The 70325-nt window shown below is 39.8% G+C and overlaps 7 protein-coding genes across 10 annotated transcripts in view; 4 read left to right on the top strand and 3 right to left on the bottom strand.

Moving 5' to 3' along the window:
- Positions 1-25373: 25373 nt before the first annotated feature.
- wasf3a (WASP family member 3a) lies at positions 25374-29306 on the top strand. The gene is made up of 8 exons (XM_068601034.1): positions 25374-25506; positions 26414-26548; positions 26643-26796; positions 26878-26995; positions 27091-27275; positions 28493-28717; positions 28808-29061; positions 29149-29306. The coding sequence occupies exons 1-8, from the start codon at positions 25374-25376 to the stop codon at positions 29304-29306; spliced, it is 1362 nt and encodes a 453-aa protein (XP_068457135.1).
- Positions 29307-30962: 1656 nt separating this feature from the next.
- Positions 30963-36965, top strand: LOC137802915 (V-type proton ATPase catalytic subunit A-like). The gene is made up of 15 exons (XM_068601104.1): positions 30963-31081; positions 31620-31717; positions 32222-32350; positions 32551-32765; positions 32846-32983; positions 33070-33221; positions 33329-33491; positions 33679-33787; positions 34086-34208; positions 34289-34403; positions 34813-34876; positions 34999-35202; positions 35426-35520; positions 35913-36084; positions 36175-36965. The coding sequence occupies exons 2-15, from the start codon at positions 31636-31638 to the stop codon at positions 36265-36267; spliced, it is 1854 nt and encodes a 617-aa protein (XP_068457205.1). The 5' UTR covers positions 30963-31081; positions 31620-31635; the 3' UTR covers positions 36268-36965.
- Positions 36966-38974: 2009 nt separating this feature from the next.
- LOC137802758 (palmitoyltransferase ZDHHC23-A-like) lies at positions 38975-44198 on the top strand. 2 transcript variants are annotated; one of them, XM_068600858.1, is made up of 5 exons: positions 38975-39541; positions 40365-40518; positions 40901-41500; positions 41853-42020; positions 43163-44198. In XM_068600858.1, exons 2-5 carry the CDS (start codon positions 40400-40402, stop codon positions 43434-43436), a joined length of 1161 nt encoding a protein of 386 aa, XP_068456959.1. In that variant the 5' UTR covers positions 38975-39541; positions 40365-40399; the 3' UTR covers positions 43437-44198. The 2 variants fall into 2 exon arrangements, with proteins under 2 accessions (XP_068456959.1, XP_068456960.1); XM_068600859.1 differs by lacking the exon at positions 40365-40518.
- Positions 44199-48698: 4500 nt separating this feature from the next.
- Positions 48699-49847, top strand: zgc:153704 (Lipocalin-like). The gene is made up of 6 exons (XM_068600168.1): positions 48699-48791; positions 49014-49153; positions 49240-49313; positions 49408-49521; positions 49618-49719; positions 49828-49847. The coding sequence occupies exons 1-6, from the start codon at positions 48699-48701 to the stop codon at positions 49845-49847; spliced, it is 543 nt and encodes a 180-aa protein (XP_068456269.1).
- Positions 49848-50551: 704 nt separating this feature from the next.
- LOC137802610 (zinc finger X-chromosomal protein) lies at positions 50552-60276 on the bottom strand. Of its 3 annotated transcripts, XM_068600608.1 has the most exons (9): positions 59823-60276; positions 57613-57709; positions 57281-57374; positions 57063-57200; positions 55653-55802; positions 55414-55542; positions 55191-55325; positions 54904-55047; positions 50552-53340 (listed from the first exon to the last, which is right to left on the bottom strand). In XM_068600608.1, exons 3-9 carry the CDS (start codon positions 57372-57374, stop codon positions 52037-52039), a joined length of 2094 nt encoding a protein of 697 aa, XP_068456709.1. In that variant the 5' UTR covers positions 57613-57709; positions 59823-60276; the 3' UTR covers positions 50552-52036. The 3 variants fall into 3 exon arrangements, with proteins under 3 accessions (XP_068456709.1, XP_068456707.1, XP_068456708.1); XM_068600606.1 differs by having other exon boundaries at positions 57063-57374; XM_068600607.1 differs by lacking the exon at positions 55191-55325 and having other exon boundaries at positions 57063-57374; positions 59823-60274.
- Positions 60277-62497: 2221 nt separating this feature from the next.
- prdx4 (peroxiredoxin 4) lies at positions 62498-65397 on the bottom strand. Its single transcript, XM_068599932.1, has 7 exons — positions 65096-65397; positions 63957-64074; positions 63740-63856; positions 63412-63534; positions 63046-63176; positions 62891-62925; positions 62498-62580 (listed from the first exon to the last, which is right to left on the bottom strand). Exons 1-7 carry the CDS (start codon positions 65298-65300, stop codon positions 62530-62532), a joined length of 780 nt encoding a protein of 259 aa, XP_068456033.1. The 5' UTR covers positions 65301-65397; the 3' UTR covers positions 62498-62529.
- A 2096-nt stretch (positions 65398-67493) lies between these two features.
- pdha1a (pyruvate dehydrogenase E1 subunit alpha 1a) overlaps positions 67494-70325 on the bottom strand; it is a 5440-nt gene continuing 2608 nt past the window's right edge. The window contains exons 7-11 of the mRNA XM_068601006.1: positions 69848-70003; positions 69658-69729; positions 69503-69570; positions 68971-69079; positions 67494-68378 (exon numbers count right to left, since the gene is read on the bottom strand). Of these exons, the coding sequence (XP_068457107.1) occupies positions 68214-68378; positions 68971-69079; positions 69503-69570; positions 69658-69729; positions 69848-70003 (570 nt within the window). The 3' untranslated portion in view covers positions 67494-68213. The remainder of the gene's footprint in view (positions 68379-68970; positions 69080-69502; positions 69571-69657; positions 69730-69847; positions 70004-70325) is intronic.

Below are 70325 nucleotides of genomic sequence, written 5' to 3'. Positions count from 1 at the left end.
AAGCGGTTTAGGCTAATTCAATGTCTATATATGACCATATATGTGAGAGTCTGCGTTATGACGGGTCACTGCCCATATCACAGGGTCCCCTAGTTTTCTGCAGATGCGCTCTATTCAGGAGGCGACACGCGGCGGGACGCTGCTGGGAGGTAGTTACTATTTCTCCATTACCATAGAAACTAACACAGTAGCTTTCAGCTGGACTAGGCCAGGGGTCCACTGACACCAACTTTCACACTACTCTAAGTCCTGACAACACACCAAATAGATCTCAGTGCAGTGAATAATACCCATTTGTACCCAGTTCAATGACAGAATGAGCTGCCAGCAAAATACTCAATGCTATGACACCAAAAAATAAGAGGCCTCCTTTTTGCAGCACTTTTTGTAGTGAACACAATGGTGATGGGATGAACTCTTGGTCACTTATATGGATAGAATTTGTCAAATAAAAACTACATTTATATGGGAAATGCAAGCAACAGGTGCATCTAGATCCATGTTCAGCTGGTCTAATAGCAGTGTAGGGGGTTGTCAATATAAGCGGTTTCTTTCGCTGCGCAAAGTGTTTAAGCAATGCCTGAAAAATCACAATTTACAATTAAGTCCAAACTTAATAGAATAGTTTGATGTTTTGTTAAATATTCCTATTTGCCTTCTTGCCCAGGGTTAATGAGCAGAGTGATATTACTCTCACGTCTGCATGGTAAATATGCAGCTACGGTTATCATGAAGACTAAAAATAGGGGGGTGAACACGCTAATCTTCTTCGATCTGAAGATACTAAGAGCCACTTACCAGCACCTATCAAGGCTAAGGTTGTCTGTTTAATTAGTACATAAACTGAAATGTAAAAGTTACAAGTTGTAGTTTCATGGGGGTTATGCCAGACTTACTACTACTTAATTGGCAAAGTAACTGTCTCCCATCTTTCTGCTTTGATAAGATAACTGGCTGCAGGCCAGAGCTACTTACTTATCGTACAGACAATATCTTGATTAATAATGCTCCATAGGTCCTTGCTAGCTACAACTATGTGACTTTAAACAAGCAATATAATATACAACATCCAGTGTCTTAATATAGCAGCACATCCCTCAGGTAAGCATTGATCGCTCTGTCATCATTTTTGTTGTAGTTTGTACTGTTAGCTACGGTTGGTGGCGCAGACGTCGCCATGTTGAGAGCCGTTGAGAAGCAATCGAAATACTCCCAATCTCTTTAATGGCAAAAAATTATATTCTATTTTATCCTTAATGCATTTTGTATGTTGGTATGGGTACAGTGCAAGTCCACTGAAAAAACTAACACTTGGACACTGATAAGGAGGGAAGCAGCAAAGTAAAAACTACAGAAGTTTACATTTTATGATGACGAATATAGCAAAAGCAGGTTCAGAATATGTAAATCAGTGTTTTCTGTACAGTGTAGGTTGGAGTTAGTTTAATATCTTTCCTGTTTACATCTGAAAATAGCTTCTGCAGCTGCACAACTCCTTGGTTGTAATGTCAGAAATGTAATTTTCCTGTCCATCCTTAATGTATGATGTATATATTACATGGTAAGGGTAATAATTGGGCATTGTGGAAGGTACGAGGTCAGAGTTCACAATTGATCCTCTCACCCCTGGCAGGTGCAGCTCACAGGAGTGAGAGGAGGCGGCCCCTCGTCTCCCGCACCTCTTCACGCTGCTCAGCAAGAGAAAGGGAGGAGTGTAAATGAGTGCACTCCAGAAAGCCATCACCTGCTCCCTCCACCCTAAAATCCCCACTAACTCCGCCAGACAGAGATATCCAACAACTCTAGCTCCAATTTATCCAACTCCGGTTAATGAGAGAGACAGAGAGAGCGAGACTGACAGAGGGGGAGAGAAAGAGAGGGAGGAAAAAAAGGGGAATCAAGAATTTTAACTATTAGCATCCATGCAGTGATTTTGTTTTTCGCCTGTTTTGTTGTTTTGAGTATGAATGCATTCATCTGCAGCAAAATGTACATTTGTCATGCCTATAGAGGGAACTGAATTGGACTGGAAGGGGCATTGAGTTTGTGCGCACAGAGAGCCCACGGGTGAGGTTGTGTATTGATGGGTGCCCCTCCCAGCTTCTCCCAGATTCCCCCTCTATTGTGACTTTGAGTGAATGTATCCTCTTGCTAAGGGCACTGGAATGTGTCTTCTCAACTCGTGTGATGGATGGGGCCTTGTTTTCTACTCCTCCGCCCCTCCCTCTGAATCCCTCTTTCTCTCCCTCAGCCTTTGACTCTTTCATTACATCCTTTTATTCGGCACCAATAAAAGTCAGTGATTCTTCATCAGCCGTTGTGCAGATCTGAGGGCCGCTGTTATTTTTCATCAGGAGTGTGTCACACATCACCATTCAGCCCCTCCGTCACACAAATTCAGACACTGGCACAGAGGCTGAAGCAGGTGGAGATACACCATCAATGAATTATTCAAATGAGACACAGGGCATATCCTTTAAATTTAATTTAAATACTTGGTTAATGTTGTTTAGTGGGTCTCTAATGCCATTTACGCACAAGGCTGATATACTGTTTTAGCATATAGTAGCAGTAGTAGGAGTAATAAAAAAGATATACTTCTGCTATAAATAATTAGGATAATAAAATAATAATAAAGAAAATAAAATACAGTGAATACAGATAACAGAAAAGGCATTGGTCATACATGCTCTTTGTTGTCGATTTCATTTGAACTGAAATTGTAAAACTTTTCTAACCTTCAGCGTAATGAGAGAAGTAAAACATTAAACACTTACAATGACCGACACAAACAGTGTCGTGGAGTTTATAAAACAAGGCCTAAAGGGAAATGGCATTGTCAATATGTATATTTGGTGTGCAAATAAACAAACATAAACCAACATGAGCGACCAGCGCTTCGCGCTCAATTCAATCAATTCCATGAAGGGCTGACTGAAGAATTAGATTAATAAGGATATCACAAAGTGACAAATGTCTCCAGAATTACACATACAATAATCAAACGGTACAGGATTATATTTCACTGTTATATATTACAAGGCAACAAATTAAATACTGCAAGAAATACTAAAAAGTATGAAAGTAAAAGTTAGCCAAAATGTGCCCTTTCACAGTTATATTTTTGCAATATTATTACTGACTCTTTCACACGTAAGCAGCATATTAATGTTACAGCTGGTGGAGGTGGAGCACATTTAAACTACTTTATATGCTGTTGGATAGTTTAAGTACCTAAAATTGTACTTAAGTACAGTACTTGAGTAAACGTACTTCCTGCACCGGGTCATTTGAATGGATCACATCATCCCGACTACTGTGTAAGAAATTATATTACTATGTCTACCCGAAGACAATACCATCAAACAAAGTTACTTCAGTCAGTTTTGAAAGGATTTCTTTGAATATTCTGTTTTAAATTGCACATTCTAAAAAAAAAACACCTGACAGTATTAAAATAATCTCCATTTAGCTTTATGCATTACACCCAGCGCAGCACTTCCTGTTTTATCATGGCATAATTATTCCCTGTGACATTCACCATAAAAGTTGAAAGCACCAAATATTTGGCATACACTTACACTTAAGTATTTTGTACCCTTCACTCATTATTTTCCTATTTGTTTCCCTGGTTGCGTATCATCCCAAGATACCTCACACTCAGACGTGTTTCCCATTGGCAGCCTTGTGGAAAGCGAGTGTGTCTCTATTTAAAAAGTATTATTCAACCGAGTGTTACATAAGAAGCTCAAACAGGAGTCAGGCCTTGCAGATGAATCATCAGCTCAGTCATCATGTTAAACAACAATCCTCTGGTACTTATAGCACTTCATGACATTTTACACAATCTAAAAAGACTCATACACACCTAAATACAAGCAGAAGTATCACTTAGATAAATTATAACACATTTTACTGTCAGCTTTATGCGGGAACACGCTGAAATGTCAACACTGACAGCAGTAGACGTAAGCTAAGTAAAACAAAATGTATCAGGTTTTGATTCAATTATGTTAATCTGAGCACAAGTATTTTATACAATATTGTATAATAGATATTATGATAATGTTTTAATCACTTATAGCGTTAGTTGGCATTACGTATTGCCAATATGTATCATGTACATTAATTAAGTTTATACATTTCAGAAATGAAAACGCATGTGATTTCCTACATATATTGACATGTAATTTGAAAACTGATACTTATTTCGTTTCTCTCTTAGTGTTTAAGTGGTGAATGTAGACAGCTGATTGGCTATGAGAGGTATGACTCTCCATAAAATGCTGCCATCCACGTGCATGTGGTTTGTGAGACCGTGCAGCCAGCTCTGCTCCAGCAGATGCAACGAAAAATGTTTCTCCACTGTCTGACTTGTTAAGCCTGAATCACCGAATCTTTAGAGTCCTTATTGTAAGATGTTTCTAATGTATTGTTCACCATCATACATTATTTTGAGGGCACAGATTCAAACACAACTCATGAAGTTCAACACAATATAATGAAGGCATCACCGGAAGTCCAGCTGGCAAAAGACTTATTTATTTATTTAGTATTTATTTATTTATTTAGTATTGATTTATTTTATTTATGTATCAGGTACAGTGCACAATAATCAACATTTTAGTTTTCACCTCAATGTAAATGTGCCATAGTTAGCTCGAGAGCAAATTGTTGCCTGTAGTCCCTGAGCAGGTTTTCAGAATGTAATGGCCCGAAATTATCAGTACAATATAACAGAAAACAACACTGTACATAACGGCAGCAGCATGATGAGGTATGATTACTTGTGATTGCAGGTTTGCTTTGTTTAAAGTCTTTTCTTTAGTTGTAAGGTTAGGTAATTAGTGCTTTGTCTTAACTCAATATAAAGACTGTTCCAGTAATGAGGCTCTGGGAAGACTCTGGTCTTTGCCCTTCTTACCTTGCCACCACGAACTGAACCATTAACTGATTCAGTGTGGGAGGTTCAAAGAACCGCACAGACGAGGCCACGAACTGCTAAATGTTGAAAAATAACGAAATTAAATAGATTGTGCATTTCAACTGTTTAGCAATACTTATAGCGATTGACCTTTCGGTCAAGTGGTTTTTTTTTTGTATCTATTTGTGAAGCGACTCAATAGGTTTCAGAGTTGTCATGCCTGCTCGTGATAAGCTACACAATCATTTAAAAATGTGGGAAAAGAACACAACATGCGTAATAAATCAAGAGGTCGGCTGCTTCTGTTCTTATGAGTCTAACGTTAGCCAGGTTGAACTATACCAGCAACCTTTTTCGCATGCTTTTTAAATAACAGATTTGATTCCAATACATTTTACCACCTTGAGCTTTTCCCCTTTAACAGAAACATCAGGTTGTGAGTCTCTGTGTCTCCTTGTAAAATATCAATCTGCCATTTGAAATTAAAGTGAATGTGACTGAATGACTGGTGACATTGATTAGAGCAGAAAGTTAAATCTGTATTTAAAGGGACTTTAAATTTCTATTATTATTTTAAACAAGTGTTTATCTCATCAATTAAGTCTCTTCCTGCTTCTGTGACAAGTCTGGGAGGATATGTTAAGATAAAAGCCACACGCCCATGTGGGCTATTATTATTATTACAGCAATGTAGACATGCAACCTAAACACACACCAGTTGCAACTGAAGTTGTGGCAAAAAAAAAGTGAAAGAAGCAACTGCGAAGGAAAAACATACACACACCAAGCAAGAAAAACAAAATAAGACGTTTCCATTTGGTGTAAGGGATGACGAGGTCAACTGCATATTAATGTGTAAGCTGCACCGTTACATCAGGTGTAGAATTATTTATATAAATATTTAGACAAATTAATCTATTTGTAATTAATACACTTTAAAGTGATGTACTTTTTTTTTTGTTCATCAATTATAATTATTTTGCAGGCTGTGATTTTTAGAAAACGTCTTGTTTTTTTAGTTCCATGTACAAAGTATTTAATACTGATTCTATGGATCTTTAGTTGTCTGCTCTAAATGGAACCACAACAACAACAACAACAACAACAACAACAACAACAACAACAACAACATGGAAGAGACCTTCCAACCATGTGCAGAATTATATTAATTGTTAACCTTTAACCATCAAATTTTACAATCACATTTTTTTGTATGTTGTGTGTCAAATTCAAAACAAATTGATTCATTTTCCATTTTCTTGTATGAAAGCACAACATAGCCTACTTACTGTACACTGAGCACAAATATGTAACGTTCACTCGTATCTCATTGTATTTTTAGTAGCGCCCTCTGCAGGCCGGCCACGAACACCCACACTGAGCAATGTCGACTAAAAAGTGTCTCACTAATTTTGGGCCCTTTATTAAATATTTCCTGAAAATAAATATTTGTGATTCTGTCATAAACGCAAAAGCAAGATTCAAAAAGATAACGCCAATAACGATTATTTCAGTAATGTGTCACAATACAATCTAATTTAAATCCTCAGAATAAGACAATAAATATAGGGCAACATTATTTTTTAAAGAAACCCTGAAACCAATTTGTAATTCTCAGACACATTAAATGAATCCTCTAATTTAGACGTAGCCACAATCATCTTCTGTGCATTTTTTTAATTCCTAAAAAACTATTTCCTAGAATGAAGCTGCAACATGTTGCATTATGTCCTGGTGAGCTCAGTTACAGTTCAGCATGTTGTGTTGTAACTGCTTTGTTGAGTGCACGTCTTTTCTTTATTGGTGTTGAAAGCCCCCGGCAGCATTAAATCTGCACAATGGACTCATATTAGTTTTATTGTGCCGTCATCCTCCTCTTGCTCCCACTTCACATCATTTTGCTAACGGTTGGAAGAACGATGGAGGAAAGGGATGAGAGATCGCTCATCTCGCCTTCTCCGCTTCAGGCACAAAGGATGTTAACTGTGTGCACAAGTTCAGGATATTTGGTGTTTGGTCACTTGGAGGCAGGGAGCCATCAGCAGAGGCAGATTTAGTGTCGCCTCCCAGCAGCTGCCTCTGTTGCCTCCGGCTAGAACGGTGGCTCTCTCCTCCAAATGTAAAGGGTTGTCATTAGTTTATTTCAAAACTTGTAATGTCTAAAAACAGAAACTATCAGGATTTACCATGTTATTTCTAATTTTCTTTTGCTGTCTAATTTTAGGAGGTTAACAGGAAAACCCCATTTGACTTCCTCCACTTCAATTTAGATTTATTTCTTCCATCTTTTAAATTGTTCACCTGTTCCTGCATTTTGCATAATCTTAACTGGCATTGTTGCCAGATAGTTTTAAAATAATATATTTTATTGATTTATTATTCTGTTGTATACACATCTCACCTAAAACATATATTATGCTGTAGTAGTATTCCTAACTCTTGAACATAATTAAAGTAAACATCCATCACAATTTTAGATTTTCAGCAATGTGAACAATCAGAAACAAATTACATTATATATATATATATATATATATATATATATATATATATATATATATATATATATATATATATATATATATATATATATATCCAAAATGTAATTTTTAAGTAAATGTGCTCTTTTTATATTATCTTTCATTTGATGTTAGGGATGTGATTGTGAACATTTATATTTCAGGAGATGCTATTTGGAAAAAACATATAGTGTCATCGTTGGAAATGAAAACATTAACATAATAAAAAAATGCAATAAAGTATCTAAATATTATAAATACGAAATCATCATTTGTTATAGAGGAATATTGAAATTAAATGTTGTTCCTCACGTTTACACAGAAAGCACAAATGAGCACAAAATCAAATACATAAATTAAATAAAAGGAATCATTTTGGTGACAATCATAGTAAAAATTACCCGTGCTGATTTACAATTTTGTCATTAAAAGCTAATATTGTCAAAATGATTGTTTGAACATAATCTTTTTCTAACTGACTGAATTAATACTTTGGGTGTAACACTTCACTTCACACTTCAGTTCGGAGGATGACTGACGGCAGGCATATCTTACAGATGTTATAAATGACACAAAGTGTGTGTGTGTGTGTGTGTGTGTGTGTGTGTGTGTGTGTGTGTGTGTGTGTGTGTGTGTGTGTGTGTGTGTGTGTGTGTGTGTGTTTGTGTGTGTGTGTGTGTGAGGAAAAAAATCTTAATGTGCATGTTTTTAATCAGTCCTGCTATAACCTCTTGAAGCACGGAAAAATGGCAGAGGCATTAAAAACATAAAAGGGAAAAAGGGCAGTAATGAATTTAGAGGAAAATGGACATTAATGGTATTAGCATTACTCATGTTCCATATAACAAATTATTGGAAATTTGACAAGCACACCAAATTATCTCCTCATGCCTGACGGGAGTGTGGTGAAGTCCTCTCTACCTGCTGAGGAAAGACAATTTCTGCTCATTTTACTATTTTTAACAATAGAACCAACCCATTAAGACAAATTAATGTCATTATCAAGTCTCTATGAAAATGACAAATACCACCGTTTCGAGCAGCTTTAGAGGCTATTGACAATAATGAAATTCGCTGTACAGGTACTGAAAAGAAACACTCCAAGTAATTATTTTCTAGTAGCTTGTTTGTCTGCCATCCGTTCATTTGCTTTCAGCTCAATTATCTGACTCTGTGAGCATGTGGAGGCGCATAGTGCTCTGCGGCCCACAGAGCGAGGGCCCTAATTGGGCAATTACCGTTCTGTTTCGGGGCTTTTAGCTCCGGTGGAGAGTGGAGGGAGACCGCCGTGTGTAAAACCATGAGGACCTTACATGCACAAAATCACACATATACACTGTTTAAACAAAAACAAAACCCCACGTCCTCTATACACATAACACAGAGCTATACGGTGCAGCTTTAGCGCAGCTCATGCAACAAACACTAAAAACATAAAAGTGACACAAGCTTCATGCCAAAACACAGTGCTTTTAGTGATACATAACGCAGGTGCAACATGGAATTATGTGTAACTTTTCAAACACCTCATGTACATATATGCATTCTTTCAGGTTTCCCTCTAAACAACATCTCATCTGAGCAATCACCAGCTATAAATAGCTGAGAGTGCTTACTGTATAACCCTGCCGAGTATTTTTCGGGGGGAGGAGGGGTTCAACGGTGGGTACCACTTTAAAGTGTAGTGTATCATCAGCAAGCTAAGACTCATTTCAGAGCTTAATAATCAGGTTTCAGCAATGTTTTGGCTAATTTCAATATCTTCAAATGCGAGTAAAAAAGTCAAGAAACTTTGTGGTACGTTCCTCTTTTTGGGCACCACAGAAGGCCAGGGAGGAACACAATTAAAGGAAAGACTTGACTGAATGAGTGGAGAGACAAAACACGTGCACACAGTTCCACGGAGGATACGAGGGGTCAGGAATCAGACGCTGTTGCCTCCCAGCCTCCAGATCTCAACCCAACTGAACACCTGCATGTGTTAGCCCTCTCCCCGAAACACCAAATACATGAATATCTTTTGGAGGATGAGTGTTTATCTTCCCACAGACTTGAAGGATGTTCTTTGGTTGCCGAAAACTTTCAGCAGGCATTCCTTTAATCACCCATCAGCTCATGGATCCTTGGCCTTCTCATTCTGTGAGATATTTGCAGAAACATTCGCAGGTTTCTTTCAGTAATTTCACAAATGTTAGCTCGATTCCTCCATTTCAAAAGCAACCGAGCCAATCAAAGCAATGTAGGGTGGATTAAGAATTTGAGATTTGAAAATTGAGAATCTTCCCGAGTCAGAGTCAAAAGCAAAATTGCAACAAGGCACATGACAACAAACATCGATCAACAAAACCATACAAATATTTCTCTGAGTTACGTACAAAAAAGTAAAGGCAGCCTCTGAAACTGTGGGCATGTCAACTGGAAATTGAAGATTAATAGGGCTAACAGAAACATTACGTCTGATTTGAACAAAATGGTAATCCAGATTATTAGACCAGAGAGATTCTGCAGTTTTGTTCAGAATCTGCATTTCTCTCAAGTTCTAAAACAAACAGCTGGAAATGTCATCAGCCGCTGTTGTGGAACAGAATAAAAAAGATTTTGATCAAATCAAATATGGTATAGGTACTATCAATATGCAGTTTGATATTATCAAAATACATTTTGGGCGTAGCTGGCTTGTGTGCAACGCTCATCTGTAGCAATGTGCAAAAACAGGAGCAAATTCTCGACTTTAAACCTGTGAGATAAAAGTTGGCACCCTGACCCCCCTTCCCTCCCCATCTCACCCTCCTCCTCACTAATTTTCATATTATCCCTGTGCTGTGTGCTCTCCCCCTCACTTTAACATTCTGTCACGCGCTCCCTGGATCATGTAGCTTGTGTTAATTAAACCCTCTTTCAGATCATTTTCTTGCTCAAGTGGCCTCAGTGCAGCACCCATTAGGCAGAAAGCTCTGTTATCTGAATTTCCAAATGTAGCTCAACATTTATTAAAGTGAAATTCATCCAGTAATTGCCCGCCTCGGTATGCCCCATGTCTCCCTCTTACCTCCAGGGCCACCTGCTCAGAGACACCTCCAACTATTTACCAGCATGACGCAGGGTAATTAGACCTCTCTGACCCCGTCCACTAAGAGCCCGGTAATTGCGTTAATAAAAAAAATTAACAGCAACAGCATGAGGATCATTCGGTAAAAATACCCGGTAATGAAGCATTAGCCTTGATTTTATTTGGATTAAAAACAGCTATAGGCATTTAAAGGTTACAATGTCTACTAAAACAATATCAAAGGAGAAAGTTATTTTTTTGTCCATTAAATATCCGTGGCAGAGAAAATGAAATTTTAGCAGAAATATTTAGGATTTCCTCTGCAATGATTTGACTTGTTCATGTGAAAATGTTTTTCAGACGTATACATGTTATTTTGCTGTACCCTGCAAAGCTTCATGTTGCACAGCAGCAGCAAGTTAGGAGCAAACAACAACGACACAAAATGAATTGCGGTTGTGAGTTTAAACTTGCCATCCACACAGTTTAGTTATCAACAGCCTGTACTTTATTTTCATAAAATAATATGTCCGAATCACATTATCTAATGTTCAAAATACCTCATACACTCAGCCCACTTTCTAGAACTGACTATATAAAATCATTATTGTAATAGCATGTATACAGTAACATATTTATATGCACTCACATCAGTTCACTATTTACCACAAGGTTCTGTTTCATAAACTCAGAAATTTGTAGATTGTATGTGTTTCTTCTTGTTAAATCAACAAAGGGTCTTGGATGGTATAAAAAACATGTAATGTCTCTTTTACTGCAGTTAGATCGATGATGATCAGTTGTTTGCTAACAGGTTTGAGTAAAATAACACACTTGTGTCAAAAGTGCCACAAAGACAATATGGTGCTTATTGAAAGGTTATATGTTATTTTCATTATTTCCAATATTGATACTTAAAACCAGATTGTGTGATGAAGCATCGTAAATAAGTAAATGTAAATAAGTTAATCACAAGTTGTATAAGGCTAAAAAAGTATAATGACTGAATGAGAAACTACCAAGTTTGATCAGCATTAACTTGCCAGACTGTGTGCCAAGAGATGATTAAAGATAATCATCTATATAGTGACATCCGATGGACAAATAGTGCAACTGCAGATACTCTGTGACAAACCTGACTACCGACAGAACATGCCATCAGTCTGTGAATCTCTGAAGCTAAGAACTCCACACTGACACATGTGATACGTTGGCTGAGTGGCTTGTGACTGAACCTCCAGCTGTTTCTGTTATTACAAAGTTGGAGCGACACACAGTGAGGCAGGATTTTGTCAAACTGGTAGCATTTTAAAAAAAACTCTCTCAGGATCAGCTCTGGTTATTTACAAGTCTGGTGTCATTAACACATCGTGGTAGAAATCTCCTCCCTGAATGTGATCTCCTCCCCACGTTAAGCTCGGTCTTAAGACTAAGCTGCATGTCCTCCTGGTTGAATCCTGTTCTCTGCATGACCATCTAAGGTCTCTGAGAGTTCAGCTGGGACACGACTAACTTTAAATTATATTTGCGTTAAATACCTGCAAATGAAGCGTACCTGAAATTAAACAAACGACAGCAAGTTTTTAACCTCTGAACAAATCAAGACTGCTGCCTCATTAGCATATGAAGGTATGTGGACGTAATGATCCTCACACTTAACATCAGTCCTGCAGCTCTCGACAGGCTGCCTGTGGCTTCTCACATCGATCTGAATCCCCCAGTGCTCACTTATCAATGCTCCACACAGGGCTGTTTCTTTTCACCTAAACCCGGCAGTCATTCACTTTCCTCTGTCATATCCCAGGAATGTGTTACAGTTTCAAGAGACAGGAAAGGCAGAGGGAGAAAGAACTGGGGGATTAATACGAGACAAAAGGTCACCAGTCATGCACAGCTGACTTTTTCTTCAAGTACGCTGTTGTTGTGAAACAAGTAACAATCATGTTGTTGCACCCTTTTTTTGCTGTGAAATGTCTCTCATTCAGCCATCATGGTGGGGAGAACCATTTTAAAGTCAATGATTCCCCGTCTTCATTCAGTTTTCATATTAAATGTGTTGCATTAGTTCATGAAGCTTGATGGTCTTGCATCGGTCTAGTCCTCTGGCTTACGAGGTATGAACCAAGATGTATAGTTGTTTAGGTGTTCCTGAAAGGAGAGAGCAGACCAAAAGGTTTTAGATGAGCCAGGTTTTAGTTTCAATGCTCCAAATGCCCGAGGACCTGAGATTATCTGAAAGAGATATTTAATATGCCGCTATGGTGGCCGGAGGCAATCTGGGTTGTCTGTCTAGTGAACGTAATATCCCAGGAACACCTTGAAGGAATGTCCTATGTCTACCTGTCTACCTGGCACAAAGATGAACTGATTTGATTTTGGAGGTTAAAGGTCAGGTTCACTGTGACGTCACGAAACACATTTTTGACCATAGCTCAGAAATTTATCAACCAATTATGACATTTTCACAAAAATGTCCAATAGAATAAAATGATGAAGTGATGATATGTTGGATAGACATGGATGTAAAGTTAACTTGACTGGTTGGGGGAGACGTGCGACCACGGGGCGGCAATTACAGTTTCAGTATTTACTTTAATTGTAATCTTGTTTTTTTAATTTGATCTATCATTTCACTTTTGTCATTTTGTTTTTTTCTTGTGCATTGGTCTTAAAAATATTTACTGCTCACCATTGAAATGTCGAATTATCAGCTTGTCAATACCTACAAATTACTTTTAATGTCGCTAGCGTGTATAAAAGGTGCTAAACAAATGTCACTGGTCCATCTCCAGGACACAGTTGCTCTGACATTGCTTGTCTTTTGGTGCTGTTGGTGGCTCTGGATAATTTATCAGGTAACCAAACGCATTTGTAACATCTCTTTAAAGATGCGGTGATGACTAAACGTAAAATTAATTTCAACGTCAGACTTGTGCCAGCTGTGAACAATTCCCCTATTTATGTATTCTTTATCCTGAAAAGGTCTTCTGCTTGTCATGGTCTCTTATTCATGAACATCTTTTTAAAGTTACAGACAAGATTAATGCAAGATCACTGACAATTAGATTCTCATTTTGTCTGTGGGAAATGTATCTCTTTTAGTGTGCATCTTTGTGCAGGAACAGCATGTCCTCCGTTCAGTTTCTTTGGTTAAATGGTTGAATGGAGAGCCGGGCCGTGGCCTTACTCATTACCAACTGGCCCTGTTAGTATTTACAGCATCATGGCAGGTTGACCTCCCAGCATTCATAGCTTTACACCTCACACTCATTCACTGCTAGAAAACCAACACAGGCTGCATCGGCCCCCAATGAAGAATCGCTTGGTCTGAAAAGATACAGAAGGTTTTTTGTGGCTTGACTCAACTTTTTCTGTTGGTGTGTTGCAACAATGTGGGATGGAGCAGAATCCAAACGCTAATTGGGAAATGAGGAACATCGCCTTTCCCATCCTGAATGCTCTTTCGGGCATCTTTTTATTTCTGATCAGTCAACCATACACAATCATCCACCTGCTACTTCTAAATGATGGACTTTTTTCTCTCTTTTTTTTAAAGGTTCTTATTAAAAGAATTCAAATGACTTTTCAGAGGTGTGCACGTTGTGCTCCATAGCACAGAAAGCACTAGCAGGCCACTGGGGGGCTGGATTGTTGTGTTTGGCAGCCAATACAAACTGTAAAACATGCTTGTCAATTGCTTTGATAAGAAAAATATTAAGATTTAAATAAGTCTAGACAATTGAGAACTAATACAGAACATGGAACAAATGCAAAATGATGCTCCACGTCCAAGATTCAAACGTAATTCATGTGGACCTGTAATTAGTGTATCTTGTTTCTAAATAATCCCCAAAATGAAATTCAAGAAATTAAATACTAATCTGAATCTAAAAATAGTCATAATATAGCAAACTACAACTATTCATAATGATAATATGTCAGTTGATTTATGGCTGTGCTGAGAACAAGAAATAATCTGATGATCTCTGAGCCTCAAACCAAACTTCTCCACAAGCTTCAACCTTCATTTTATACAAACTATAAAGCACAATAGAGGAGAAAGTAAGTGACACCTGCTTGATGAGCAGGTGATGGCGCTTCATTTAAAACAGTTGTTAACGCACTTCACTCCACTGCTTGAAGCTGAGGTTAAAGCCAAAGAAGAAAGCAAAGATTAGACTACCTTTGTGTCACGCAGCATTAAACATATTTATCTTTTGCTGTTCATTTGACTGTGAAATCTTTGGAATCACTGTTTCTAAAGACCAATGAGTGAGGCTTATCATTCAGCCCGCCTCGTGGAAGGTTTATAGACACTTGGAGTTCCGAAAAAGGGGCACGATCGGAGCCCGGGGTTTTACAATCAACTGTAAATGGTAATATAATATAAAGTAATAAAATGTCTGTATTTGAAAACATCTAAGTTCAATTAACAACAACAGCCTCTTCGTTCAAGGCTCTAAAAGGGCTTTTCCTTTGAAGAACAGACTGAGAGAAACGATTCTGTCAGACCCCCAGCCACAGCAAAGGCCTACAAAGGCCCATTTCTGAAAGGACAAGGAGTTCTGAGAAATAATAGAAAAGCAAATGTTGAGAAATGAGAGCTTAGAAGAGTAGAAATTGTTATAGAATCTGTAGGGATAGTATTAAATGCAATTCCCAGGAGAGAACATGAAAACAAAAGGCCAGCGGAGAGGGCCATCGCCTGAGGTCAAATTGTGTCAACCTGAGTTACGTTCAGATGAGCGCACTGAAGTTGACCTGTGTACCAAGTGTAAGCCTGCGCTGGCCTGTTTAAAAAGCCCGCTTTCATTCCAGTCCCTTGATGTCATTATATCTCCAGTGGGCCATGTGCCTTTAGTTGACAGCCTCCTGGTTTGACGACATTATTTTTTTCAGAGCCACCCATCGGTGAAAGCGTCCCCAAATTGGCTGCATTTGTGAAATGGCACATTTGTGATCTGGCAACAAATTAGTCCATTCATAAATCTGGAACAATGACAAGAATTCCCGTGGTTGGACTCTAACTTTCAATGGCCTGTTTCAGTGAAAGGGCGCAGACATAGATGACTGTATGAAATAGTTTAGATTACTATTATAATGTGGATGTGAACCAAACACAAATCGTATGACATGTCTGCATTGCCAATGCAACAAGATTTTAGTATTAGAAGCATTCTGGTTTCCAAGTTGTATTGACCAACTGGAGCTTTGGTTGAATGCAGGTAAACAGTCCATGTGAAGAGCAAAAGAGGAAGAGGGCATTGGCTGAAATGTAATCTGGGAACCCACCAGCTATTGTCAGCTATTTATCTCCTCATTGGTTTGATATGTAAACTGAAACAATCCTGTCATACACACCGTCTGTCAACTCCAAATCTTGCATCTGAAGTTGCTCATTGGACTGTCAACAACAAGCAGCACACGGAATTGGTGCAATAACTGTGTGTCTGACTCCAGTCCATCAGATCAATCCTCCTCATTGACAACTGTTGCTCCTCGTCAAAACAATTTATTGTGAATGTATCGCTACCTCGGCCCAAATAAGAGAAGACAGATGCTTGCCTCGAAAATTTGGCATGAGACAAGGAGACAAGGAGGAATAACTTGCTGATGTTAGAAGACATTATGATGGCATGTGTGGGAGTGAAAAAAATCATCTCAAATTACAAATATACTGTATATTACTTCATACAGTCTGTACGTAGTTAAATGCATACAAATTTTATACTGCAGCTCTGGAAAAATTCAAAATTCTCCAATGTTTCACTTCACAGAGGGCTTTGCTTCGCTCATGTTGCTGGAAATACAACTATTATCATACACAATCACTTTAGCTATTGACCAGAGAACCGTATGCTGAACGTCTGTCACGAACGACATACAGTCACATTGTTTAATGTTTTAAAACATTACAGTATCATTTTATATCATGTCACATTCACACCACATACTCTGCCTTTGTTCTCCTGGCAAACAGGTTTTGCTACCAATGAAAGTCAGTCAGACATAAACCGTAAATGTCACAGCACAAAATGGAGACCATGTCTGTATCAGGAAAGGGCTGAGCTGCAGGCAATGTTCATATCTCTTCCATAAGATGTACTGATATGTTTGCCTCATCTCAAACTTTCACTAATAACCACTTTGTTGTTTAAAAGTGCAGGAGATATAATGTATTCTGGTTTACGTACTGACTGAGGACTCTTTGCCAAGTGTTTCATGACATAAACCATAGAACGACAGCAGTAGATTTATATTAAATACCAAAGAATTAAGAAAGAGCTTTGATTGCATAAAGATAAATACAGTATTCTACTCAAAATTCAGTGCGACTCTTAAATATGATACATTCTATAAGTCTACAGAATAAGTCTTCCTAAAATAGTTATAGTATAAGTACAAAGAAGAACTGTGTTGAGTCTTAATATTATTAGTATATTTTTCTGAATCAACAGCTATTACAAGAGGACAGGAAGTGATTGTATAATAAAGGAACATGTTCACCTGATAATAATTCCCAATTTACATAGTTAGATATCCATCTTGTGGTTAAAAAGTAGTACTGCACCATTCACTGATTCTTTTTTTAGGCTGCAGTATGGATATATGTTGCATAACTTTATCACTCCAACTGGGTTGTTGGTGAATAGTGCCGACAATATAATCAAAATAATAGTGGCTGCCATCTTGTATAAGTGAATGGATCTAAATACCCAATTCAACAAGGAAGATATACAATTATTACTGTATGAATGTTACTTTTGCCTTGAGGCAAAGCAGATCAGCAACACACCGGCAGTCAATTATTTTTGCAACACTGATCTATTCTGCTGGTGAGCAGGAAACTGGACTTCATCTCAAGTCTGTATGTCTCTCAAACTTATGAGACAACAGAAGGCATGATCAAATGCTAATGAAGTACATATATTAAGATGGTGGCTCCTCTTTTGTTTTGTACCACTTCTAAATTGGTTAATGAATGTTAAAATTTACACAATGAGCAGTGACACCTGCAGCACTCAAAGCAATCGTTGCCTTTTGAGGAGGAAAAACGCATTTAATGTGTTGGTCCTTAGAGACAGGATTAGGGCGAGATGTGAGCTCCAAGGCTCAGGAAACCCAGGATTTCACACTTTAGTCTGAAAATATGACGGCTGGTCCAGATTTCTTAAATGGACATTTTGAACAGGCGAAGTCTTGTTTGTTTTATGACTGTGAATACAAAAGTCACCTAAGTTTACCTGCCTTACACTAATCTAAATTGGGCATTAAATAAAGCCAGCTACTCATTCTCCCCTCTTTATATCTCTATTAGAATTGAAGCGCTTGCAACTCTCAGAGGCCTCGCGTGGCTGCACTTCATGGCCTCGTCTACTTTGCAGAGATACTGTCCTTTCTTCTTGCCACCCAACACACACGATGAGATTCCTCGGCGCACACAGTCACACAGGCTTTTAGACACTCATTAGCCCCTACTAATACAATAAGTGTCACCTTCTATTACATGGTGCGGGTTGGATATCAGGATTGGAAACCCACCAAATCTCCACACAAGGGGCGCTACCCCCTCATGCACGGTATTGTCTTTCAGCCACAATGTCGAATTGTTTTCTCCTCGGTCTTTTAAGTCCGATATAGAAATATGGAAACTGAATATAGAAATATGCACAAACTGAAAATGTGACAGACACGTAAACAATCTTCAGACTTATCCTTGAGGGTGAAAGTGGGCACATTCTTTTGTCGTGTGGATCTTCGTGTTAACTTTGGGTTTTGTTTCAGAGCGGGCAGCTGTTTAAGGATCCACCGCACCCCACCCTCTTCAAGCCCTTTGTCTCGCAAATGAACAGCACATGCAGAGTTGTAAAAAATCTTAATTAAGACTCCTAATTCTCTGTGCCGTCACCAGACCAAGGCTGTGTGCTCACGTGAAGCGCTGCTAAACACAGCATGACAGTCCATGTCGTTGGACAGGGACCGGCAGTTTTCTTGGCTTTTACAAAACATTATGTGCCCACAATCTTCAAATACAAAAAGTGTTTTAAAATCAGTTAAGTTGGTATTCTATTGGATGTAAAACCTGTTTAGCTTTCTGCAGTAATTGTGCTGCAAACATGATATGAAATTGGGTTGATTTCGGACAAATAGACATTTGAGTAAAGTTTTTAAAAAAAATTCTGAGAAAACATTTGAGTAACCATGATAATTGTAATGCAATAGTTCAAATGTTTCACTGGTGGCGTTGGATCGCCCTCAATAACAAACCTTTTTTTTTTTTTTTTACTTTTCCAGGCGAGTCAGATAGTTTTCTTGCACATGTTAATGAACGTCCCTCATTATACCGAGAAGCTGCAGTGCTGTACATCACCGCACATATAAAAATGTGAAGTGACAAGTGTTTGCCACTGTAAAGGTGATTTCAGCTGTGGGTTTTGTGTTGAGCCCTTTGGTTCAGAGGCCTCTCCCTCTGAGCGGTGGCAAAGGGCATGTGGTCCTCTGCGTGCAGCAGATGCCCTGAAAAAGTCTTGCGACAGATGAGTCGAAAATAAGCGTGACATGTGTTAAACAGGCGAAGCCCCACAACACTGACATTTGACAAGATGATGGGCGTATGTAATCATTATTGTCTCCGCTTAAGCAAGCAGTAAATATTCAGGGCTGATTTCTGTGAAAGCAAAAGCCATAATACAAATCAGCCTGAACAGATTTTCATTAATGATTGAGGTGTTTGAATAGATTGTGATCAGACTCAAACACGGCAGGCTGCTAAAGAGAGATCGAGTGAATAAAGGTTTAAATAGCCGTGTGGATCCATAATAAAGATTGTGAGACATCCATAAGTGTAATTTTAAAATGGTTTTGATAAAAAACTTTCTAGATGAAGGTGTCTGAGTTCATGGATTCTTTCCTCAGCCACTTGTACTCGCCTCCACACCCGAACAGACCTTCGACCTTGGTCCTTCCTGCCTCACAAAGGTGCCAACGATGGTGAGGAACATGCCAAGGAGGTGCCCCTCCTCCCCTCCCCCCTCTACCCACCCTCCAGAACCATTTGGACCACAGGGAATGGGTTAATCACATTAGAGGCCCAGAAGAGAGATGGGAAGTAGACAGTACCGTGACAGCCGGGGTAGCACTGGCACGACTAATCCCGTTAGGCCGAGGAAAAAGGGGGACGCCATCGCGCCTACAAGGCTGAGAAAGAAAAAAACATTTTCCCAGGAATGAGTTCACCTGTATGGTAACACAGAGAAGTTAGCCTGTTGATGCCTATTAGAAGAAACAATTGCACTTGGCACATACAAATGTTTTTTTTCATGCTGGGCACCACTTTATTGTCAGCGCGTGAAAAAAGATCCGCAGCAGACAGTGGCATCGCATGAGATCCTCTTTCATGCCACGGTGAAGCAGCCCCTTTCAAGCCGGTGCTATCAGTCTCCCAAACAGTGAGAAGATGGGGAGGGGTGCTGTAAGAAGGATAGGGCTTACTTCATCTGCCATTGTAAGTGCACCCGAGTTCAACCTTAATGTAAACCTTTGCAGGCAGGATATGAATAGGATGCTCTCTATAAAAATATATCCTGCTGGTTAATCCGGCAGATGGCCACAGCAGCGGACACTACAAGCGCGGCTGGCCACTGCAGGGGTAATGGGGAACGTCCGATCAGCAGCCACTCTTCAGGCTGGGAGATGTGGAATCAAGATTCTTAACTCCCCTTAGCAACGCTGGGAAACAGAGCCGTCAGTTTAGATCCATCAAGTTTCTACTTAATCTCGCCCACCACTTTTTTTTCTCTCCATTTTCTCTTTTTTGTATCTTCCCCTTTTGTTGTGGGGATTAAGCCAAGTGGTAAAACAGTGATTTAATGATCTTTCCATGGCTATGTGCACCACTTAAACCATGAGACAAACAAGCTGAGGCATTCTAAGAGTCACCCCCTCGAAAGGCGGCTGCTAAGAAACTGTGAGGCTTTTGATACGGCCTTAAGCTCTGGCTGATTATTTTTCCCACTGTCGTGGGATGTGCCGCACTCTGCTATGGGAAAATTTAAGGTTTTGTGTTTTGTAAAGGCCCATTGTAAACAAGATGAGAAAAAAACAGTTGGAAAATTACTTGATGATGGCTTTAGAATAACAAGGTATGGTAAATTTGAATGATTTGTTAATGCAAATGAGAAGTGGTTCTACTTTATTATCACTTGCGAAAATTATTAGAGAATTAGATACATATAACTATTTTTACAAACACAGTTTTGGTTAGTTATTTTGACTTCAACATTATTAATTGGTTATAAACAAACCCCCAAACAATACATGTGATCTGGCCAAAAGAGTTAGGAAGTGAACATTGAGTTGTTGTTGTTGAAATCATTATTGCGGGCAAGTTTAAGAATTAACTTTGAGGCTTATCTTTAATGCCACAAAGATGAGAAGTTCTAAAACTATAAGTGCAATGGGTGATATAATAACTGCTATTGACATGAAAGAGCAAATTGTGAAGAAAAAAAAACTCCCCAAATACCACAGGAAAATGTGTTAAAAGGAATTATATTTCCATAAAATCTTATGATTCATAAATGTTTTTATAAAAGTGTGTATGATTTATTCGGTTCTTTCAAAAGTTCATCTCTCACCTGGGATGTCTGGTTGTTTGAGGTGAAGAGAAAGACTCAAAGGCTGCTCTCTTACGTCATCGCTTCCTTATAGCTGATCAGCAGGATCTATTCAATGAAGAAACATATTTATTAAACCTGTTCGTGAAAGCCTCACATCATAGGTACCCAAACAAATAAATGAAATAAACAATTTTTTATAGAGCGATGGAGCAGCTCCTGTCAAAATGTAAAACATATTTATAGATATATGATCCTATTGGGCTTCTTACACCTGTCTTTAATGGCATATTTAGTCATTTGTACAATCACCTACAAAAACATACGGTATATAACCAAGGGCTAAACTGTTCATTCACTTGTGCTATACCAAAGATAACCAAAAGATGGCACCAAGTGAAAAGCGAAGGTAAATAGAGTATAGCTGCAGATGACTAATACTGTAAATGTGGCGCCAGTGACAAGGTAAATACTGCAGCCCTGTGTCATGTGTGACTAAATTTCCCTTTTCAGTGAAGCGTAAAGGAGGTCTCCAATGATTTAGTATTTCCATGAAGTTGGGAGACTCACAAAATAAATATGAAAACATTGTTAAAATCAAAACAGAGGAGGCTGCGATGTCCTGACTTGTAGTGCTTATGGATCGAGCAAAAGAAAGGAAAAGTTGTTTGTCATTTGAGTGGAATCTATCTGGGTAGATGGATCAATCCCTTTCAAGTGGGGAAACTGCACAAGGTCAGAAAATGGAAACTCGACAACAAATAATGCACCAAACTACACGTCCCATATTGCAATTTATACTGTCATCGTTAAATAGATTATGTGCCGTCATCAAGTCCCTCCAGAGCCACAGAAGACATACAAGTACTCTTTGTGACAAGTAAACTAAACTTAAACTGACCTTTAATAAAATGCTGGTAAATGAGCAGGGCTGTCATGAAGTCCTGACTCCAAAGACTAAAGTTTCCAACACACTGAATGAAGAATTTAAATGTTTCATGGCTCTGCCAGACATGGATATGTCAAGTAAAGGGATCCTTCATCACGTCTTTCCACGTGGGTGCTTGTCTGATTACTCCCACTTTGCCAATGCATCTCTTTATAAATTTCTCATCATTTTAACAAAAAAGCCATACAAAGCTTTGGATACGTCCAGACAGCGCTGAATGAGACTGTACCTCTTACCTTGAAGCTGAACATGAAAGCAAACATGAGTATGAAGGATGCACACCACTGCTCATGACACAGCTCAGGGTGTGTAAGTGAGCGTGTGGTTCACTCACTGGGTAATAACTGACAGGGCATTGGCAGTGATCCCCATGGAGTAGGACTAGAAAGCCATAATGGGAGGACAAATATCAGAGGAGAGGCAGTCTGGGCGTTGGTGTGTAATGGATGATGGAGGTGTTAGTGTTTTGGGCCGTTGCGCAGTAAGTGGGTAAGCTGGAGGTGCGATACCAGCAAGGTCAATGATGGTGATAATGGAGAGGGTAAGTACTGTATTGGGGTTAATACTTCTGAGCTGGCCAAGAGATTATGGCACTGTATAAAATATGGAAGACCCCTCATGGAAATGCTCTGTTCCCATTGCTTAACAGCAAACTGACGTCATAAAGAGTGCACAAAAAGACATTAGAATAGATCATATCGGAAGTGTTTTGTGTGTAATTGGTTGACCATGACGCTTAGATTCCATTATAAGTGTTGTCCTGATACATATACTGCATGTACGTTAAAATAAAGCTTTGTATGTATAAATCCAATAGTCGGCTGCTTCTCTATTCATTCATTTCTCAGCATATAGGACGGGACAAATATGCAACTCATTTTTTGCATCCTGATTAAAGTCACAAGATTCAAATAACAAGAGAAAGTCATCAGAAGCTTTTTTTGTAGTTGAAAATTGTTTATGTATCTTAATCAGCTACACTTCAGTGGAAACAGATACTAACAGCTAGTCTGGCTCATCGACTCCAAAACAAAGTCTCAAAGAATCCAAATCTGCTTTCAGCTTTCACTTTTTTTTATTTTCTATCTTAGATTTTATGGGTTGTATACTTCCTGTTTTCATTCACTCTTCAACCCCTCTTTCCCCCCTTTCTTCTTGTAATGCAATGTGTAACTTATGTGAAAAGTCTAAATCCCATCACCAATGGAGATGACATCAAGACAGTTGCATGAAACAATGTCTCTGTGAGATACTCCAAAACATAACACTATGTTTTGTAGTATCAGGGCATTTTTATTTAAGCCCTCATATCTAGGTTACATTAGTCCCTCCCGCAATCCAGATGATGCCATCTGTTAGAAATCAAATGCAAATCAAATGCTGAGTTTCTCTTTTCACGATTAATCCAAGTTGTCCCAGCTGTAAGTAACCATACTGATGTAGTGTTATATGAATCAAATGTTTTTCAGTTTGGGATTCTTTGTCAGACAAAATAAGGAATTTTAAAACTTCATTTTAGGGTGTGGAAAAAATTGTGACAGGTATTTTCACTATTTAGAGACATTGCAGCCTTTATTTGATGAGTTGTTAGATACAATTATGTTAATATCCAATTCATAGAAGGCCACAAGTTATTTATATTCATAAAAAGATAGGAATCCGGAAATAAAACCCTGGATGTCAAACGGCTGGCATGATGACTGTGATTGGATGGCAGGAGTAAATCTGCTCACTAAATCCCTTAAGGCTCAAGCTGTGATTTGGTCCAGAGAGATTTGTTTTCAGAGTGAACTCCGCCCTGCAGAGATGACTGCAGTCAATGTCCAACACATGACTACAGCAGGCCAGCAAAGGGTTTGTTTGATTTGGATAAAACAGCTTGGACCAGACTTCTACTGCTAAAATAAACGTCCGTTGAGTCGATAACAAGCTCACCCAACGGCAACTCATGGTAGGATACCCTGAGATACATTTGTGTTTGTTTTTTCACTTATTAGATATCCAATGTTTCGTGTGTTGTCTGCTGTTAGAGCTGACATGCCGACTGACATGTCCGCATGTCGGTAGTAGCAAAGTGCGGTTAACGCTCAAGCAGTGAATTATGGGAAATCGATGCTGGTGGAAAACACTTTAATTTGGATGACAATTTAGCATTATTCATGACTTCAATTTTTGTGTGAGATTGGGGAGGAGTATAAATAATTTAAGCAATTTTAACAAAGTAATTGAACTTTTTAGGGGAATAATGACATCACTTTTTGTGGAATCTTTAATTTGTCAATTTGTTTAGTTAACACCTCGTTAACATAGTTAACTGTGAAAGCAGATGTTGCTGAAGCCCGAGACTCGTAAAAATGTATTTCCTATTTCTGCCACTGCGTCATCAATTGGGAACAAACTGCTTGTTAGGCTTCAATTGATAGACAGGTTGAAACAGTCTGTTGACACTGATGAGCTAGAAACAAAGAAAAGTACCGCATATTTATGGTTTCATATTTGGCTTAATATTTGTTAAAATGCTAGAATATGAATGAACTACATTTCTGTGTGAATGGCTCTAAGCTCTCACTGGCAATGATGCAGCATATGTGATCAAACATTCAGGGGTTCTGTCTGACTTGTTTGGTGCACAGAATATGAAAGTGATGGTAATGACGGTAAGTTTATGTTCTTATTGTTATTGTGTTCTGGATGTTCTCAACCTGCAATTACTGTCAATCACTCAGTCTCTTGTTTCCAGTTATTTTAATATAGGAGTGTAACGTGACTTGCAAATTAAATTAAAAACTGCCACATTACTCTTCTTTTATTACAAAACCCTCAATTAAAACAGATGTGAAGAGATGTTTAATCTTTAAAAAATATACAAAAGGTGAACCACTTTGAAAGGTGGTGATACATTGCAACATTCAAAATGAAACAAAAATCAGGAAAAGCTTAATTTTGATGCTGTTCATTACACTTTATCAAAACAAAAAATATAACAGTGCTGACAATTACAACAGTTTAAAAATATATATACTATTTTATTTGTACTTAATACCTGTGAAATCATAGAGAAAGTACATACGTACTGAAAATCATTGACAATACCCACACATTAACCTGATGCAATGCTTAATGCATAAGTCTAAGTTTAACATGAATGCATGTTTGATACACATGACTCCTTGTTTGATACACTTGGTGTATGTAGCTTCATGAATATGGTTTAATGTGTCCATAGTTCTAGTACTAGCATAGGTAGTACTGTCGTAGACAATGAGCTGTCCTCTGTCCCCCAGCAGGTGCCGTGGCCGAGATGTGAGAGTAGGTCATGCCTTTGCTCAAGAGAAACATTCAGCCTCGGCACCTGTGCCACGGTGCAGTGCCTGATGGGATTGGCAACGAGCTGGAATGTGTAACCAACAACACGCTGTCCGCCATCATCCGCCAGCTCAGTAGTCTGAGTAAGATCACAGTTACTCATATTTAGTTTATATCACAGCATGTTAGGATACTTCTTTCATGTGCGATCATTGTAGGAGGGAAGCTGGTTTTGAAAAAAATCAACCCAAATGAGCATCAAACAAGTTATTCATTGCATTAGGAGAGTTTAAATGTCCCTAATCCTTGCAAGGTGACTATCAGAAGAAGAAAAAATACCGTATGACATTGTTTAACTTTCAGCTCTTAACAAGCCAAAAAAAACATAAAGTCATTTATCATCTGTTTCAGTTCATGTACATTATGATCCAACACGAGACACTCCTGACATCTATGTATTTTACACTCTAATCAGCCAATCTGAACAGAAGCAGATTGGTTAAATTATTAATGATGTATGGTAATGTCTATATAAGCAACAGTATACCTGTGTTAAGTATTATATAATTACTCCTGGACATCTGGCCCATGAATGCTCTGATTAGTGTGTGTGTGTGTGTGTGTGTGTGTGTGTGTGTGTGTGTGTGTGTGTGTGTGTGTGTGTGTGTGCGTCTGTGTGTGGATTTAGTGAAGTTACAGGAGCTTAGAGCTTACAGTAAAGCTTTGTCATTGGCAGATAAGATGAAGAGTGAGTGGGCGGAGACACAAACAAAGGCAGTCTAATGATAGCTTCCACATTAGGTGGATCAGAGCTGTGTGACGTGTGCTATTAATGTTGTTGTGGGCAGGGACCAAACACTTAACGTGAATAAGCCAGAGAAATAGAGAGGATCCAGAAATGTACACTACAAGATGAAAATAATAAGATGTATTTTCTTGTCTCGTGCAATATGCTGCACTTATTTCTTCACCTCAGAGGTTTGAAACACCGCTCTATGTATTGACAGCGTCCTTACCTTCCATGCTGGTTCTTTTCCCTTATTTTTGCAGGTAAACAGGCCGAAAATGTTTTCGGGGAGCTTTTTAGCGAGGCCAACACCTTTTATGTGCGCGCCAACTCACTCCAGGACCGCATCGACCGCTTGGCCGTTAAGGTCACCCAGCTGGACTCCAGCGTGGAGGAGGGTTAGTTCTCTGGAAAGCATCTGATTTATTGACTTATTTCCATTGTCACATGCTTTGTTTTTTTACGTGAAACCCCTTTCTTACTGTTTCGTAGTCTCTCTTCAGGAGATTAACCTGAAGAAGGCCTTCAAAAGCTCAACTGTCCAGGACCAGCAGGTTTTGTCCAAAGAAAGCACTCCAAACTCAGTGGCTGAGATGCACGACAGCAGCGACAGGCCTCCTCCCCTCAGCGACCTCACGGCCTACAGGTGCAGCATGCGTTGTAAAAACTACAACATCTCAACGAGGAACATGTTCAGTCGTCTCATTGTTTTTTCATTTGAATACAGAGAGGATTCCACCGATGCCATGAAATTCTACTCCGACCCGTCGTACTTTTTTGACTTGTGGAAGGAGAAAATGCTTCAGGACACGGAGGACAAGAGGAGAGAAAGGAGGAGGCAAAGGGTGAGAGATCACTCTTACCAACTGCTTTTATTTCGATGTATATATTTGCCAAGTGGGTTTTCATCTCTTTTGCTGTCCCTTCATCCATCTTGCAGGAACAAAAGAGGTGTGTGGAAAGCAGCACGCTGCAGCGCGAGGTGAAGAAGGTGAGAAAGGCTCGAAACCGTAGGCAGGAGTGGAACATGATGGCATTCGACAAAGAGCTCCGTCCAGATCACCGCCATCCACAGAGTCTTCGTCGAGGGGCATCATCTGAGGGCTCGCTCTCCCCAGACAGCAGGTTAGTACTTATTTATATATTATAAAATAGAAAGTAGAGATACAACCTAGGTTTTTAAATGTCACAAACTGCACAGCTTTGGAGATATTTTTTCACTTGGTTGTTGCATCTACTCTTTCTGATACAGTATATTAAATGTTTTGGGGCGAGTTTTATATTTAAAGTCATACACAACGCCTGCATGTCCACGATGGAAAGTATTTGGGTACAAATTTAAATAATTAAATGTTCACAGGAAAAACAGAGTTTACTATTAATTTCCTCTAAAAGAGTATTATTTCATAATTTTGGAGCGTAATCAAGCCGTAGAGTAAGAGAATCAAATCTATTGGAGTAAAACAACGTGACTACGCCCACCACATTACATTTCATTTAGCTGATGCTTTTATCCAAAGCGATTTACAACAACCGTGAGTACAAGAATGACAAGAATCAGGAATGTACAATTTCTTCAATAAAGTCAAACTACAAAGTGCTGTCAATAAGAGACATTTAAGTGCTACTAAAGTGCTGTTACTGCACTACTTTCCTTATTCAAGGTGTTGTTAAACAAGATTTTTTTTTAGTTTGTGACGGAAGATGTGGACATTTTCTGCTGTCCTGATCTCACCACGGTTCTTTTGGTTCCGTTTCCGCCACCATGAAACCTCTCGCTTTAACGAGTCATTAACTATGAACAGTGAAATAGAGCAAAAAAAATACTCTGAATTATTAACTTAAAATATGCTTTGACAAATTAACTGTATCTCTCTGTCTCTATGATACCTGTCAATCTTCAGTTTAAAATATATATGTATATATTTTACTTTTATTAGAACAAGTTCCTTGACAGTGAGTCTCCCACAGCATGTCATACAATATTATATACGATTATTATAACCATGCAAAAATAACAATATGTAATCCAAGTGTCAGTTTAAAATGTTTAAAGAAAAGTCAAAAGTGTCTTGAAAACCGTCCTTTGAAAAGATGTGATTGATATGCAGAAATATGATGATAAAAGCAAAACGTATAACAATGGAAATTGTAACGAAGATTAAAGCCAAAGATTGTGAGGAATGAAATATGCAATGTGTTTTTTAGAGCTTGATCCTATGAATATGACATTGTGGCTCAAAGAGCAATGCCTCTGTCAAGTAAAGCTTGATTTTGTATTTCATAACAACAAATCCACCATCTGGCCATGTAAAGCTCTCTGTTTTTCTTTGTTTATCCAGGCCTGACCTCCTGGGATACCCTGTCCCTCCAGTGCCTGCTCAGGCTGCTTGTAATCACGCTCAGTCACGTGATCATGTGCCTGGGAACGCCCACCCCTCACCACCTGTGGAGCATGAATACCACAGCATTGATGTCAACTACAAGAGAGTAACCTACGCACCAGCGGCAGAGCCTCTCGCTGCCGACCGAATGAACGGTTCAACACATCCTCCTGCAGATTACAAGTATGTTTTTGTTGCATAATCAGAGAAAGAATTAAATATAATGTCTTCTTTCCTCTGCAACATAATCCTATTTCTCTCACTGTCCAACAGCTCTCTCCCCTCTCCTCCTGCCGCGAGCCCACCCATCCCATCAGCCCAGACGGCCTTTGGTTTTCCTCTGGGTATACCACCAACGTCACATAATGGAGTTATAGGCCCAGGGTACCCGCTACCACCTGTACCTCCTCCAGGGTCGCACATGTTCCCTCCTCCGCCTGGACCCCCACCTCCACCTCTCCCTCCCTCAGCTGAGACTAAACCTGTGAGAGATGGGAGAAGTGACCTGCTGTTCGCCATCCGCATGGGTGAGTTGGGGTATTGGCATTGTTTCTGACTGTATTTGTTCTGTGAGTGACAGGTGAATAATACATGATCTTGTGTGCTCTTATCAGGCATCCAGCTGAAGAAAGTGCAAGAGCAGCAGGAACAGCAGAACAGGCGGGAGCCGGTGGGGAACGACGTGGCCACCATCCTGTCTCGGCGCATTGCGGTGGAGTACAGTGACTCTGATGACGACTCTGATCTGGACGAGAACGAGTGGTCAGATTGAAGAAGCACTCAGTGTAGTTTTGCTTCATATGGTCACCAGTGCGAACAATGCAAAACTGTGAATTGCTCTCTTTGGTTCCACCTAGTGGACTCTGCATACCAACCCACTGTTACTCAGTTACTTCATCTTGCATTATTCATGTGCTGCCACATTAGTTTTTCATGAGGAAATTGGATGAGGGGACAATTTGCACCATTCTTTGGAAACAGTTAATTTTTTTAGGTTCACATTTAGAAGTTATGAGTTGTATGATCCCTTAACTTTTGTTAAGGGATCATACAACGTTGAGATGTTTGTGAATGATTAAATGTGAGCCATTAGTTTTCTCACTTTGCAAATCTAAACTGTGTGTTCCAATAAATCGTCCTCTTCTGGTAAAGTGACACCTTGAACACACCATGAAATATGCAGTAGACCCTAAAACTGATGTCCCGTTCTAGGCCTTTTGCACTAAAGACATTCAGAAGTTGTAGTACATAATAATACATAATTTTTTGATTGGCTGCATTACATTAACCTGCTTCAGGTTCAAGATCCTGCTTGTGCACACCAACTCATTGTCACACTGTCATAGTTTACTGCACTTGAAAAGAACAGAGGTATTATTGAAGTCATAAGTAGCACCTGTACTTTTCCTAATATGACAAGTCAAAATGTATATTTTAAAATAGGCCTATTATTTATAATTAAGTGCAGCAATACATGAAGTAAATCTTCAGTATGTATTTCCATAATTTTAGGTAACTACACATGTGTGATATTATTGTGGACTCAATGTACCCCTCCCTATATATATCATGTAATTCCATGCAACATTTTGTAATTGCTACCTCAATCTGTGTGTGGGCTATGGCCGGTCTGAATACAGTTTTGTTCTGCCAATTAATTATTATTTATAATTTGTGTCTTTGAAAATGTTGACATATAATTAAACATATTCAGTATTAGCTTGAAAATCATGTTGTGATTTTCTCCTTCTTTACTATTTGCTTTTTCCTCCTCCTCTTCCTCTCTTTCGCCTTGAACTGTTTTTGGGCACCATCATAGTTGTTATATTTATAATATAATCTAGACTTTAAAATTAGCATCAACTTAAAAAATCCTTTAAAAAATGTTGTTTGATAAATATTGAATGAAATATAAGTGTAAGTTCATAAACTGAATTGTATATATTTTATATTAAATCAGACACTGATTTCAAACAAAAATGCTTTATACCAGTTTGGTGGTACTTGGCCAAAAATAAATCACACACGTAGTACAACACTGAAAAAAGGTTGAGAACCACTGACCTCGACAGTTTAACAATTCATAATATTTTAGTCATAATATGCAGAAGCATTATTATTTTTGTAAAATGGACATATGTGTCTGAAATAAAGTTGAATTGAATTAAAAAGGCACATTGTGTAAGTAATTCAGTTACTCGGGTAAAAACACAAGCCGAAAACCTCAAATATAAATGAAATTGTGAAGAAAAAAAAATTGTGTTGTTTTATTAAATATGTATTAGTTGACATCCAGCAGAGGTCAGTAACGCACCAGGTGCAGGTTTAGACCGGTGGAACTTCTCGCTATGGGAAACTGTTAAGCGTCGGACGCCATCTTGGCTCCACGGACAGGCAGTGAGCTCCTACAGGGGAAACCGGCGGAGCCACAATGGAGATGTTTTCCTCCCGTGACAGTCCTGTGCCTGGCAGGTGATTAACACAGTGAAGCTCCTCCTAAGCCTGCTACAATATAGACAAACCTGGAGAACTGCACATAGAGACAAGGTAAGGCATTTATATAGTATGAGCTTCCAATAGTTTGACATGTCCTAACCATCTTGGACCAAATTGTTACGCGAATGAGCGTCAATGTAGCGTAACCTTTCCGTGACGATAGTGAGGACAGCTTGTGTGTGCTAGCGAGTAGCCTGATAAATCAGCTTTGCTCTCAATGGTACGTGCCTGAAGGAAGACACATCACGACGCAATCTGGATGTCTGTGAACAGTGTTGACTGACTCAACCGTGTCTTTAACCCTGTCTGAAGGAAAAGGACTTAACGCTGTTAGCTTTTGACCTTCCTTTGACGTGGTCATTTATTCTGTCGCGAGCACTGTGCTGCAACTCTGAAGTGTGCTTGTATTAATATCCATATCATCGTGAAAGTATCAGGTAGGGTGACATATTTGCACTGTAACTAACGTTATTATTGGCGATGCAAATGCATGCTGTGTGTGTGTGTGTTAAAGATGTGTCTGCTGAGTGTTTGCAGTTTGTATGAGCAGCATCTGTTTCATAATAGTTCCTCATTTTATTTGTTGCAGGACAGAAACTATCAAGATGGATACATCAAAGCTTCCCAAGATCCAGGATGAGGAGCGAGAAAGCCAGTTTGGATTTGTCCATGGAGTTTCTGGACCAGGTCTGCTTCATGGCCTCTTTTCTTTGCATGGCTAGATTGCATTGTTTTGCATTCAATAGTTCAAAAGACACTGTTATTGTGCAATTACGAAAAGTAAACAATAAAACAGACTAACTCCTGATATATAATATTTGGATGGTTGATGAGTTTCAGCATAATTTACCTTCCAACAGTTTCATTCATTGTGTATGTATGTATGTATGTATGTATGTATGTATGTATGTATGTATGTATTTATTCTTTATTTAGAAGATAGCCAGTCAGCAGTAAATTAAAAGCATATCTGGAAACCCTTCCCTTTATTATTTTTTAAAACAATATGCCTTTGATAACATTTTTCAATAACTATATACATTCTAAAAGAGGGAATTAGAGTAACAAAATGTACGTTAACATGTTGGGAGACAATCCAGTAGGTTATCTTATTTTACCACAAAAAATAGGGATCTATACATTTGTTAACTCCATAAAGTGTCATTGTATAAATATCGATTTCTTTCACAGTGGTGACAGCGACTGCGATGGCCGGAGCAGCCATGTACGAGCTGGTTCGCGTTGGTCACAGTGAGCTGGTGGGAGAAATCATCCGTTTAGAGGGAGACATGGCGACTATCCAGGTCTACGAGGAGACTTGTATCCTTTCTGCTGCCATATAACCCACCTCTGTTATACATGTGACCATGAGCTTGAAGCAAGATTCACATAATGAACGTTACAAAAGACACTTTTTAGGGCGACTTTACTTGATATTATTGGGTGTCAGTATTTAAAGGCGAGACTGCCGTGTCAAAGTGCTTGCGGTTTGTGTGGTTTAACTTAACTTCATGCCACAGCCGGTGTGTCTGTCGGTGACCCTGTCCTTCGGACGGGAAAACCCCTCTCTGTGGAGCTTGGACCAGGAATCATGGGCTCCATCTTTGACGGTATCCAGCGTCCACTAAAGGACATCAATGACCTCACTCAAAGTATCTACATCCCAAGAGGAGTAAACATTGGTGCTCTTAACAGAGACCTGAAATGGGAATTTACCCCCGGCCAAAGTCTTCGGGTGAGAAAATAGTCTGAGTGTGGTGTGAATTACTCGCCTCTGTAAATGTTCTGACTGATTGCACATAATCTCCTCTCTAGGTCGGCAGTCACGTGACCGGTGGAGATATCTACGGCATGGTGTTTGAGAACTCTCTAATAAAGCACAAGCTGATGCTTCCACCTCGCAACAGAGGCACCGTCACGTACCTGGCCCCACCTGGAAACTATGACATTTCTGTGAGTGTGTTTGTCCAGAGGCAAAGTGCTTTGTTTGTTGGATCAACATTTCTGTGGGACTGATTTTCTGACCCCGTTGCATTCAGGATGTAGTTCTGGAGCTTGAATTTGAAAGCGTGAAGGAGAAGTTCACCATGATGCAGGTGTGGCCCGTACGACAGATTCGCCCAGTCACTGAGAAGCTGCCTGCGAATCATCCGCTGCTGACGGGCCAGAGAGTGCTGGATGCACTTTTCCCGTGAGTAGTACATTTTTAGCGACTTCAGCCCCTTTTTTTAGTCTTTACATGTGTGGAACTACATATTTTATATTGTGTGATTTAAAATCTGTCAAATTGCATGACAGATGCGTGCAGGGTGGCACCACTGCTATACCAGGGGCCTTTGGATGCGGCAAGACGGTGATCTCACAGTCGCTTTCCAAGTATTCCAACAGTGACGTCATTGTCTACGTTGGCTGCGGAGAGCGTGGAAATGAAATGTCTGAAGTGCTGCGAGATTTCCCAGAGGTAGGTGGAAGAAATCAAAATATGTCATGTCTGTTATTTCTACTTCACTGGGTCACCTTCATATACTTTTTTAAACTTAAATAAGAATAAATGAGTAAATAGAAATTAGAATGATTTTTTTATATTTGTTTAGAGCAAAATGTCAGTGTTCCTATTGTATTATGTTAACACTGGTCATGGCCAACAGCTTACTATGGAGGTTGATGGCAAGACTGAGAGCATCATGAAGAGAACAGCACTGGTTGCTAATACATCCAACATGCCTGTGGCTGCCAGAGAGGCCTCCATCTATACAGGTACCAACCGTTCACTTCATAGGGAACAGTCTCATTGGTTGAGCTTGAGTGCCAGTGGCGGTTTGGGTCAAATTTAAAAGAACGTTGCTTAATGTTTTCCTAAGATATGCGTTCACGAGAATGGACCGGACGGGCAACTCTAAAAGCTAATGTTCCCATCCACGACTGTCGCTGGCACAAAGGCATTAATACAGAGTGAATGTTCCCTTCCCTGTCACTTTATAAGCAGTGGGAAAACGCTTCTCTCCCGTTTGTAATTGTTGGGAGAATCCAATTTGTAAACTTGATGTCTCTGCAGGGATCACGCTGTCCGAATACTTCCGAGATATGGGCTATCATGTGAGCATGATGGCCGACTCGACGTCTCGATGGGCCGAAGCTCTGAGAGAAATCTCTGGAAGATTAGCTGAAATGCCTGCTGGTAAGTTTATGATGGATGTGATGGATTTTCTGTATTTGTAAGGACAGTGTGAGACAGTTTGTCTCTGTCTTTGTCTGTAGACAGTGGGTATCCTGCTTACCTGGGCGCCAGGCTGGCCTCCTTCTATGAGCGCGCTGGGCGTGTGAAGTGCCTAGGAAATCCAGAGCGAGAAGGCAGCGTCAGCATCGTAGGAGCGTGAGTTGACTTTGACATAGACAGGGAAAATCAGGTCGTAATTTGTTTAAATTAGGTAAAGTTTTTGTTATATAATTTTAAATACATTTGCAGTTGGTGCATTAAAATCACAGATAAAGGATTACGAAATATTGTAACTTTATTATTATTGAGAGCTTTTGCTCCCAGTAACAATGAAAATAACCATCCCCACGTCTTCCATTTTATATGATTGTTAAATTTGTGCAAAATAGTGGGTGTTAAAAAAGTCTTTGACAACTAAGCTTTGTGATAGACTTTACATATTTTGTAGTTCCCTTTTCATGGGAGTGAGAGAAGAAGGCACCTAAAAAAAAAACAACCTAGACATGCAATGTGCATTAACAATTGTTAGACTGACTTTTCCTTTAACACTGTGCATTCCTGTTAGTGTGTCGCCCCCTGGTGGAGATTTCTCAGACCCTGTCACTTCAGCCACATTAGGCATTGTTCAGGTAAGCAATGAGTATTGGCTGGTCAGCTCTATCCTTACATTTAATCTCGTAGTCAATATGTCTTTTTTTTGCAGACCATTCTTGGTATGTGTCAATCTTCTTTGTGTTTTTCTTTTTTTCAGGTGTTCTGGGGATTGGACAAGAAGCTAGCGCAGAGAAAGCATTTCCCTTCAGTAAACTGGCTGATTAGCTACAGCAAGTACACACGAGCTCTCGATGAATATTATGACAAACATTTCCCCGAGTTTGTTCCTCTTCGTACAAAAGCCAAAGAGATTCTCCAGGAGGAGGAGGACCTGGCTGAAATTGTGCAACTTGTAGGCAAGGTAAGGTTTCAGATTATATATTAGATTTTATTTCTAACATTTTCTCCCGAAATCACACATTTTTATAGCCAGTTAAGTGCTTCATTTGATCTGTGAAATCTGTGTTTTATAGAAAGAGCTTCTATAAAGTTAATGATGCATGTTGTTTTCGTGCTGACCTGGTTAATCTACAACTCTGAAAGAATGCAGTTGACTGATCCTCGTGATCTTGTTTTGCCCCCAGGCTTCTCTTGCTGAAACTGATAAGATCACTCTAGAAGTTGCAAAGCTCATTAAGGATGACTTCCTGCAGCAGAACGGTTACACCCCCTATGACAGGTGAAGACAAAGTAACCACAAAGCACATCTTTTCTATTCATTTGGGTTGAAATGCATCTCCCACCTTTGTAAACAATGAACAAACTGAATGTTGTAGACATTAAAATAGCTTTTCTTTTTGCTCCATAACAACTGAAGACCTAAAGAAATTTTCATATTAAAGCTCTTTGTGAAATTGAAATGGTCTTAAAAGAACCGGAAGTTTGCAACAAGAGACAATATAGCCATGGGAGACAGCAACTACACAGCTTTGAAATAAATGTGTTTATTCCAAGACATCCAAGTGATTTCCGTTGGTGCAATGAAGAACAAATTGTTGGAAACAAATATGTCCCCGTCCCTTGATGATTATAACCCGTGAGCTTCACACATTCTCCTGTCCCCACACACAGGTTCTGCCCCTTCTACAAAACTGTTGGCATCCTCTCGAACATGATCTCCTTTTACGACATGGCCCGACACGCAGTGGAGTCCACATCACAGAGCGACAACAAAATCACCTGGGCTATGATCAGGGAGCACATGGGAGAGATCCTGTACAAAATCAGCACCATGAAGTTCAAGGTATGATTGCTCCTCATTTAACAAAGGGTCTGTGTCTAGTTTTTATTAGTCAAGATAAATAACTTATTCTCTGTTCAATGCATTCTTTAGGACCCCGTTAAGGATGGCGAAGTTAAGATCAAAGCAGAATTCGCCCAGCTGGTGGAGGACATGCAGAACGCCTTCAGGACTCTGGAGGAATGAGTTTCCTACCCACCAGCTCCTCTCCCAGATATCTAAAACCAGTGCAGTGCAACCTAGTGCAGATTAAATGGCCCGTGTTCTTAATGTCTGCCTCAGTCATGTGAAATATTTTATTCCCTGGTGTTTACGTCCACTGAAACATTCCTTCCCAAATTTCCTTTTAATTTAGTTGATTTTTGACTCCTACTTCAAAAACACATTACTGGAATCCCCTAATGTTTTGCTCAGTGAATGTAGCAACACACCAACATGTTGTGGTTAAAATCAGTGGGCCCCAATCGGGTGCTTTACTTACACTAAACCAATGGCTGCACCAAAGAGATGACAGGGATGTTTCTTTTCCTCCAGGTGTGACAGTGATCAATACATATTTAATTCAATCAAATGGGAACATGCACAAAGGTAAAGGGACAAACGCACTGCGTATCGGGTTGTGAAAGGCATTCTTCAACCTTACCTCTTGAGTGTGATAGTAATATTGCGGACAAAATACTTGATATTATTTGCAAAAATGTGAATGAATGAGTCTGTTAAGAGTTGTGTTGTACCAGATGTCTCACTATTATATTTGTGGTATGTTGCTGTCTCCTGAAATAGATGTTTAAGAAAAAGATTAAAGTTAATTGTGTCTGTAAGATTTGTTCATCATGTTCTTGGGAAGTTTGAGAAGCTTGTGTTTGTGTAAATTATATTAAAGAGTGAGGATCCCTTTGTGGTCTCTCAAAAGATTAAAAATCTTTGATTAACAAAGCAAACTCCTATGATCGGCCGCTCCTTGAAGCAAAGTATAAATACATTTTATAACAAACAATATTCTTAAACTGATAGGAACGGAAAAGCGATATGAAGTCTACTTTAACTTTTGAAGCAGCTGAGCAAGAGTGAGAATCAACCTTTGACTGCTGCAACTCATGACCACAGAGATGTTCAGTGAAAGACTCTGGCCTCTAGGTGGCAGACATGTTAAAATAACTTGAATAACAGACTGTTTGGAAAAAGCTGTTTCTGATTAACACACCTCTTGAAACCTTATTTTCCCCAGGAATTTTTTTTTGAAGGCTTTGAAGAAGTTAGAAGAAAACGTGTTACACACAACACCAAACACTGTATGACACAATGGTGTATAGTGTATCTGTTTACTTTTTCAACTCTTACACTGTAAATAAGTATGCTTGGATTGAGAGAAATGTTTTTTTTCGCCATCTGTGTCATTTAGTACTTATTCCCCTAAAATTCAGCTTTACATATTATGTGCCCTTAGCCAAATAAACAATACAGGATGATGTTCATTTAGTAGATGATGGACCTATTTAGAGTAAAGTAGCCAATAAAGCGGGACATGCTTAGGGCGGAGCTACCTTGTGATTGACAGGTCGTTACCACAGCCGTCTCTACGTCACTCCTTCATTGTCCAACACTTTCGTTCACTAGTTGCAAATAAACAAGATGTTGATGTCCAGATTGTCAAACTTGAGGCTTCAAATCTGCAGTCCACAAACCAATGGGTGACATCACAACAACGCCCATTATGTACAGTCTGTTTTAACAAGTCCTTTCCCTTTGAAATGAAAACAAAAAATACAACAATCTATTTTTTAAATAACCCAAACTGCTTGAAGTTAGGTGGAAAGTCGGGTGTTCATGTGAGAGCCATTCACTCAAAAGAAGCTCAGTAAGAAGGCCTTTTTAATGGTCTCATAAACTGACTTTATTGTGAAGGAAAGAGCAGAGACAAGAAACAGTTTCATCAAACATGACAGCAAGATATATTTCCCCTTGTTCACTGCATCTAGTGGTCGTGCTCTGCGTGACATCTGTTGTCATTTGCTGACGTGTAATCTTCAGCACATACTCTTAGTTCAGCCTGGCTCCCAGCATTAATTCCTCCAAAATAGATTACAGCCGTTATCTCGGGTTCCGGGCTCCATCAAGACTAATGGACGCATTACCCACAGGAGCAAGAGCAGCATCTTTTTTTCTGCATTGATTCAGCCCATCCAGACTCACACCGGTGGACATTAAGAGACTTCTGTGGTCTCAGTTCATCCGCCTCTAGCTTACAATGCACCTGTCTTTCTTTCTCCCTTTGTTCAGTTTGCAGAGACTGAGCGACGGGCAGTATGTGTGTGTAAATAGTAACAGAACTGAAAGATAATAGAATAAGAAAAGTCTCCTCTTTGTATTTAATGACTACAATGTCTATTATGAGCAAATAGACTTTTTTTCCGAGCTTCTGTATCATCCGCTAATTAACTGTTGTGTGTGATGAGCAGAAGCTCTTTGCTAAAGTGTTCGTGAGCAAGAATTTAAATCTAAATTCCTGTCACTTGCTGTGGTGCGCTCTAAACTTCCCTTCTCAAAGGTCAAGTGGAAACCAAAACTTCCCTGCACACATCACTTATCACCTGTCACTATTAGTATCCAGTGTTGACACAAATGCCACACGTGAAGTGTAATGTATAGAAACCTCTGTGCTGCCACACACACACACACACACACACACACACACACACACACACACACACACACACACACACACACACACTCTTTTCTAGAGTTTTCCATCTGTGAGCAGCAAGGTCAGGTTGCTAGTGGGAGGAAATGTGATCCCAGAGGGCGGGGCTGCCCTCTGGATCATTGCTCACTCTCTCTTCTATGAATGCCTGTCATGTTTCTCATATACGCCCAAAGGTCCAGCTCAGTGTGGATTGTTGTTGCAGCTTCTGAACACCTCAACATAGCCTGTCAGCTGTGGAGAGAGGCATGAAAGGCTGCTGGCTGTCTGCCTTCCTCAGCCAATACCACCTCTATATACCAAGCATGCCAGTGTTCCAACTTCTAATAGAAGCCGAAGCTGTGAAGAAGGCGACGCCAAAGGACAACTGGTGAACTATGTAATGACATGCAAGGAAGATAGTCTTGGGAAAAGTGAGCTTGTTAGGAGGAGTCCAAGTTGCCTTCTGTTGGGATATTTCCACCGAGGGAATCCAAGGAATGAAAACCATCTCACTGCACTGATACGGTGTCGCCGCAGCACCGCCACAGCAGAAACATGCCCATTTCCTTTTTCAACACAAATGACTGATGAGAAAGTAGGCTGCTGTTTCTCTCCCTCAGTCATTTACTGAAGGAGCTTGGTGACAAGAGGTTATCTTCTAATCGTTTCCTCTTCATCGTTAGTAGAAGATCCCATGACTTTTACCCGGAGAGAGTAAATCTGACTTTTCAGCCCACGTGCGTGGATGGTTTGGTGTTTTTGTGGCAAAGACTAAAGGTAAGTTAAGGGAGAAAATATTTAATCTTGGTTTTGCAATAGTGGATTTTCTTATTAAACGGATCGAGACATTAAATAAGTCAACGTGATTATTTATATACAATGCAGTCTGATATTTAGTCATACAAAAACTGTTATATTAGGAAATTAGAATAGGACAAACAATCGAAAGTTGAAATATTTATTTTGTCTTCCTATTTTTTTAATTTATTCAGTTAATTGTATAGATTTAAATCACTCTCTGTTTGACAAAATAAAATAATAACTCACACGGACAATAACTCAAGTACATCTCCGAGTGTTGAGAACTTGGGTTCGCTGACCCAGATAGTTTGTCTCTGTGGACACTGTGGCCTTGTTTCAACAAATTACTTTCGAAGCTCTTGGGGAGTGAGAATCTTCTGATTTTGGACATCATTTATTTAAAACAGAAGGGAATCTTGGAATTAGTAACAGGTTGAGTCCATTAAAAGTTGTTTTAACCTGTTTAATCTATGAGGTAGGGTAAGAACTGTGTGTGTGTGTGTGTGTGTGTGTGTGTGTGTGTGTGTGTGTGTGTGTGTGTGTGTGTGCGCGTGTGCGCGTGTGTGTGTGTGTGTGTGTGTGTGCGCGTGTGTGCGTGTGCGTGCGTGTGTTGATACTAATTTCCAAATATAAAAACACATTTTTGTCCTCAAGATTGTTATTGTTTGTGGTAGGTTATACTTTTTGATATGCAGTAGTAAGTTACTATTTTCCCTCCCCCGATGTTCTGTAACTGTGTATAGTGCATAACTCGAGAGTACACAGTTTAAATTGATGGCCTTTTTTGTTGAAATGACAGCTTATACACTTCAAAGTCATCTTTAGCAAGCCATTATGAAATGGGAGAAGTTAAAGCCTCCAGAGCCAGATGACCCTATGTGTTGCTGTGAGTGTGATATCGACAAGTACGGATGTTGCTGTGACTGTGAAGATCTGGATGAAGCCTTTAACAGGTATGAAGGGAGAAAGAAAAAGGGGCAGTAAGAATATACTGAAGTACTGTACTGAAAGGTTAAGGAGGCCTAGAAGTTTGAAATGATTTTTTTCACACTTTCAGCTTGTGTTTTTTCTCTGGGACCCCCTAAATAGTCTCACACCTGATATGTCCTCACAATATATATATATACAATCTTTATAATGCAATTACAGCTACACTGTAAATCTTAAATTTGAAAAGCATGTGATAATTAGATTTTAGAGTGTATTGAAAAATGTATGTAGCACAAGTATAAGAAAAAACAATGGCTTTCCACCAATAAAAATAGCAAATGTAAAGACCACATTCATGATTAGAAATCTTTGTAATTGTGACTCGATGACCACTGTCCTCTGTAGGTGGCTGAAAGACAGGCCCTCTAAAGGTGGATGTCAGTCTTCTGTATGTGGGGCCATCATAGACAGACTCGAGATCTCTATGATCCCGGTCCTGATGCTGCTGCCTCTCCTGCTGCGGGTTGCAGCGCTGCACTACCTGCTGGGCGTCGTCATCCTGACAGCTCTGCCCGGCCTGGTGCTGTGGTACTACTACGCCACGCACAGAAAGAAGAGACCCACCCTCTTCTTCCTCACCCTTGCTCTCTTCTCCCTGTTCTACATGTATTACCTCTTCATCACAGAGATTTTACCTCGTGGAGACGTCAGCCGGCTGCAGCAGTGTGCTGTGACCATGGGGGTGATTCTCACCGTAGTCTGTCTTATTCAAACTAAAAGAGGCCCAGGATTGGTGACCACTCGCCCACATGAAGCACACAGTCACTGTCAGGAGGCTGACAAGAACTCCACACAACGTAATGGATCTATCCAATCGGCAGCATCCTCAGAGATTGCAGTAAAATGGAGCACATGTCCTGTGTGCAAAATAATACGACTCCCACGGACCGGACACTGCCGGACCTGTGGCTCATGTGTCCAGCGTTTGGACCACCACTGTATCTGGTGGGTTGGACATAACATATGTACTTACATTTATTGTGTGGCCAGTGAAGTAATTAATATGTTTCTATGTCATGCATTCCAGAAAATTAATATGGAAGGTTGATTAGAGAACTGCACAAATAGACGAACACTCTCATCCATGTCATCACTAAATAGGACTAAACAGCTGCTTTAGCATGGAATAACACACACGTCTTTTACATGTAAACTTTAAAATCCTGCTATTGTGTCGTTTTACAAACAGCAGGTGTAATGAGCCACAATATCAGGCAGTGTGTGACTGCTTTAATCTCTAAACTGGTCCATTGTGTTGTGTCTCTGTGTTACGTTTGTATATGTTGGGGCATTGTAGGATAAACAGCTGTGTTGGACAAGCAAACCATCGCAGTTTCCTGCTGACCCTGTCAGTGTTCCTGTTGACCTCTCTATATGGCATCAGTCTGGTGCTCCGCAGCCTCTGTCCTCGACAGTACCTTGTGACGGCTCTCCTCTACTGTCCCGGCGTCTACGGTCAGTCCAGGTACGGCCCTCATTCATGATCTGTTGACCTCAAGCATCCCTTGCTACCTGCTCGAGCCAGTAAACCACTTCTTTTCTGTCTGTTTGAGACACTTGTAGCTTATACAGGATTTACACTGAAATTTAGCCTTTTAAAAAAAAGATTTATTATAACTGCATGCATTTATTTTATTGTTGTTCAGCTGTGTCAGGCTCACTTGTGTATTGTACATGTTCTGGATGCTTTCATGCTTAATGTCTAACAATGCAACCTAATCTTGTGTTGTGTTACGAGCCTCTGTGTTGTTTGTATTAATGGTGCTTGACAATGTAGTAGAAGTGTGTCCTGATTAATGTTAAACTTATATTGATACTATCTCTTCTTTTAATATTTATGCATGCTTTGTAAATTGTAAATAATGAATAACTTTGTCATTTTAATCTCATATTCTGTTTTTAGGGTGACTTTGTAACACCTCTCCAGGGACTTTAACGGATTGTTTTATTAATGTGCACTGTCCCTCCCAAATAAACTAATACAATAAAAAATGAATTTGTGAAGATTATCTTGCTGATCAAAATCAAAATGTTTTTTTGTCACAAAGCAATTTTTAAATGATCCGAAATGCAATTAAAAAATACTATTGACTTCTTGTCAAAAGGAACCAATGCGATGCTAACATCTGGGTTGGCCTACAAAAATGTGTCAAAGACAAACTGCAATTTCTTCCACAATCTTTAGGGTGATGATGACATCATAAAACATTTTAAGCCTTAATTAAAATCCTCAACCAAAGCTTTCAATTTAAAAAAAGAATGGCCTTCAATACAATAATAAATTCATACTATTATTAATTTTGTCTCAAGAAACTAGCATGAGCAGCATATGAGCAGCAAAGCGTGCATGTGTGTGTGAACATAAGCATTGCAACGTTCCCTCTTTTTTCCTTGAATTGTGTCATATTTACCATGAATGAGGATCAACCTGAACTATGCCCCCAAAATGAAACAATAGGTTTAGAACAAAGGGGCAGAAGTATTACAAACGTTCAGATAAAGTGATCAGCTGCCAGAGTGGATCCAGATTTGAAAAATACATTTCAAACTGAAGGCTATAAATTATACTGCTGTAAAGTTACATTCACTCTGTCTTTATCTCAACAGCACGGCCCTTTGCTTCACCTGCGCGTGGTACAGCAGCATTGTCACAGGTGGACTTATTTACCTGTTGGTGGTACAAGTTCTGAATATCAGCTTCAATGTGACGGAGCGGGAGGCTCAGCTGGCTCTGAGGAACAAAACGGGCCACAGACGCCTTTGGGGACTCGTCATCGACACAGGAGAGTATTCACGTGGCTTCTATCAAAACTGGGTTGAGTTCCTCACCATGGCAGATGCCTCGCTTCCTCCTCGGTCCAGCCTCACTGACTTGGTCTAGTTTCACTTTGTACGCTCTATTCACATCAAGATAACAGACCTTTTTATACAGCTTGCTTGAATCTCATGTGTAACTTCGGAGCTATCAGCTGATGTCTTCCAATGCTTGTTGCATTCAAGCCTCTTTATACTTAAAAAAAAAAAGGTTGTTGCACAATTCATTCAAGGAAATAACACACAGGCAGTCATAAAGTCTGCAGGCTCTTTCATGGTTTTGCATATTTGCTCCACCTGCAGAATGTGTTTATCATTTAAGCAGCATAAGCTTTTTTTTGTCTACATGCCAATTAATCAATGAAAGAAAAATCAAGGTCATGCAAAAGTAGAAGAACAAGCAGACTTTGGGCTGTGTCCCAGGTATCTGCCTTTGGACGCCGCCCTGCGTAGATCTTTTGGGCTAAATGTTACATAATGCCAACAGGACATTAATAAAACCTGATTATTCAGCATAAAATCAAACAAAACAGGCATGGGAATCTGGCACAGACAGATAGAGCACTCGATCTGACCCTTGTGAGTCAGGGCTGGATGTGCAGGCATAACTTCCTGGAGCAGCGTCATCTTTACTGTTATGACTGATGCAATCTGTATTAATGTAATATTCTTCTCTCCAAGTGTTCTGTGTTTTTCTAATGCAATGGTTGTTGTCCATCGCTCTGCCAGTGCTCCTTTTAGACTGTCCTGACCTACACATTTTAAGACATGCAGCGTTTGTTTCTGTAAATAATCCATTACATATATTATTTATTTATAATAAGATGAAGGCCATAGTCCATAATGTATAACAATGAATGTGTATAAGTAAATCTATTCACTGTTATATAGCATAATAAACAGTAAACTGAACAGTGTGTATACGCTCCTGTGTTTCACTCCATGCACTTTCGTTATATCACACTATCAATTCTCCTAATGCACATCTTGGTTGGAGCATAAGCTCCACCCAAGATGTGCATTAACTAAGCTGTTCAAATCAATACATTTCCTCGATTTCAATCACTCAGTTTACCAACTCCTTACATACCAGAGGCTCTGGAGTCGGCTCTGGTGCCACCCTCAGGACACTCTGAGAATTTCCCCCACCCAGTGCTGACGATGTTGGTATCTCCCCTCAGCCACAGCGGATTTCAGGAGTGTACGAAGCACTGCAGGATGCTTTATGTCCGTCTAGTGGCTAGATGGACAACTGTTGGAAACAGGTCATTTTATAAACATTCCTGCAGTTTAAATATTTTAAATTTCTATAACCTGCTTATAATTCATCTCTGTCAAGTCCACAAACATTTGACATCATACTGCCAGGCTGATATGCAACAAGAGGATTTACTTCTGAATTAATTGCAACAGTTCAACCGATCCAATTTATTTTTCAATAAAACAAATCATTTAGGTTTTGCTCTCTTTTTCAATTTCTTGTGTAACCATATCCTATTCGGTGCTTAATCCATACATTTTTTGTAATAATATGGTACTCACAAGTTTAAGCCTCTCCACTCACGTCATCATGATATTTCACACATGCATGCTGCTCCAGACAAGACAACACCCGAAGGAAAAACTCATTCATTTTGGTCACTCTATGACCTTTCTTCTAGCACCCTCATCCGGTTACAAGGTTCATTTAATGTCAACGATATGAAGTTTGTAGTGCCATTTTGCTGCAACACTCCAACACACACACACACACACACACACACACACACACACACACACACACACACACACACACACACACACACACACACACAAACTAAACTACATTATAGGATGAAAGAAGGAGTATCACAGCCTGAGGAGAGAAGCTGATCTGACGTGTGGTGGTACCAGAAGCTGTTCATTACTCCTCTCTAAAGTTGACAAGAACTTGGCACGTATACTTTGACTTCTTTCCAATTTTTTCCAGAAGAAATCTCATGAACAGATTCAGCACATCAGCAAGCTCTTGACTTAAATGAAACCCTGACCTTTATACCTCTTTGCCATTCATTATTTGTTATGCCCTGATTCTTATCTCCACATAAACTTAAGTTCTGATCATTTCATTCATTTCCTGCCCTCAATGAATGTACAGTATTCACTGTTCTCATGTATGTGAGTGTGCATGCCTGCCTCGGAGCAAACATGACAGATGCATCCTGTGACAGAGACTATGATTGCTTTGGGCAATGATCTGTTAACAAAATATGCAGTCATATTTCTTCTGTGGTGATTTGCACTTGTAATCAAAGTTGAGGTAGTTAAAAGGGAAGTTATTTATTGAAAGTCAGATGAAGTGTGGGCAATTCCCTTTTTCTGACTGCTGAGCCAAAGAATTTCAAGAATAACATCTGTTTCTGACAGCTTGGTGAAAAGAACTACAGTAATATCTACACGCTGGTGGGGAAATAACAAGCCACCTGCACCCCTGCCAGTTTGTGACATAAAATCCGATAATATTTAATATACAACCCATTTAGTTCATTAAGACGGGGGCTACATAGTCTCTGCTTTCGCTTGTTAAGGAGCTGATATGAACAGAAATGCTTACGTGGCCTTGGTGTGAATGACTAGCAGTTGGGGTGCATTTTTGGAATAATGTGTGGATGCTCACACATTAGAATAACTGGAGCATTATGAAATGTTTCCCATTTTGCCAACATGGCATGAACTCACTATCACCCTCTCACATTATCAATAAATGTTGCAGATTGCAACCAATTGAATCACCCTCTGCTCACTCCTCCCTTTCCAAGAAGGTAACATGAGCTGCAAAAGAGGCCATTCATATCGTACTTCATAACACTACTTTAGGGGCAATGGAAGTCAGACAGCAGCTGGCGATACCACAACTACGTAAAAAAAACAAACATGCAAGGTTCTAAAGAAACATGGCAGTGCTATTTATGCTAATAAATTACCCTAAATATTACATGCTGTGTCTTTAATTTGAGCTTTTGTAAATCTGCATGATGCATACATACCAATACAATCTAAATCTAGATTAAGAATCTGCGCAAGTTGTGACAATTTACAAATTACTGGTAAATGGAATGTAAGTAGAGATTCCTGCAGCTGCTCTGGTTTGTATGAGCCTCTTTTTATGAAATCTGAAAGGATAAAATCCTCCTGTGGCACAACATTACTTTAAATATTTGCTTTCTCGGGGCAAAGGCATATCTGTCTAAACATGCAAAGGACTCTTTGTACTGTGGCATGTATCGGCCTGCACCTGACTGCTGCAACTCATTGGACTAATAAATCTCCTCCTCGTCACCACTGGAGTCATATTTATATCTGTGGAGTGAGGAAAAATCTGGAAATTGGAAATATAAAGGGAATAATAATTGGAATCCAAAGTAAAAGTATTTATTATGCAGAATGAGCCAATGCAGAAGGATATATATTATTATTATAGTTTATAATACTATATTTTTTGTATGTATACTACATTTGTTGTTGGCTACTTTTGAAAACCAAATATCTGAAAAATAAAGCCTGACACGAGGTAAAACATGCATATCAGCATAACAACCAACTATACGAACAATCAGACAAGGACCGAAAAACATGAACATAAATTGAACATAAATCATCATAAATCCTCATCCTTCATATTGAACCTACAATAACAATTGTATTTATCTCGTTGTTACCACCTATTTATTTTATTTTCAGCAATTTCTTATATTTATGGTATTTGAGAGTAGTGGATGGCTGGAGATCATGGAGACGTTATTTTAAAAGCTGTCAGAGCACAGAACCCTGAGGTCAGAGCACAGAACCCTGAGGTCAGAGCACAGAACCCTGAGGTCAGAGCACAGAACCCTGAGGTCAGAGCATAGAACCCTGAGGTCGGAGCATAGAACCTCGAGGTCAGAGCATAGAACCCTGAGGTCAGAGCATAGAACCCTGAGGTCAGAGCACAGAACCCTGAGGTCGGAGCATAGAACCTCGAGGTCAGAGCATAGAACCCTGAGGTCAGAGCATAGAACCCTGAGGTTAGAATATAGAACCTTGAGGTCAGAGCATAGAACCCTGAGGTTAGAACATAGAACCTTGAGGTCAGAGCATAGAACCCTGAGGTTAGAACATAGAACCCTTAGAGCATAGAACCATGAGGTGATAGGATGGGATCAGAGAACCCTGAGGTCCGAGCATCATGGAGACACCATTTTATAAGCGGGAATGTGAGAGCAGACATTTATTAACAATGTTTCAACATTTTCTCTCTCTCTCTCTGTCTCTCTCTCTGTCTGTCTCTCTCTCTCTCTCTCTCTCTCTCTCTCTCTCTCTCTCTCTCTCTCTCTCTCTCTCTCTCGCTCTCTCTCTCTCTCTCTCTCTCTCTCTCTCTCTCTCTCTCTCTCTCTCTCTCTCACTGTGACCCGAACATCCTGTACGTAATATAAATATGTAGTACACTGGGTCGTCATTGAAAATGTGTTCGGATTTATGTTCTTCACAGTAAGTGAGCCAAGACCAATAAGACTGAGTTTGAAAGGAATGACTCATCGTATCATTTTTCCTTTTGATAAAAAAATGGAAACGGGTCCCGAACACCACACAAGGGTTGACCACAAAAGAGACGCTAAAGTTTCCCAGGAAAACATTTCCATTGGCCACATGGTGATGATGCCTGATTATGAAACTAATCTGCAAGGGCCATTGTGTCGTCTCTGTGTTTGACTATCGCAACTGCTGACCGATGAATTTGATTCTGTGGTCTCCGCCACAGAAAGCACTGGAAGGCCGCCTCTGCTTTGTTGACCAGTTTGGGTTATTGTGTTTTTACAGCTTATGCTCACAAACAGGAGGCTGCACAAATTAAACTGCATTATCAAATACTGTACAACTCAGAAATATGACAAGCGGGATATCAGCTCGATCCAATTTTTATTCTAATTATATAGTTTCTGCTGCTTGCTGTGTACTGTCATGTGTTCACCTCTCACACGGTTGATTGAATCTCGCTCTGGCAAAGCTTACCTTGTGGCTGTGAAACTGGATGTGTGTTTTTCATAAGCTTCACTTGTTTGAACCCATCCCAGCTTGAGGGTTTCTGTAGGTGTGCATGTGTGTGTGTGTGTGTGTGTGTGTGTGTGTGTGTGTGTGTGTGTGTGTGTGTGTGTGTGTGTGTGTGGGTGGGGGTGCTGGCTGGGTGGGAGGGAAAAGGTAATCACGCTCTCTACTATATAAAGGGTTGTCAGCAGAACTTCCACAACAGATCTTCATCCACTCGCTCTCTCTTCATCATCGTTTCTGTGACTGCTCCCGCTCCTCAGAAGCTATGACTTTCCTGCTCAGACTGCTGGGAGCTCTGCTCTGCTCCCTGACGGTGTTTTCTGAGGTCGTACCCCAGGCAGACTTCAATTTACAAGGGGTAAGACACATCAAATATATATATATATATATATATTCTTCACATATTGATTAATCACATTCCTGTTCACTACCAGACAATTGGGTGTATAAAAAACTAAAGTTGTTTGTGGTGATGGAGGATCACTTCAATAAACATTTGAAGTTGAATGTGCCGCTAAATGCAGGCCACAGCGAGTGTTCCTTCAGATTGGGTTAACGTTGGCCTCATGTGTGTTCACAGATGGCAGGGAAGTGGTACCTGATTGGATTTGCCACTAATGCCCAGTGGTTTGTGAGCCGCAGAGACAGCATGAAGGTGGGCACCGCCATGTTGACCCCAACTGCTGATGGGGACCTGGACATATCCTACGCCAGTCTCAGGTGAGTGTGAGAGGACAGAGAGAGAAAAAAAAGGGCTTTGTTATTTTTTCTACAGTGTTTATCGAGTTCTAATGTGTTCTATGCAGCTCTGACGGCTCTTGCTGGAGGATGAACAACCTAGCTAAGAAGGCTGATGAGCCTGGAAAGTTCACATACACAAGTGAGGACGAGTACACACACACATACATAGAGGGACGCGTGGGACATTCATTTCTGCTATCACGTGATTTCTTTTGCCCGCCTCCCTTTGTCAGGCTGGGGGAAAGTGAACGACTTGTGCATGGTCGAGGTGAAGTATGACGAGTACGCCCTGACTCACACCATGAAGAGCAAGGGGAGTAATCCCACCGTCGTCAACAAACTATATGGTAACGCTCTCATGAGCCATGATGCTACACTCTGTCCTGTAAATGTAATTTTCTAGTCATGCAGACGAACAGTGTTAACGTCATGTGGTCTGACAGGCCGTGCGATGGACCTCAGTGCTGATCTGCTGGAGAAATTCAGGCAGTTCTCTTTGGAGACTGGTGTCCTGCCTGAAAATATTGCGTTTCTTCCCAAAAATGGTATGTTTCATCATCAATGGAGAGGATTTTACGTTGACAATAACCTCTGATTACGTGTGATGTTAGGCACTACTCTCCTTACTTACTGTTCTTTCTATCCCTCTTCAGCGGAGTGCCCAGTTGCTTAGTGTTCTGCAGCGGTCATTGTCACAATGCCATGTGAAGACTTCAACGTTGATGAATATTTTACATCAATCGAGATCACTGCCATCAAGCGAACATAGTGTATCTTCTCTGCTCTTTCTCTGAAAGATCCCAAGGCAACAGAACATGATGTAGTCTGATTTCAATATGCAATATTTTCTTTGAAGAATCCCTACAGACATGTTTTCAGACATTAAAATTCGATGTAATGAGTAATGTGTCTGCTGTTGCTTCCACAAAACATTTAAGTTTAACACAAGATGTCTTCTGCTTCACTGAGATGTCCAATGTCAGTGTTTGTGGGTCCTGTTGGTTTTGTTTCCACATTTTTGTTTTATACCTCGACTATCGCTGTGGACTTAGTTTTTCCTGAAGTGTCCTTTTAGACAATACATAGTCCTAACACACTTCTCTACTCATGCGCCAACAAAGGCTGGGAAGACAGCAAGCGAGTTCACAACAAAGGTCTCAAACATTTAGATTTTAAGGTCACATGCCATGTGTTTTGATGAGCAACACCGACTAAAAATATTGTGTTTGTTTACAAGAAAAACAACCTAGTGTCAAACTCTGCACACACAACATACTGCAAACGTCAAAATATCCAGCTTGACGTAATAAGCAAACACATTTCTGGGCAATAGGACACCTAAAAAATGGGCAAATAGAAGACAAAACGGCTAAAATACTTTGCTTTTATTATCTTTTTTAACAAATACGATGAAGTACATCCATAACAACACAGTTCAGATTTCCGTTTTATCAAGTGTTTACATCTACACGCTTTGTACAGATTTGTATACAAAACAATAATTTACGTCCCATAGAAGTCTAGTTACACTTAACTATACAACAACTTGTAAATGAAATAAATATAAAAACAGGAATAATCACAGGTGATAACAAAAATGTAAAAAGCCATAGTACAAGTACACCACCAGCACCTGTCTTCTGAAGTTGCATCTAGAAAGACATAGAGATCCCCTTTCTACTGGCAAAAGTACATCTGAGGGCAAAACCAAAAGTTCAATCTGTAACAAAGGCCAGACAGTTATATTGGGATACTGATGTGAACTTTTTTTTTGTTTTAACCCAGCCTAATATCGGTATCATACAGACATTTGTAGATAATGTTTTTTTCTATGACTTAACAGATTTAATGTCAATTCATATGTTAATGGAAAAAGAAGATGCTTGTCATCAGTAATAATGGTGAAAGCTGTTTTTTTGTTTCAAATTTATGGCATTTCCTTCTCCAGGTAGCATTAATGGATTAGAAATACTGTCAGTCAGGGCTTCATCTCTGCTGCAACAACTTACAGTACACTTACTGACTTAAAACTGAAATATCATAGCTATATGATAATCAAGTGATGGGGTAATGATGACATTGTGATATAGGTGCCTATGTGGCCATGTATTCACTACCATGACACATACACTATTTCACTGTGTATTTTGTGGTAATTGAATGAGCGTGAACTGCTGTGCACAACACTAAGAGTGATTGTTTCTTTTCTCAGAGCACTGTACACAGCCAGCCTTGTGTTTTTACCAACACAATGAAAAGCACTACGTTACAGAGTGGTGGGGTTGGAGCACCAGGATGCACAACAGATGTTTGTCATTCACACTTCCTCTCCCTCTCATACACACATGACTCAATTACTGCATTCATCGTGATCTGTACCAAGATGGCAAGTGCTACTAGGAACAGGTTGCTAATTTCATTTAAACTACATTTTAACAAAATTATGCAAATGTTTTGCAACGCACACTTCCGTTTTGAGACAAATAATTAGGACCATTATGACTGACAACTGATTGCTGCCTGCAAAATAAAAAATAAAAATGTGTATCTACAAAAAAGACATCTGCACAATCTGCCATGCACACAGTCACCAGCAAAGGGACATGCAGTTAAAAGTGCAAGTCTACAGAGGGGTTCTGTTGCTATCTCGGACAGAGCATTAATGTTATGTACATGTGTATACATTTATGAACAAACATTAGGCTGAGGATAAAAAAAAGAGCAAAACAACAGAACGGACTAAGTGCAGCACGCACACGCGCCTCATTATTCCAATGTGACTGGAGGCGTGCTGAGGGTGCAGAGATTGGGGTGTGATGGTTACTGTTCTTTGTTGTGGCACAGTATTTGGCTCAGTCAGAGTCACTCTGCCTGCACCACATCCTTGTGGTGGCGTATGATATGCTGGTTCTTCTCCGAGGGTCGTCGGAAGCCTTTCGAACAGATCTCGCAGCGGTGCGGATAGTCTTTTGTGTGAATGGAAATCACGTGTCGCTTGAAACCCGAAGCATCCCCAGTGCTGTAGTCACAGTACTGGCATTGGTAGATTCTCCTTTCTTTTTGTCCTTTGCCAATAACTACAGTCACACTGCTGGCTAAGCTGGCTGCACTGACTCTGCCAGCCGGGCCGGCAGCGCTGGACGCGGCAGGTGCGGCAGACTTTTTAGGCGTCACAACAGGAGTGTGCGTCTCTGTTCTCTTTGGCTCACTCTTTTCAGGAGAGGCCTGTTGCTCCTTTGTGTGGACAGACAAGATATGGCGACTGAGAATAAAAGGGTCTGCAATTTTGAAGTTGCAGTGCCGGCACTGATGGAGTTTCTTGGTGCGATGGGCTACCGAGTGCTTCTTCAGTTCAGACGGCCGGTGGAAGCCTTTACCACAGATGGCACATTTGTGTGGGTAGTCCTTGGTGTGAACAGATATGATATGGCGTTTCAGGTCACTGGAGTTGGAACTTTTGTGATCACAGTGGGCACAATGGTGGGTCTTATTCTCCTCATGCGTTAGTCCGTGCTGAATTAGCTCCTCCTCCTCCGCAAAAGTCTGGAAACAGCGCTCACATTTGTACGGCATCTCTTTGCTATGCTTCGTCTTGATGTGAGTCTTGAGATTAGAGGAATCGGCCGACTTGTAGTCGCAGTAAAGGCAGGAGTATGGCTTCTCGCCCGTGTGCGTGCGCATGTGTTTCTTTAATTCTGAAGGATGTCGAAAGCCTTTTCCACATTCCACACAGATGTGGGGGAAGCTTTTACTGTGAACTGCCAACAAGTGCCGATTGAGCAGACCTTGCTCAGCCGTTTCATAGTCACAGAACTTGCATTTATGCATCTTGGTGGGTGTTGCAGGTGCCTGGCTCTTGGGCTCTCGATGGTGGTGCTGCAATCTGTGAGAAAACAGCGCCGCCTGCTGGTGGAACTCCTTGCCACACATTTCACACTCGAAAGGGGCTTTGCTGCTCAGAGCGTGCACCTCCATATGGTTGTGGAGGCTAGCTTTCTTGTTGGTGGTGAAGTCACAGTCTGTACATTGGTACTTTTTCCTAGTCAGAACCTCCTGGTGGTGATTCTTGGTGTGACGTTTCAGGAAGCCTCGTGACTTGAACTTTTTACCACAAAGCATGCAGGGGTAAACCGTCAGAGGCTGACCATATGGGCCGATGATGATAGCTGGAGAGAAAAATAAAAAGAGGGAGACGGAAATGACAACATGCCCATAATCTTGTTTTTTAACTGTGTCTAAATCCTTTTAAAACTATGACAAATAACCATCTCTTTAAAAAGGGAACAAGAACCATGTATTCTTTAGCAATAACGATACCAATAAAAACAACTGATATCACTGACATTGTAAAGTATAATGCATCTAAATTAACAGTCACCAAATAACTCAAACAGCTGATAAGCCTGCACAAAGAACATAACTATTTCAGCAGGTGATAGTGTGTGTAGTTGATAGTAGTGCTGCAGGTCATTGAGGCATTAACAGGAGGTTACATGGTTACACAAGACATACTGAATACAGTTTTTTGACTTGTATGTGGGGCAACCCATCAACATAATCAATTACTTTTGTTTGTGTGCATATGTCCATGTTATCACTGCCCATCCATCTATGTCATGCTTCTGTAAATAACTAATAATGATTCTCCAGTTCAGGGAATGGGTTGCTATGGCATACCAGTGGCTGTCTTCCTCTATGTAAGATTAGCCTGCGTAAAATACATGAAAAGGCCTTCGCGAGACTATAGACGTGTGATTGGTCAAAGGGCCCACGTGACCATTAACTTGCGCTGTGATTGGTCAGTGCAGCTACCACCTAGAAGCCAGAATATTAGAATTTACTGATGACCTCTTTCCCACAGAAAGTTATGTGTGTCTGGTGAGTGAAATGTTGATTATTGTACCGTTTTATACATTTGCAGTCGTATATAATCGTAAACAAGTAATAGTGCTGTTGCTGCTGCTGCAGCTAGGGCTGCTGCTGGCTCTACCTGCTGCCTCTACCCACGCCAATGTGCACTGCTGTCTGTGTCTTGTCTGTGCACTGCCGTTTTGTTATAACTGAATGTGACTGGTTGGTTGTTGATATGGCCAACATACATTGTTGAAGGCCTAGGTTTAAAACCACGGCCCGCCACTGTGGCATACATAATAATATTAATACTTTTGACTTCTTAATATAAATGTATAATATATTGTTTGGTAAAATTAAATATGTATACATTATTACTATTTAATTACAAAATTAATCTTGTTGAAATAAAAAAAAAAAATAAGGCCGCAAATGGAAGTCTAGGGAAAGTGATTCGTTTGCAAACACATAATACATACTAGAGAATAATTGCTGAAAAGAAATGAAAATACTGTACTGAATTAGGAAATTAGACAGTTTCACCACTTTCCACCATTTTTGTGTTTTCCATTGCCTGTAGCGTTGATGGTTCTCAATCATGAGAAGGAATCGGCCATTAGTGGTTCTCAGTCATGAGTTACAATCGGCCATTAGTGGTTCTCAGTCATGAGTTACATCCTTATGTACGTAACATAGCCTACAATTATCTCTCTAATGTAACTACACAGCGTTGAACAGCTCCACTGTAGCGATTATGAAGGAATGATCTCAGAGGCTTCTTCATGGTGCGACGAGAGATGCATATTTTGAATGCATTTACATTCAGAACTGAGCGAGAAACACAACTTCCAGATACGTGAACTTTGTGTTGCTCTTACCTGTTTGTACCTGGCGAGGCTCCGACCTTCTCTTGCTTTTGTTACGTTGTCTACCAATATCATCAACCCCATCAGATTCATCAATGTGTAGCAGTGCACTGGCTGCACCGTTTCTGTTTTCACAACTCTCGCTATCCTCCGCACCTGTGAGACCAACAGAACGCCTTTAACACAAAAATAAACAAAACCAGCATCTGTAAAACTTAAGGCAAGAAACTCAAGAGACGTGGTTGATGCACAGGCTTCCAGTGTGGTTTTTAAAGCAATTTAATAGACAGGGTGCTGACCATAAGCAGCTGCCCAGGCCACAGGCATGAAGTCCTTGCTTAGAGACACGCTGTCATACGAGCGGTCGTGAGTAACTGGCTCTTCGCCTCCTACCACCACTTCCATATAAACCTCATCAGACACCTTGGACCCACCTGTAGATGAGCCCAACATGTACAAAACCAAAAAACTAGTAATGTTTAGTTTCACAGTCACACCCCCTCGTTAGATCGAAGGACTCACCATGGTTTCCTTGATTGTGATGAGAGTCCCCGACTGACATGTAAACCATCTTCTCTCTGAGAGTTTGGCCTGAAGACTCTGTTAACGCCACGCTCTCTGTGTCTCCATCGCTGATGTCAACCGATTCTCCTGCAGAATTTAAACATTTTGTTAATGCTATAATAGCTTTATTTTTGGCATATCCATCACAAAAGGTATTTGTCATTCATAATAGAGGTTTAAGCTTCACAGCTACTCACCCATGTCGTCCTCCCCAGAATCAGCCTTAAAGATGTACACCTTTATCACTTCCTGCCCATCTTCATCCTTCTCCACTTCCTGGTCCTCCACAGCTCCCTCAACGGTCACCTCCGTTCCATCCTCGGATACCATTTTCCCCGCTTCGTCCACTAGCAAGGGGAACACACATCACATTGAAGACATGCAACTATGTGAGATCTGCCAGACACAAGCTGGTGAGTGTTAGTTCTACAACATGTGACAAGATAAAGCTTGAATATAGTTTCACCATTTCAGTACATCAATGAACCATATAAAATATCGCAATTTAAATTCTGAATACATATTACCTAGTCAAGTCTGAGATAAGGTAGCATGAATTATCTTAAAAATAGTTTGTTTAGAACTATGTATTGTTTGTTTATATTATAGAAAATCACAACGTTGCTACTTCTGTCATCTCATCTCTCTGTGTGTCCACTAACACACAGTTCAGATCAAACTCTAAAACTAGACAGTAATGACCCATCCTCAGACCAGGTCCCACTAAGGGTTTGCAATTATTGCAGAACATATAGAAACTGGCTGCCGTGGGGCGACTGTGGCTCAGTGGTAGAGTAGGAGGATCAGTAATTCGATCCCCAGCTCCAATAGTCCATGTCAACGTATCCTTGGGCCAGACACATAACCCCAAATTGTGGCCGCGGTGTGTGAATGGTTGAATGATTAGAAGGGGGCATCGTGTATGGTAGCCCTGGCCATCAGTGTACGAAGGATGTTAATGGGTGAATGATGACATGTACCGTTAAAGGCACTTTGAGAGGTCAGAAGACTAGAAAAGCACAAGTACAAGTCCATTTACCAGAAATGTTTAAGATCAGCATTTGTTACTATCCGTTATAGTCTACCATCTTTGTAGCTGGACAGTTGTCAGCTGTAAAGAGTCAATATTTTGGACACCAAGACAAAGGTTTTTGCAATAAAAAAATAAACAGCATTCTTATGCAATTAGATACTGGATATCAATCTTCCTGGGATCTGCAAATAAGCATTTTCGCTACACTTGGCACATTAACATTATATTGATGTTAATTAATGAGTCCTGCCCTTATAAATAAAGAAACTTTATGAAACAGCTCCTGTATGAGAGTTGAACATTTATCAAAACTGACAACATTATATATGCAACTTCAAAAAAGATGATAGTCACACTGTTTCAACATCTGTCAAGAATGAGTCTCAAACCACCTTGAAAGATTGTTAAAGAAATTGTATTTCGATCCGCTTTAAATGCTTCTTGGATACATTTAGCTTTTTGAGATCCGAGCGCTACGCCAAAACACACACAGTGACTATGTGTAACAAGGATGATTTCCAGTAGAACAATGGCACATTTAGATTTAATCCCACCACAACAGAGATAAACTTACAGGATATCATTAGATAATCTCCACACTCATCTTGGTCGTCCTCCTGCTCTGGGTCCAGCCCATCTTCAGGGATGTCTCCCATGGCAACACCTTCCTCCTCTCCGTCGAGAGCCATCACGCAGGTTTCAACTGCGACATCTTCATCGTCATCACAGTGCACATACTCAGAAACCACATCCTCAACAGCATCCTGGATGACTAGCTCGTCTGGGGCAAACCTGTGAACTGCCATTCCTTCCCCCTCGCCTTCAGACACCAACACAGTCTCTTGAAGCTCCACAACAAACTCCTGCCCGCCGGCACCACCCTCATCTGAAAGAAGCAGGATTACTCAGTCAATCAGATGATTGTGTTTGGATGTGTTTAATGAAAAGTTGTATGTTACTGATTTCCTTATGACTGAATGAAACAACACTTTTGCCATTATCTGGCTAATCAAATAATTCTACATCTGAAACACTACCATGCAGTGATACCGTGAACTCACACATACCCCAAAAACATACTTTGTGTTAATAGAAACAGATTCAATAGAAGCATGGCTAATTACCCGATCCGTGTAATATTATTTTAGGCTCTTCAGAATGTATTGCAAGCCTGGTGACATCCTCATCCATTGTCCTCACACTGCATTTGTTACTGAACAGCTGAAAGCAGATGATAGAAAGGTTTAGATTATTGGTGAACAAAACAAAGTTTAACAGAAGAACCATACAAAACTTCACCTCAAAAACCTCCATAGATACGTTTGTCATTATCATGTTTTTACTCACCAAACTAACTTTCCGTCACTAAATTCTCACATATTCTTTAATACATGGACAGTAGTTTGTTTAGTATGATGATCATAAAAGCAGACTGAACCAATGCACTGCCGCAGGTCACCCAAGTCAATTCACTGCATAATATTGAATATATACTGTGTTAGAACTGTAAATCGTAAGCAATTTAATCTACATCTAAAGCTCATGTAATGGTCAATAATGTGGGTTTAAACTATTTAAAATTGTACAACAGAAAAACTTTGAAAAAGGTTGATCAAACGTGATTCCAACATTGTAAATTAACCGTAACTGAAAAAATTTGTACATTTTCCAGACGTGTCGAGTCATTTTGCAGTTTACCGCATGTTTTGGTTTTTGTGGGCTTGATAACTACTTAAATTTTTTTAAAGAAATATGGCTTAGATTTCAAACAAATACTTATTTGGCAGCAACAACAATGTATTGAAAATACTATAGAATGATTGCTTTTTCACTTTCCACAGTATTTATTCTTTTAATCAGCATTAGTATTCAATATCTGTCATAATAATAATACCTGAATTTGTGTAATAAATATTGTATAATATTAGGTAATTGTCAGTTGAAGCCATAGTAACTGCTGTGTTTAATATTTCCGTGTGCATCAATGTATCCTGCTGCAACAAACAAATTGCTCTGTATAGTACCTCATTTGTTTTGGTATTTTATTCCATACAAACAAAGATAGAAAATCAGATAAGGTCACTTGATATAACAAAAAAATGCCCTGGAGAAAAATCTGGCCTCACAGGCCAATAGAGTTCATTTCTGGAGGGAAAACACTCAAATAAATTACTATTAAGGAGGATAGTTTTTAAGCGTTAGCTTGTCTGCGGAAAAGACCGCAAGAAATGCACTGGCATAATTGTCACTACGGTAGCTAAACTAATCAGATATTGCATCTCATTAGGCACCAACGTTACCTTCATCATGGAGATAAAGGCGACAAAAAAGGTGACAACGTGTGATAAAAAATATCTCCCCGTCACACACACACACACACACACACACACACACAAGGGGACGCAGAGATGTAAACAGTGGCGTGGACGCTGCAGCCGGGGTGCCATTTAATTCACACTGAACGTACCATCCCCCACCTCCAGGTGGAAAATGATGACAAGGTTGTGAGGCAATGTGGCGCACAACTCAGTGTGCTGAAAGATGCCGCCGACACATTAAAACCTACTATTGTGATCAGACTAACTTAGCTACTCGTTCATGTCAGACTAAACCAACCCCCAGCGAGGGGTTTTAACGTTCACGGCAATGTCTTCAACTGACCACTGGAGCCGCATCGGTACTGAATACACGCGTACTGTCCCGATTGACGCGGACAAAACACACTTTTAAGAACATGAAATTTCACCGACGTGCATTTATTAACATAAAACTACAGAATACGAAGATATGTTACGTTAGTTCTCCACTGAAGCGGCTCTAGCCAGTAGTAGCCAGCTAGCGGGATGATCGCTCAACACACACACACACACACACACACACTCGTTTTCCACAACAGATTTTCATCAGACCTCCGCTAGCGTCCGCCATTTTGTTAGCTTGACGTCTGGACGAATGCTAATTGTAACACCGATTGAAAACAATCCTCCGCGACGACGAGTGATAATTGCGCTTATTCTGAAGATTGTAGCGCACATTGACGGTCAAATTAAAAAAATAAAAATAACGTTACCCAACGACGTCTGGCGGCTGCAAAGCCGCACTTATTTAAAGCGGGCGGGCTAGCTAACCGGATAGGCCTGAATTACCAATTACGGCCTCTGTTGAGGCCCGGGCCTGAGAAGAAAAGGCCCAACCCTTTGCGGCCTCTCGGTGACAATGAAGAAATAAATTAAAATACCACATGCATGCAAAAACAAAAGAGACATAAACACGCACACATGCACACATAACTCCGCAAACAGGAGCCCCGGGAGCAAAAAAATGACCCGCGTACCAGATGTATGCTGCAAGGTTGGCCTCCGTCCGCACCTCGGCTTCCCGGGCCGCCTGGTTCCCCCAGACTCGGGCTGGATTCAGTCGGGAATTTTGTGTTATTTGGGCGGGCCGGAGAGAATCAGAGAAGGAGGGGTTATGGGTTGTTTCTGGAGCTCCGCTGAAAGCAAAGCAGGACGTCTGGAGCCAGATCTTGTCATGCTACAGCCCCCCGCTCCTCCAGCTCCGAGGCCGCCGTCAGCACGACACGTCACAGCCCGATAGCAGCAGGAAAATGCGGAAGGGTTGTGGTGGAAATCACACCGGCAGGCACCAAACAGGCCATAATCTGAGGACGGCTGTTCAAGCGGGGTTTCTCAAAACGTGCACTGTAGTGTTCATTTTAATTAGTTTATGCCCCGAGGTTGCTTTCGCTAGTGATGGTTGAGGACTGCATCGGTTTCCCAAACAGCAGACTTGTATGCGACGGAGAAGGTGGATAATAAAAAAGTGATTAAACTATGACCTCCAGACGGAAAGCATCCAACATTTAAACAAACCGCTGACTAGTTTTTCACCCTGTCACAGTAGCTATCCGCCTCAGTAGTTAAAACCCTATTCTTTCACACAAACAACCTCAAACTCCTGCTCAAAAATAAAAATGAATTTGGAATTACAAAAAGCCATTAAATTACAAGTTAATGACTTTAATAGATATATTACATTGTATTAATATAGTATTTACATGTCTACATTTGGACTTAACTACATTTATCTAACAACTTATTTACTAATTATTGTAGGCTATTACATACAAAGTTTGTATCCGACTCTTACACATTTGTTTGAAATTAAACAAACAGTATGTGGAATAGTAAAAGTAGTAATACTAAAATATCACAATGTATAATTCATAGCACTGACAGGGACAATTCTGCTGCATAATGAGCACGTTTAATTTTGATACTTTAAATATATTTAGCTAATAATACCTACTTTATACAACATATTCAATACAGGATTTGTGTTTGTATTGGTGTTTTAATGTTTTGATCATGTCATTTTTACTTGAAAACTACTGGCACATGATGATATTGTATTTGTAATACAAAAGTTTATTCCAAGGCTCCTCTTGATACAAAAGTTACTACTCATATCATACATATGGATTTATTAGTAATGGCAATACACAATATGATTGCTAAACAAAAACGTTGTGGCTTTTCACAAATCTTTATCTACTTTTACCAGTACAGGCCTCTAGTCCTTTTTCAGCTCTGTTGGCATCAGCCATCTTCTATGGAGTGGTCTACTGGGGCAGCAGCATGTTGACTGCTGGCAGGAAGAGACTCAATAGGACGGTTAAGAAGGCCAGCTGTGTCCTGGGATGTCCTTCACTGGCAGTGTGTGAAGGAGAGATACCGCAGGCCCTTCCTTCCTCATGCTGTCAGACTGCACAATCAACATTACTCTATATAAACAGGCAAATCATTCATTCACGTGTACAATTATTATTAATGTCCACTATTCCCTTCTCCTGCTGAACAGCACAATGGCCCCATTGTTGGACTAGGAAAGGATTATTTTATAAAAATATTAGGCTTTCAAATGTGACTGACCTGTGAGAGTTTCTTCATATTGGAGATATTGTTGGTATCGTCTAGAGAACTACATTGGCTACATTGTCACAGCAGTGATACAGCAGCTTCAGTGACTTTACTTTTATATATCCCTTGTGTAGGAAAAATGTCATAGCCAATATTTGATCAAACAGTTTATTTTCTTTTTGTGGGATATCTTTCTGTTCATCGCTATGCTTAATTTTGATGTTGTTTAATCGATAAATACAGACCAGACAAGGATAAAAAAAAAAAAAACAAGGCCAGTGCACCAAATGTCTCTAGAGATCAATACAAAATAATCCGTTATGAAAAAGTAATGCATTTAACAATATAATTGTTTATCTGTAGGGAACATTTGCTTCTGTTGCAAAACAGTCAAATATGATATGGCCCTATTATATTATTATATATTGTTAATGGGTTGTACCTCCAATAAAAATTATATTGTGTTGGGACGTTTTAGGTTATCACCAAATGGGTACAAGTATGTGACAAGCTCAGAGACAAGCTGTGATGTGGTGACATCTTTGGTGTGATAATGAATTAGGAAAGCATCTAAAAGTCAAATGTTTTGAGACATTGTGTTGATTCAGTGCCCATTGGATGGACACATAATCAGAATAAAAAAATGTGGTAGCTTCAGATGATATTCTGGCAACTGTTTGGTATAATCAAATGACAGCATGTCTTTTAGGGACAACAAATAGACGTAGTGTCTCGTTTGTCAATATCAGGCTTTATGCAATTGTTTCTCTGCTACTATGTAGAAACCATAATCCTCCCTCAAACATGTTATTTCAGTTGCAAGGCCTAACATTTGTGTTCTAAACTTAGTGAACGCCCAGAAATTGTACAAACTGTATTACTTTTCGAGCATGCTTTTTGAGCATGTATTTGAGTTGTGCTAACTGACAGAGCCTGCGCCTTTAAAAGCTTCTGCACAAAATAAACATATCAAAAAGCATAAACTGATCCTAAAACTGCAAGTTTGAGCGGTCACCTGTTCAAATGAAACTAACAGTGGACAGACAGCATTTTATGAAAACACATTTTATTTGTACTTTCAGTAAGTGATGGATTCACAGACTTGGATGACAGGAACGGAGATCAGTTCAGTTTGTCAAAATACTTCAGCTTGCCTGAAGGGTCGGGAATGATCTGTGGGGGAGAATTAATTGAATTACTGCAAAATGAGACATATACTTTGTGTATGCTCTGAATCAGGCTGTGACTAATGCAGATCACTAACAACAAACTAGCCCCGTTTTCCACGTGTTTCCCAAATATTAATTTGTTCTGCACTTCACAACAAAAACTAAATATTCAGGCAGTGCTCACAGTGGCAGTGTGTTTCTCTGAACCTGAAGTCCAAATGCTTTTTGCAAAAAAACAGACACTATTTGTAAGCTGGACACAAAGAGACAGATTTGCAAATCAAATGGTTCTTGATCCAGTCAGAGATACTCACTGTGTCACTGCCTGGCTTCCATCCGGCTGGACAAACTGTAAGAAAATGACACAATTGCAGTCAGCACAAGTAAAATAGCTCAAAGAATCAATGAGATACACTGAAAAACAGCTATTCAGGCTACTGTTACTGCTGTTTGAATGAGCTCCTTGTACCTTCTCCGTGTTTGTCTGTGTACTGGAAGGCCTGCACGAGCCGCAGAGTCTCATCCACAGATCTTCCCACTGGAAGATCGTTCATGGTGATCTGCCTTAAGGTGCCTTTGTCATCAATGATGAAGAGTCCTCTAAGAGATAGACGGACAAATAAGTGAGACTCAAGAATGACTTGAACTATGTTACGACTTACGAAGTTATGGAGCACATTGTAGAAGCATCAAATGTCATTCGTATACATTTTTAAGTGTTTCATATTGATAACTTATCAGCTTTTGTTCGCTCAGAGCGACGCAACATTGGTTCTTGAGGTTAATCGTCTATACAATGTAGATAATCGCCGTAACAGGAATTGTGGAACTGTACCTTAGTGTGTGTCCCTGGTCCTCCAGGTAGACTCCATAGTCTTTTGAAATCTGGTGAGTGAGGTCAGATAACAAAGGTATTCTCATTTTTCCAAGTCCCCCCTCCTTTCTGGGTGTATTGATCCTGTTAATGACAAGATAAATAAAGCTTTTGTGACTGTACAATTTAGATGAATGAGTCACACCATTGTGAACCCCTAAAATGTATTTATTGAAATTCCAAAGTATTTAGATCATCACTTGACTTAAGTCAGTGTACTTCAGGACATCTGTTGTGATCAGGTTTTGTCTGAGTGCATCTTGTGGGTGTAATGGGGACAGGAGCTTACCAGGCCAAGTGGGTGAACTGGGAGTCGACAGAGCAGGCGACCACCTCTGTATTGATGGCTTGAAACTCATGCATGCGGTCACTGAATGCAATGATCTCAGTGGGGCAGACAAATGTGCTACAAAAGAAATAACAAAACAGGCATTTACATGATGGACTCTGTTGAGAAACAACACAAATTAAGTGATTATGTCATGCACTTCTCAGGAGTTACTCACAAGTCCAGAGGATAGAAGAAGAAGACGAGATATTTGCCCTTGTAGTCTGACAGCTTTTTCTCCTTGAATTCTCCATTAATGACGGCGGTTCCTTCCCAGTTTGGCGCAGGCTTCGAAACTTAAGTATGGGAAAAAAATACATGGATTGATAAAACCAGGAATTATTACTGTAGCTGTGTGTATGCGTTTGTTGTTTTTTTTCAACAAAAATGTGCGGGGGGAAAATGGAAGACCACAGTAGTGTTTTAGCCTTTAAATGGCACATTAAGATAATCTTCAGTATTTTTTAAACATGTTGATCTAAGTCCAATATAAGTATTCAAGCCATCCATATTTTATGTGTACATATCTAAACTGAAATGATTATCTTACTTTAAAAGTTTAACTTTACTTCTATATATTTGTTTGTATCTTAGTAATGTTTCTATTCACATTTTGTTCTGCATCGTTATGCCCCATACGGCTCAGTATAACGCACTTTTGCACGATATTTTTTTCTTACATCTATAAGCTATTTGAAATATTTCAGTTTTCATGAGGTTATATGTTTTCTCCATTCTGTTGCACACACCAGTGCAGTTGCAATGTATATCCAATACAAGTGGAAGTGTGTCTATTTCAATAGGCAACATCAAGCAAGTGAACATGAGTGCATCATTCATAATATAACGACTAACTGAGACACTTGCTTAGAAGACTGTACTTCATATAGACTCATAACTACTTGTACACGTGAGTTTTATGGACGTCTCTGATGGTTTTCCAAGTTATGAGCAGTGTTGATCATGTGTCGAAGGGGCGGAAGGAGACGCAATCCAATAAATAGAATGACGTGTCCTAAAATAAACACTCCTTCCAAGTCAGGCCTACTGTCCGAGTTCCATTCACATATTTCAACTGTCAATGAAGAATCAAACAACGAGACACAGCCACATAATTACGAGCGCAAGCTGCAAACGGACGGACGCAGTTTAACTTATATTGTCCTGACAGCAGGACGGATCACCACGCTGCTGCTGCTGCTGCTGCAGCTGCTGCTGTCTTTGTCAGGAAGAAAAACAAAACCATATCACTGCGCACTTTCATGACGCAAACACACGAACTTTGCACCTCTGGATGAACTCAGGAGACAAACTCACTCTTGGCTTTGCTGAGGTGCAGGGAATGGTCGGACACAGGTACGCGGAAAGCCTCTCCAGGATAGACGTGTCCTCCCGCGAAGTTGTGACACTGGGTGTTTTTCACATTTGCGCCTTCCTCTGCAGATGTGGTGAGGAGGAGGAGAGCGGCGCAGAGCGCCCGGAAGAGTTGCTTCTTTACATTAGTCTGCAAGAGAGACTCCATTGCGTCGTTGCAACCACTGGCCACTCAATGGGGGAATGTGTTTTAGCCTTTTGGCAGGATTTAAGCAGCCTTCTTCCTCCTCCTCCTCCTCCTTCTCTTCTTCTTGATCCAGGTTTGGCAGCAGTTCACCTCCTGATTGTTCCATTACCGCCATCTTCTGGAGCTAATTAGTTCCAGAAGTCCACTTCCCATGAAAGTATTTCCCCTTTATCCCACGTCTCTTAATACATAGACAGAAAATAAATGTAAAAAAAAAAAGGAAATCCAACTCCCTGGCCATAATTACACAAAGCCGTCCTTTACTTTTTAATTCTTGACATTTGTCACAAACTTTAAGTGGTTTACTTTCTCTAATTATTTCTTCATCTAGTTTAATAGAAAATCGTAATATGGATTCTCTTCACATCATAGTGTATCTTTATTCTTATGTCTGTCGATTCCATACATTTCAGGCTCATTTGCTGATGAACTATTCTTTTATTGGTTTCTCACCTAAATAACCTTCTTCTTTGGTTAATATGCAAATTAGTTATATGCGTCATGTATTTACTTGTTATATTTGTTTCATTGTAAAATCAAACCTTCCTACATGGAAGAGTGGGCATGTGTTGATCACGAGGCCAAAAAAAAAGATTAATAATAAATAGAGACATTTGATTTATTTTTTACCTTCATTACTATATCATCACTGTTACTGTCACACTCATTCAACATCTGACTGTCAGTGTCTTCATCACATCATCATAATGGAGCACTTTGATCTCAGATACAGCACTGTGTTGCGTGTGAACACTGTGGTCAGAGTTGACTGGATGAGTTATTGTATAAGACTGAAACATGGGGAGCACAGCTACTCTGACATTTCAAAGATGTCAAATGATTGTTCACCGTTGTTGCCTGTTTTTAGCCGTATGTCTATTTATCTGCATGTACATTTAGATAAGTCATATTCATTGTATATGTACACAATTAATGCAGGCTTTAATTATATTAAAACCAATCTATTAATAGAGGTAGCTTGCTGTTGCTGTAAAACTGACCAACAGGGCTATTGTGTCCCCCAGGTTACATGTCTGTTACTAACACACTTACATCAGTGGGTCATGAACTTCCTTCTCTAAATGCTCAAAGTTAGAGACAATTTAGCCAACATACATACATACAAAGAAGAGGACAACAATTCAGTATCTTACAGTCTGTTTATTACAGGGACACACAAATTAGACCAATGTTTCCATGGAGTGTTTGCCTGTGTCGATGTAACAGTTTTCTCCAACAAATACTCCCACTGTGGGTGTTTTCAGTTGTACAACGGCAAGTACTGACATTAAACATTTTAGTCCATCTTCTTATTTGGCTAAAAACTTCTCACGTTCCAAAAAAAACCAACCTTCCCTGTCGCTACCCTTTAAAGGGTTTTAAGCAGTGTTGCAATATTTAAAAACACTAATGAGCAGCTTGCTGCTCGCAGTGTTGATATGAAGGTTTATTTTCCACAGTCATTTATTTTCGTTTTAACAATGTGTTAAAAGTAAAAAAAAATAATTGTCGAGAAAAAAATTCCAGACTGAAATAAAAAATGTCCATGTATCCATGTACATTTGAGCCGATAATGTACCACAAGTTATGTGGTCAAATAGAGTAAGACGTTCACGTAGCCTATAAAGCTACTGAACCAAACATCTCCTTTATTTAGAAACTTGATGTGAACAGTGAAACTACTCCCATGAACGCAGTCGGACTAAAAGCCGTCATGTTTACGTTCATCATTTTTGCAGGCAATAGATGTCTCAGCCTGTGGTAACGTGAGTGGGACTATTTACACACATGTACATCAGAAAATGAATCTCATCTTCCCAGAGTGTATGAAAATGAGCGGTTTGTGTCATCAACACAACGTGAACACTATATAACTTTCAGATGCATGGCGTCAGCTGCTCGGCTTTGAGTGTGACGAACACGAGAAGACACATCTAAACTACACGAGATCTGCCAGGCACGTTTGGTTTGGCAAGACAAATTAAAATATTTAAAACCTTTACCTCTGTATTCACTACCCTCTCTTGCATACAGTAATTGGAAAGAAAAATATATGGAGACATATAGAGGTGATAGTAACAATGGCCTTTAACCTGCTGTCAAGTATGGGGGTCTTTGTAATAAGTGATTGAATACAATAAAGACAAGAACTAGTTAACTCAAAGTGAATGATTTATCATGTACACTTCAGTATAAAGAGTACAAAGCCAATTGTACAGGTCTCTCCATGAGATGAACAGTGATGGATGGGCATTTGCTTCACTACACCTCAAACATGACCAGAGAAAACCATCAAACAAGCACATTCAGAATCTACTAAATATATTAACTTTCTGACTTGGTGCTTATTGTTAAGAGACATCAATATTCCTTAAAATAAGTCATCTATTGAGCTTTCTTCAATGAAAAATAAGTATTCTCAGGTATTAATTACTATCTTTTGGTGCCTGTACTTCAAACATGGGTGAAGACTTTAAATAATCCACCAACATCAGGGATGGGGATTGTAATTACTAAACATAAAACAAAAGCTATACAATGTGGTGAGTTGGCAAATATCTTAATTTTTGTACTAAAACTATAAATAAATAGGGGACATATTGTTATAAGACTATGGAACACTGTGACAAAGAAACTAACTTCAGGTTGTTTTGTACACTGAAACCTTTTGAAGATTATCCAGTGTAGTGTCTTTGTTTTATCCAACTGTTAAACTGTACAGCATTGAAATAAATGTACTTGTTGATGGTTCTAGCTCTGGGTCTGAGGCACTAGTTTATGGGACATTGTATGACGTGTGTGTATATGTGAGGGGAAGGAGGTTTAATATGTTGCTGGGTGAATGACGTGATGAAAAGAGTGGGTGATGAAACTCTAGCTAACAGACTTCAGCTTGATCCACGGGTTCGTACTGCGCACATCCATGGGTGGATCGTTTTTAAAGATATGGTTGCACAATTCTTCCAGTGGGGGTTCAGGATCCGTGGTAGCAAACTGAGCAGCATCTTCAATTTCCTTCCTCACCGACACATCGATCTCCTGCAGACACATTTAGACAGAAGATCCTCGTCATTTGTGGTCTGACCTTTAGTGTCTATGTGAAAGGAGATGTGTTTAAGCAGGTTACTGTTCATTTAGGAAACAAAAAAAATACTAAATTATAGATATTTTTAGTATTTGATTTAGCTTTGAATATGGCAGCCGGCACACGCCACCAGTTTTAATAAGCAGAAGTAAATGACTTTATGATGGCTTCAGTTTCCTGTATTACAGCAAGGTTAAATAGTGACAATATTCTTAACATAGAGTACCGTTTAACTGATAATTATTTTAGGTAGCTTAAATATATTTTGCTGCTGGGGGGCGTAACGGCGGTCATATACAGACCGACTCATAATAAAATACACTTCTCTCCCTTCCTACTTGTCCTTTTAATACATTTTTGGAATTATTCCAACCAAAACATTGTTGAAGACGCATCGTAATGCTTTTGGATTATACGTCACACAATCTAAAGAAAACATGTATTTTTTTAACTCACTGAGGATGATACACATATGTCAACTCTTTAGTGGACAACTTGCTGCGTCAGCATTGTCTTTTAAATATTTAACAGAAAGATATTTGTTACCTTGAGCTCCTCCACGCTGGCCATGTTGTTGCTAAGCATGCGGTCCTTCAGCAAAGAGATGGGGTCACTCTTACCGCGGACCTCCTGGATCTCCTCACGCGTGCGGTAGCTGAGAGGGAGAGATTGGTGCAGGGATGTTGTGGGGATGCACTAATATAGTTCTTTTTCGAACTGACACCAAATGCAAGTGCTACAACATTATTATTTGACAATCTGGGTATTGCGAGTCCACTACAGCGGGATGAAGGGTACAGGAAGACTACGGCAGTGGCAAGTGCAAGGATCAGCAGCACAGTGAATAAAGATTCGGAGGTCAGATTATTATCAATACATAAGTGAAATTAAATAAAATGACAGCTAGGATCGGCTTGAGCGCCTCGCGACTCTAAACAGGATATGCGGTTTGGATAATGAATGGATTGATAAATACAATTATTAATTAATAGAAAAAAGTGCTGTAAAGATATTATACATATAGTAATTAGTTACAGAAAATACCTATATTACAAAAATTACAAAGGTGATCATTTACCTGACACCAGGATCACTCATACTGTGTCCATGATAGCGGTAGGTCTGAAGCTCCATGAGAATGGGACCCTAATAAAAAGGTAGGACAAAAATATCTGACCAACTGACAATCTAGTTTACAGCTTAATCATACAAATAATAATGTTTTTAACTCACCTTCCCAGCTCGGCAGTGATCAGCTGCAAACTTGGTTGCTTCCCGAACACACAGAACATCCATCCCATCCACCTACACACGAAAACAATTCCCCCAAATTTCATTGAATCATATAATGTAATGCACCTTTCAGGAAATACATTTTAGTCATTTCTAATCAACTTATCATATTGACAGCAAAAAACAGTACCCGAAGACCAGGAATGTAGTCTCCTCTCTTGTAGTAGTCTGTGCTGGCTGCAGATCGCTCCACTGGTGTGCCCATGCCATACCGGTTGTTCTCACAGACGAAGATGGCGGGCAGCTTCCATAGCGCTGCCATATTGTAGGTTTCAAAAATCTGACCCTGTGAAATACAAAAAGTATGTATTTTAACACAGCACAAATATATGATTTGTTTTGTTGATGTCATTGATCTTACATTAGAAGTATACACTAAAGTAGATCTTATACAAGTCTGTTTCTTAGGAAATGTTATATTTCGGAGTTGCACTTTTTCACTCCTTATGACAAACTTTGTTTTAAAAAGAAAGATAAAACAAAAAAATGTGTGAACTTAATTTCAATGTAATGTATTTATTAATAACCTTGCTAATCCAATGTTTTCATGGTCCTCTTGAACCCTGAACGTGATGAGCACATTCGAGCACAGAGTGGAAGTACAGTAG

The sequence above is a fragment of the Clinocottus analis genome, unplaced genomic scaffold (genome assembly GCF_023055335.1).
Source record: "Clinocottus analis isolate CAN_PGR_092001 unplaced genomic scaffold, fCliAna1.0.p SCAF_5, whole genome shotgun sequence".
NCBI classification, from domain to species: Eukaryota; Metazoa; Chordata; class Actinopteri; order Perciformes; family Cottidae; genus Clinocottus; species Clinocottus analis.
The sequence above is the reverse complement of the archived record's forward strand: the minus strand, read 5'-3'. Positions and strand labels throughout refer to the sequence as shown.

Excerpts from the sequence above, each read along its gene's own strand:
- wasf3a (XM_068601034.1), top strand. The coding sequence starts at position 25,374 with ATGCCTTTGCTCAAGAGAAACATTCAGCCTCGGCACCTGTGCCACGGT. Across the intron at positions 26,797-26,877 it reads AGCGACCTCACGGCCTACAG|AGAGGATTCCACCGATGCCA; the intron begins GTGCAGCATGCG and ends ATTTGAATACAG. Across the intron at positions 28,718-28,807 it reads CATCCTCCTGCAGATTACAA|CTCTCTCCCCTCTCCTCCTG; the intron begins GTATGTTTTTGT and ends ACTGTCCAACAG.
- prdx4 (XM_068599932.1), bottom strand. The coding sequence starts at position 65,300 with ATGGAGTCTCTCTTGCAGACTAATGTAAAGAAGCAACTCTTCCGGGCG. Across the intron at positions 63,535-63,739 it reads CAGTTCACCCACTTGGCCTG|GATCAATACACCCAGAAAGG; the intron begins GTAAGCTCCTGT and ends TGTCATTAACAG. Across the intron at positions 63,177-63,411 it reads GACCAGGGACACACACTAAG|AGGACTCTTCATCATTGATG; the intron begins GTACAGTTCCAC and ends TCTATCTCTTAG.
- zgc:153704 (XM_068600168.1), top strand. The coding sequence starts at position 48,699 with ATGACTTTCCTGCTCAGACTGCTGGGAGCTCTGCTCTGCTCCCTGACG. Across the intron at positions 48,792-49,013 it reads CAGACTTCAATTTACAAGGG|ATGGCAGGGAAGTGGTACCT; the intron begins GTAAGACACATC and ends GTGTGTTCACAG. Across the intron at positions 49,314-49,407 it reads TGGAAAGTTCACATACACAA|GCTGGGGGAAAGTGAACGAC; the intron begins GTGAGGACGAGT and ends TCCCTTTGTCAG.
- LOC137802758 (XM_068600858.1), top strand. The coding sequence starts at position 40,400 with ATGAAATGGGAGAAGTTAAAGCCTCCAGAGCCAGATGACCCTATGTGT. Across the intron at positions 40,519-40,900 it reads CTGGATGAAGCCTTTAACAG|GTGGCTGAAAGACAGGCCCT; the intron begins GTATGAAGGGAG and ends TGTCCTCTGTAG. Across the intron at positions 42,021-43,162 it reads GGCGTCTACGGTCAGTCCAG|CACGGCCCTTTGCTTCACCT; the intron begins GTACGGCCCTCA and ends TTATCTCAACAG.
- LOC137802610 (XM_068600606.1), bottom strand. The coding sequence starts at position 57,679 with ATGGATGAGGATGTCACCAGGCTTGCAATACATTCTGAAGAGCCTAAA. Across the intron at positions 55,543-55,652 it reads TTCTGGGGAGGACGACATGG|GAGAATCGGTTGACATCAGC; the intron begins GTGAGTAGCTGT and ends TAAATTCTGCAG. Across the intron at positions 55,326-55,413 it reads TCACAATCAAGGAAACCATG|GTGGGTCCAAGGTGTCTGAT; the intron begins GTGAGTCCTTCG and ends GCTCATCTACAG.
- LOC137802915 (XM_068601104.1), top strand. The coding sequence starts at position 31,636 with ATGGATACATCAAAGCTTCCCAAGATCCAGGATGAGGAGCGAGAAAGC. Across the intron at positions 32,351-32,550 it reads CCAGGTCTACGAGGAGACTT|CCGGTGTGTCTGTCGGTGAC; the intron begins GTATCCTTTCTG and ends TTCATGCCACAG. Across the intron at positions 34,404-34,812 it reads AGCGTCAGCATCGTAGGAGC|TGTGTCGCCCCCTGGTGGAG; the intron begins GTGAGTTGACTT and ends CATTCCTGTTAG.